Here is a 60,948-nt window from a genome sequence, read left to right as displayed (position 1 = left end):
AATAGAACTGCAAACAGGCAAAAAACACAACAGGAAAGACGGACAAGACGACTCGAAGGAGACAAAAAACAACCACAAAGAGACGCAAACCGACAAGAAAGAGTCAGAAAAACACTGCAAAGATGCAAAATGATGCAAAGAGACACAAAACGATTACAAATGACGGCTGTTAAAAAGGTCAAGGTGTCTTCCTCCTGTATGGTGGGGGACATGTCTGTCCCAGGGGCCCAGTCTCATAATCCATCCATGGCAGCTTACAGCACAAACATCCTCTCAAATACACGCAGAGACCAACGTCCCTTCTCTTCGTCTCACGACGTCCCCGATCTCTCGTCTGCTGCATTAACTCACAGCTAAGTGGTAAATTAGGGGGACGCTGGTTGAAATCGTGTCCAATCACTTCCCGTTTGTTTATGGCTACTTCAAACGGATGTGAACAGTGGCAGCAGCCTCCCTTCATCTGTCCAGCCTGGTCGCTGTCCACAGGGAGGGGTAATTGTCCCGCAGGTTTTGGAACGACCTGGACGGTGTATTGGGCCTTTGATCTGACTTGAAAGCGGTTAATTGATTTCTGTGTTACAGGCAGTGTGAGAGGGAAGAAAAAAAAGATGCTTGCTGGTCATTTCACAACATGTGCAGAAATATCTGAGGGAGAGAGGGAGGGAGGGGATGAAGAGAGAGATCACCTCACACCCGACTCCATCCTTGCTCAATTACAATAATTTGACTCACATGGGCTGGCCGCCGCGGCAGAGAGAGAGGGGAGGAGAGCTGCTGTGTGGGGGAGGAGGGGGATCCCTGCTCTGGGAGATCACTCATCTTACCTCTAGCTGAGGTACGAACAGACAGATTTGATGTGCTGCTCCCCTCGGAGTGCAGCCCGGGGGCTTGTTAAGGTGGCGGTACGGAGAAGACCACACGTCCAACCTCCCGCTTTAAATCTCCAACATGATGACGTCAGCGTGCAGCGAGGAGACAAAGACCGCTGGAGGTGACGGCGAACGCCACAGTAAGTGCTTCACTGCCTGCGACCTGCGCGTCTAAACTCAGGTTATTCATGAATTTTAGTTTTTTACAGCTTTTCCTCTTTGAGGTCATGGACGGTTTAGCCCGTCCCAGCATGCACTTGGCTGAAGGAGTCACTATTTCTACGTTTCCTGTTTGTTCTTCTTATGAAAACACAAATCCAGTGAAAACTGGAGGCAGCTTTACATCCTCTGTCAGTGTGATTTGCTGCATCACCTGCCTGCGAGTCTGTTCACCACGGGTCCAGGTCTGGTCTGGTCCTGCTTTGACAGGCCTCCTGCCTTCACTCCTTCACCTCTCTCTGCCTCTGGTCACCCCAGCTCAGGGGGAAACAGGGCTGTCAGAGGGAGAGTGGCAGGCTAAGCCTGTCTTAACACAGCACCTCAAACCACCTCATAAATACAGGCTTCCTTTTCCAATTTCCAAGCAGCCCATCCACCTCTGTCTACATGCTTACACACTGCTCCATGTCATGTGCCGGGGTGTGAGTTTAAAAATGACCACGGGACATCTGGCGGACTCGGAGGGTGGGGCTTTGATGTGCTGCTCTGCAGTTCAGCTCAACTCCGGCGGAGCCAAATCCTCCCAGCGGTGACTGAGGAGCCTGAAGTGGGCCTGGTAGGTCAGAGATAGCAAAGGAGTTTAAAAGATGCCTTGAAACGGACTCTCCAGATGTGAAACGCTCACGGAAACACAACAGCCCCCAGCTACCCCTCAAGCCTTTAAACTGCTGCTTAGCTTACAGACAAAAAAGGTTGTTTCCATTTTAATTTGAAAGTGTGGTCTCTGAAAATCATCATTATTTTCTATATCATAAAGTGGAGTGAAAGGAAAAGTGAAACCATGTGAGGCAGCTTTTTGATGGGCGATGCCGGGCAGGCCTCATGAGGGAGTTGTGGTTCTGTGAGAGTCAGGCTGCTCCGTGCCCATCTGGAGAGTTTGGCCACGCTGCCTCTCCAAACCAGGAACACAAACCGGTGATTAGCTTCATCTGAAAGCTCCCATCTGACCCGCAGAGCTAACTCTGACTCTACCTGCTGTCCATCTGACCACAGCGACACCTGAATGCTGCCCACACAGAGCACAACAGAGACAGTTTAAAGGAAAAGACGGCAATATTTTACGTTTTCTTAGCTGTCGACGCTTCACGAAATGACCAAAACCAAGAATGCGTCAGTCGTTTCAACCCCAGCTGAAGTCAATCTGGACCAGTACTCACTGATTCTAAAAGGCTAAATAATTTCCCAAAGCAGCTGTTTGGTGAACATTAATCAAACAGTAATAAATGGAGCATTTGTGGAAACATTTTCATCTGGGGATTTGGTGCTAAAGTGAAGATTTACAGCAGCAAACAAACAGCAACGAAGTCAGAACGGAACCAAAATGAAGTGCAGTGCCTGTTTGGTATGGAGGAAGGTGTCAGCGCTGCAGCTCAGCGACGCCATGGAGGCCTGAGGGCCAGAGGACGAAGAGGACGAGGACGGACCAGACAAAGCCTGTTAGCAGGATACAGTCACTGCTGGTTTTGGTCTTTAAATGGGACTTTATAAAATATTACTTTTTCGCTTCTGATGCAGTTTTTGCACCTCTTCTAAATATTGTTTTGGTTTCAAGCATCACCTGAAATGACGGTACACACTTTCTTTACACACTTTAAACTTGAATGTGATCAGTATGACTAGCTGTCACAAAGTTTTCCTCACATGTGAGTAACGGTGCAAAAGAGCTAGCAAAGATCCATTTTTGGCTTTACAATCTGTGTGAATGTGGATACGCGGCGCATGGCACACTGTATATACTGTATGCTCTTTATGCACAGCGGGTGGGTGGGTGGGGGGCTGTCGGAGCCTGTCACTGTGCTCCAGGGCATCACTGACATGAGTGTCACCTTCATGAAGGAGCGTGAAAACTGTTCCCTCTGCACAGGATTCTTCAGGCCGTCGCTCTGATTCCAGCGGCAGAACAGAGGAGCTAACGCAAACGCTCGCAGAGGGCTGTCATCTGCCGCACGCTTCATTTAACACCTGTGAATATCAAGAGCCATTAGGAACTTTGGCCAGGGAAAAAATAAATACCTGCACCGTTAGCAGAATCCATAAGTTCACAAACTCAGCAGGAGGAGTCTAATTAACGATAAGGACATTAATCCATTAATGAGTTTCTGATACTAATTACACCTGCAAAAATGTTCAAATGGATTCTGACAATTTAATTAGCAACAAAAGACGCGTTCTGGCAGCAAAGTGGCAGCAGAGTGTTATTCAGTTTGTTAAAGAGCAAAATTTAATAAACACAAATGAAACTCCAGGAAGTAGCCACTTCTTCTGTGTTTGTGTTTCCAGCTAACTCTCCACACAGCTGCAAACGTCACCGTAACGACACGTCAGAGCTCGGATGTAATGCAGCGTTGTTTTGTTAAAGACCTGACTCAGAAGAGGAGCCGTGCCGGCGGGGGCGGGCGTCTGGGGTAAAAGGCTCCCGCGTCTCAGAGCTCGCTCTTGCTGCACGCTGCTCATGATGAACTCCGTGATGGAACGACGCTCCTCGGTTCACTCTGGTCCTCCCTGACAGCCACTCGCTGTCAGCGCGGCCCTGTTATCCTGACGAGCAGCGTGAGAGCCTCAGCTAGGGATATCAATTAGCTCCATTTACTGTGAATTCAACACTTCTTGTGAGACTACCTGAGTAAGATGAGACAAAACACACATTTCTAAAAGTCACTTTCAAGATAAATACGTTGATTTTTCTCTAAAATTTAATGTGCAAGGCAGTACATTGTTAAAAACACTCAATAATCTATAGAATTTATAGAGTCCATCAAGCTAAAATACATCTTATATTTCAAATTATGTGACACACAGAAGTTTTTTCTTAATTTCTTCAGCTGGGTATTTTCCAAACGGTCCCTCAGTCCTTCTGTGGGGCTTCAGCCGTCGTCTTCCTGTCTGCCAGGGTGTGAAAGCTGGGCGGAGAGCTACACAGCAACGCTTCGCTCTGTGCTGAAGCTGTAGTAAAACTGTGTGAGAAGAAGCAAAAAAGTACAAACGGGTGAGTAAAAATCAATGAAACACAACATCACCAGCCTGAATTTCCTTAATAATTAATACCGCAGTAATAAAATATATATGTTTATAAAGTGCTGCAGTGAAATGCAGATTATCAGGATGATTCAAACAGCTCTCTGAGTCTTCCTGACTGATATTAGACTGAAGAACAGATGTAAAATGTGTTGATAATGTGTAGATGTTATTCACCCACTCTGAAGCTACAGGCCTACATGCAGCCCTGCAGCAGTGATTAGACTCGACCAGCAGGAACGCAGAGGAAACACAAACGAACACCTCCCCCTTCTGGCACAGCTCGGACATGACGCCTTAAAGAGCAGCAGGGCCTCAAACATCCTTTTCTTTTTTAAGCCTCTAATTTCTATTCTGTCACACTGATCAATAGCCAATCATTATTTTAAAACCATTCTGTTGCGAAGATCAACTTTTGGAAAAGCGGGCCAGATTAAAGGTCAAAGGTAACGTCAGATTGGCCCCAACACAGACTGACAGACCACGACGGGACAGATTCACATTAACAGTTATTCATCTGTTAATGTTATGATAACATTCAGCTCTTTGTCTGTCAGCTAAATTCACTGAAGTCAGCCTTTGGGTCTCTGACCTCAGATAAAAATGACTCCTGAGTCACATGACGAGACAGAGGCACTGGTACTGGACTGGCATTCGGCATCAGCAGATGCTCTGAGCCAAAGTGCTGGAATCTAAACTGGAGGGATAAAAAGTTTGAGCAATGCATCCAAAAACAGCAGCAGCATCTCTGACTTAATATAATCCATTTTCAAAACCTATTCTCTGAATCCAAATGAAGGAAGTACAGACAGTTAACTAATCTAGAGTGAGAAACAGCGTGTGTTGTGTGCAGAATGAAAACAGCATATTTGGTGAGTTGATGGTCAAACACTCCTGATGTCGTTGTGGCTGCAGTTCCATGTGTGAACGGTGACGTTTGTGCCCTCACTCCAGCAGTCAGACGGCTGTATTACTGCCTCAGAGCACTAGGTGATGCTGTATGATCACTGGAATAAGTTTCCAGATCTCCAGCAGAAGCCTCGGAGCCACGGCGGCTCAAACCAGGTTCCCTCGATCAAAACACCACCTTCCCTGATTTTCATCTACTCGAGCGGAAGCTGCGAGTTACCCCAAACCTGTCACGTATCACAAGCCTGTTAGTTGCGAAGAAATCCAGCCCCCCACCACACAAAAAATTCGGTCTCAACATCTGGCACAGTAAATAAATAATCCTGTGTGTGTGTGAGAGTGTGTGTGGATGATGGATGGGGGAATGGGGTGTTATCAGGGAGAGCATGTATCAATGTCTGCCAGTTTTACACACAGGCTGACAGGACAGTGACACACTCGAACATGGGCGGCAGTCACCCAGACGAGCCCAGCTTCATTTCCTGTCCCTGCTCCACTGCCAAAAATATGTGACATGTTGTCTTCATTAATTCCACCTCTATTTGGAGCTCTCCCTCTCACACCTCTCACATACCCCTGTACACGGCTGTCCCTCCATACATTCACACAGCAACACACACACACACACACGTCCGCAGGCACGGAAACACACACAGATAACTTCCTGCAAACACTGAAAACCCATCATACATAGGTGCTAATGAAAATCTTGTCATGTGTGCACACACTTCTTTCCAGCCTAGCATACTCCCTCTGAAAATCATTAGCCAGCCGCCAACAACATTTTTCAGCAGAGCAAACTACATAAAGATGTCACTTTAAATCGCTTACTAATTAACACTTAAAAAGACACAAATTAGATATGCGTGGCTAAAAGCAATTATAATATCCGCAAGTTTTGTGAGTCATTTGGGAAATGAAAAGAATGCCTAATTGCTGGAACCAACATCATCCGAGACACGGCTTAAGTGATGCCTGTTAGGAAATGGTCTTATCTACAACTGTGGCTGTGATTACAACAGTTTTCCTCAATTACATGTGCATATGTATAATTCTAGAAAGTACATCTCTTTCATGAATCTATATTTTTTAATGGGTTTAGAAATGAGGCAATTAGATTCTGAGCAGAAAGCGCCTGTAGTTTGTGAGGAGGGAAAAAAGCCCCACAGTGGAGCTCAGACAGTGACCTCTTCTGGACGACAGCAGGAGAAAATGCTCAGCGACATTTAGAGAGCTGGGCTGCAGCTTCTTTCTGAAAACAGCTTTCTGAATTTCAATTGTGTGACTTAAATCGGGAAGGAGGAGCGTGTGCAGAAAGCACATCATGTTTTTAATGCAGCACTGATTGAGAAACAATAAGCAGACAAAGAAAAATAAAAGAGCACAGTTTCTAAAAGACGCACTCGTGCTGTTTGTGTGACCGTATTTCCTCCCTTGTTCTGCAGATATCATGGTGGTATAATAATACGAGGAGAGAAGTAAAAATAACACAATGGTGAGGGATGTTTCCACTTGGAAACTAATTATCAAGCTAAGCTGTGACTTCATCCTCATCAGCCTGGCCCCACCATTAATCTTGTGCTGTCGTCCACTTCACTAAATCCTGTGTGTTACACTATCTCACATTTACTTCATCAGCTCCAGCGCGGCTGTAATTAATGATTTCTCATGCCCCTTCCCTTCCCTCTCCCAGCTCAGCTCACCATGTGTCCTCCTGCTAATCACACTCGGAGAAGAGAGGAAGGAGGAGAGGACGGGGGGGGGGGGAGACAAGAGCATATAGGATGAGCAGCCAGCCTGGAAAACACACACACACACAGGCGCACGCACACACACATGCCATTAATACCTTCGCTGACAATGAGCTTCATTCAGATGACCATATGACAAGATGGCGACTCTGTGTGATTTGGATAGTATGTGACAGAAGACAGAGGCAGAGTGCAGAACAGACACCCGGTTTGATGAGGGAGTGTTTGCTCTGTAACACATCTCAAACCCAACAGCACCTGTTCTTTTACAGTGGTCTGTCACTTCCTGGCAGTTCTGATACCAAGATACCGTGCTAATGAGAGAGAAGGGGGGTTGTCACTCTCTTTAAAGCGCACACGCACGCATGCACACACACACACACTTCCTTTCTTTCTCCTGCTCTCACAAACACACGAGCTCCAAAGAAGGAGCTGCACGCAGATGATTTCCTTCCCAGCGATGCCTGCAGGCTACAGTGTTTCATCAGAAATGGGGAGGACTTTGTAGTGCTTTTATTTGCTCTGCACGATCTCTAACTTCTACTCGGCTGAAGGTGAAGCCGATCGGAAAAAAGTTAAACGTGCCGAATCTTGACCAGAGAAAGCTCCTCCAGATCTGCGCGAGATGCTAGATTGAGCTGTTTGAGGGAAGAATTGGGGAATAAAAGTCAAGTGTTTTGCAACAGGAGACGAAGCCTTTCAGAGAGAATGGCTGCCTAGCCCGGCCATGCTTTTATTCAATTGGGGCTTAGTGGAGCCAACAGGGCCTCGCTGTCTCAGACACTTAATTACAACCCCAAGACCGTTTGCTTTGCATTCTGGGCCAGCGGCGTCAGCGGCAGCCGAGTGTTGCAGCCTCTACTCACTTCCTCCTCGATCTCTGCCAGGGATTTGATCGTAATGCCCATTAAATTGACTTGCTGCATCTGAAATCAAAAGCAGGGAGAGGAGGGGGGAGAAGGAGCAGAAGAAGAAGAAGAAGAAGAAGAAAAAGAGGAAGAAAAAAAAACACAAGAAACATGGCGGTTAGGCTCATGGCTAAGTAAGCATGCTTAAAATCTTTAATCCTCTCCCTCTTGGTGTCAATACAAGCGGGGCTATAGTGACAACCGCCGCCAGCCAGCCAAATGGACTGCATTGAGCCAGCTCTGCCTGACTGCACGCATTCATCACTCAGTCTGGAGGAGAGGAGAGGAGAGGAGAGGAGAGGAGAGGAGAGGAGAGGGGAAGGGGGAGAGGAAAGGAAGGGGAAGGGAGAGAGAAGAAAGGAAAGGGAAGGAGGAGAGCGAAGGAGAGGAGAGGGCAGGGAAGGAGAGGAAAGGAAGGGGAAGGGAGAGAGAAGAAAGGAGAAGAAAGGAAAGGAAAGGAAAGGAAAGGAAAGGAAAGGAAAGGAAAGGAAAGGAAAGGAGGAGAGCGAAGGAGAGGAGAGGGCAGGGAAGGAGAGGAGAGGGAAGGAGAGGAAAGGGGAGGAGAGGAAAGGAAAGGGAAGACAAGGAGAGGAGAAAAAAAGGAAGGGAAGGAGAGGAAAAGAAAGGAGTAAAAAGGAAAGGAAAGGAAAGGAAAGGAAAGGAAAGGAAAGGAAAGGAAAGGAAAGGAAAGGAAAGGAAAGGAAAGTGAAAAAAGACCAAATATCTTGAAGATAATGTGTTTCAAACTACACAACAGGTTGCAGGATGCGTAACTATCACGAGCCCTCTCATATTATTTGCAATGAAGCAATAATTTAGCATTTTCTCACTAATTCCTCAAAGAATTTTTACCTCTCTGGGTTTTTCAAAAAACTTCTCCGAGACCATAAAGGGCACATCATCCAGAGCTGCAAAAAAGTCAGAGAAAACAAAGTTTAAGGTTCGCTTCCACACAAAAATATAAATATTACTCCCCATTCTGGATCCTGTGTGCTTCCACAGGACTAAAGGTGGATTTCTAAAACAGCAGAGCTATCAACAGCCCCAGCCGCCCCGACACCTCCCCTCCCTCCGTCTGCAGAGAGGAGATGAAAGGCTTTTTTATTCTCCGCTGTATTGGAGCACCTCCACTCTCTCCTCCAACCCAGCCCTTTCCCAACCCTCTTCCAGTTTAATTACTCTTGATTATTCCCGATTCCGTCTTGTCTGAGAGATGTTCACCTCCGAAACAAAGACACACTCACACAAGGCACAGAAAAGCGGAAAGAAGAGAGACAAAACATTCACCAGATATCAAATTTGCATGAAAATAAGCCACACTGTTCAGCCGGCAAAAAGTGGATTGAAATGAGGACTTGCCAAGAGCGTGGTGGTATAATTAGCATTTGACCAAACAAACGAGCTTCAACAGAGCTATAATTAAGCAGGCCTGTAATTAAGTGTATGCCCTTTATCATAATGATCGTGGTTAAAATGGTGTGATGGCTGCCAGTTGATTATTAATGGTGTAACCCCGTACTGCATGCATCCTGCACTGGAATCAAGGTGTCACGACTGTCAGGCTAGAGAGCAGCCCTTTGTTTATAAAATACATTAGGGCCCAAATTAACACAGGGTGACAAGGGACACAAAGCCCCTCGTTTCCAGACTGAAGGGAAAACTGCAGCTGCTCGACTTCATTAAAAAACTCCCAAATCTGGAGGCACAAAACTTGCTGCCGTTGGCTCCGACAGGAGCCCCAAATATCAAGAGGCCAGGCTTCCAACTGGTGTTCTTTTACCCACAGTCCATCAGGCCGCTGGCACAGGAAGAGGAACTCGTAAACGTAAGCCAAAGCTGTTCATGAGTCATCGTTTTGGAGCAGACACTCCTTTTGGTCTTTCCTGTTCGCAGCAATATTTAAAAGTATGAAATTCTAAAATGTCCCTCACTTTGACACTTATGCCGCTCGCTTTCCCCTCTTGGTTATTACACAGATCCACGGTTTGGCGCTTTCCACACCAGTGTAGTACAATGTGATCTTTGTAATCAAAGCGTGACCCTCGCCCTCGTGGCCACAGGAAAGCTTACTTAGTTTGCTGGCTTCCAATCATCTCCCACAGAGCAGATGCAGACGCAACGAGAGTCTACAGCCATGTTAGCGGCTCTGACGCTGCGCTGTGCGCTAACATGCTCACAGTGACAATGCTAACAGGCTAAAGCTAAGCAGGTTAAACATTAACCATGTTCACATGTTAGTTAAGATAATAAGTGCTAAAAACAACAGCTTTGGGAAATTCACCCACTTAACTAAAGAACTGAGGAGGCTGACATTTTGACATGATGAAAAATTAAGGGATCACCCTCTGCAGAGTCAGTGTTTTGTCCATTCTGGGCTACTGTAGAAACATGGTGGACTCAGTGGAAGAGGACCTGCTCACTCTGTAGATATAGAGCTCATTCTGAGGTAATGAAAATGCAACGATTCTTATTTTCATGTGATCATACGATGATGAAAACATAATTATTAGAACAGATTCACCTCAACTCCACACACTGGACCATAATTCAGCTAAAGAAAGACATTAGAACGAGTCAGAACGTGTATCGTCCAAATGAGTGTTGAGATATTTCTGTCTGAACCAAAGTGGTGGAACAAACAACTGACCAACAGACGGATCTGACGACAGCTAAAACAGCGTGAAAGGTTAAACCCCGGCTCGTTCTCCATTCACCCGGGGGCTGTTCAGTGCCCCAGCCCTGACACCCACCTCCCTGTAGCATCTTTGGATGTGTGGCAAACCACGGCGACTGGGTGTGTGCAATGACTTGTTTAAGCTCATAAAAACAAGCGAACAACATGCACTGCCGTGTCGCTGGGAGCACAAACAGGGACAGGCAGGGGGAATACATTTGAATCAATAGCCCGAATGGGAAGCCGAGATCGCAGCTGCTGATGGATCTGCGTGGCACGGACAGATGAATGCACGGAGCTGAAGGCCGGAGAGCTTCTTTATTGCTCAAGGATTACATTTTTAAACCAGATCTCACTTTGTATTCCTCCACCATCCATACTGGAGAGGCTATCTTACATCCAGACAAATGGAGAGACGCAGGAGATGACTTGGTGGTAAGAAATTGATACCGTGGAGAAACACAAAGGTGCAAAGGGCAAAAATAATGTAAATCCAATCTTCTGACCAGGAATCCAGCTATGAAGCATGTTCTCGCTGCTCAAATGGCCAGGCTACACTCCATTACCTCATGAGTGTATTGCAGTGTGGGGAACCGGGAAGTTATTTGGCATTTGGATGGCGTGTGGGTGCACTCAATATGAAAACATCTGGCAGGAATTTTGGTACAATGACTACGATGATGATGATGATGATGATGACGGCGGCGGCGAGCGCAGAGGTGGCGTTAAGTAAGGAGGACCCTGTGGCTTGAGTGATTGTAGTGTAAAGAACGGAGTCAGCACAGGGCCCGTGTGGATCATTGCCTTATTAATGGCTCCGTCAGGTGCGATGAGCAATGGCTGCATTGTCATCTCCAGCCCCTGGGCACAGATGAATGGCTGTTTCAGGGCGGGAAGGGCTCCCTCGTACGCTGGGCTGAGCACTAATCCCTCACTCTTCCATTGTTGGATGCACTGTCACCCAGGACTTCAGCAGCGCCATACATTGCATTTCCAGGGCTCTAACAGGCACGGCCACGCACACGAGCGTACGTGCACACACATAAACCACGGCGAGCGGCACGCCGACACTGACTGATGGGAAAATATGCGTGGGTGATCGAGCGTACCCCATATTACCTGAACCACAACTCAAGAGTAACACTTTGGGAATGTTGATGAACTTTTATTTTACACTTCACTAATTCTGCAGAATGGCATTGATCTCTGTCTCGTATGATTACTTGGGTGAATCTGTTTCGCACCTGAATTAAGTGAGAAAGTCACAGTCAGGGCGATAATCTGCGAGCGCCAATGAGAATCTATTACAACCTTTCACCCACAATAGAGCTGATTTCTTCTGTTTAATACCATAAAACAATGAGAAATAAGTCCTCGGAGCTTTATCTGGAACCTGCTGTATTCCACATCCCAAACAATTGGATGTTGCCTTTTCTCTTTGTGTAGCCAGGCTAGACACCGCAACACCTTTCCTGTCGGCGTGACTCTCAATTTGAGGCGGATTCTTTATGCAGACCATGGAAATGCTATTCTAGTTGCAGACCCCGCTCTCTGTCACCTCTGCAGATAATGGTGCATAGATGAACAGAGAGCTGGAGGAGGACCCCCCTATGCCCACTCAGCCCTTAGCCCCACTCTGACATGAGGAATAGTGCCCAGGCCTGACAGCATCTCGGAGACATATTGTAGTTTATTTTGTCGCCCGGGCATGCCATCTGTGCCATTCCAATAGAGGGTGTGTGTTCAGGCTGCTGCAAGAGAGAGGGTGCGAGGCTCCGGGTCCCTCAGTAGCTCTGCAGCCACGGCAGGTCATTAGTCAAATTGCCTAATGAGAGAGAATACAAATGGCCCCCTACCCTGACAGGAGGAATTTTGGAGGTGTCAGAGCTCCTGACCCGTGCTATGAGAACAGATGATAGCGAGTTGCTATTTTCAGATTCTTTTAATGACTATGGCTCTATGAAACCCATTCTTTTTCTTTTATCTTTCTCCTGCTTTTTCAAGCCCTCTAGACAGACGAGAGAGGGGAAAAAGGAAAAAAAACTTTTCAATGTATTAAAAATCTCACTTGCAAAAGTGGAAGTGTAACTTTTGAATTATTTAAATGTTTACTGGGGAGTCAATTAACGTTGTAAAAAGTGTGCAACGTTGATACTAAAATAGCCCAGGCGGTGAAATGATGCTCAGGGTTTCTGATCATCGACTCTTCTTGTTTTCCGCTCGCGCTGCAGCGTGCACACGTTTCCGCTGCAGTTCTCCTGACAGCAGGCCAGTTAGTTCATGCTAAAATATTAATTTCATCTCGTCCAAATGTTCAAAAATGTAAACAAATTTAAATGTTTCTTAATGCTTAGAGTGGTATGCATTTACATACTTCAGGCTGGGGCCGCTGAACACTTTACTGTGGAGGGAAAAGAAGCTGAATCATTTCACACAAGCTTGCTGTTAAGTCCACTTTAATGAACATTTTCGAAAGAATTTTTAGCATTTTGGCCAGAAAAGATGGCGAACCATCATACGATGTAGTGACTCAAAGAAGATTTGTGATTAAATGTATTAAATGCCCCATTAAACAGAAAAACAATAACTGTGTAAAACAGCTTTTATAGTCTACTTTTAACTAGTGTTGAATAGTTTATATGACAAATACCAGAGAGCATACAAACAATTAAAAACAACAGAATCCACATCGCATCACCAGGACACGCTTTATTCACAAAAACAACGTCCAAATTCAACTTTTTTTTGTTACCAGAGGGACGCAAAATGGCAAGCTTATGCAGAATGACCCACTTACTTTTCCATCTGTGACAAGCAGTCCTTGAAATCTGGTTGTGGGTAGGGAGCCAGGAGGCAGTCCCAGTCGGGCACTGGTCCATCAGTCTTCCAGAAAGTGGGCAGAGCCAGCAACACCTACGGTGAGTTGGCCACAAACGCCGCTGCACGACAGCGAGTGCTCGGACGAGCTGCGTACATGTGATAACTTCTCCGACTCGGGCGACGGTATATGTTAGAAATGATTAAATGTAAAGTAGAAACCAACAACCTTCAGTGATTTAAGAGCAGTCGTACTGGAGGAGCACAGGGAGAGCCCTTTCTGCTGGCTGGCTGGCTGGCTACTGAGAGCTCTCATGAAATTAAATGGACAATCAGACTTTAATCAGCAGCACAGTGTCTTTTAAGACACTGCCATGGCACTGGCATTGATCCCCAGCTGTGGCTGCTGGTAAATGTGCAGCAGAATGTGTGTATAAATGGGGTACGCCTCTCTGGACAAGTGTAAAAGCTGGCAGAGGGCTGACAGTAAATTGCATGTGCCGGATGGGACACAGCAGAAGGCACAATTACACAAATCCCCTCTTAATTAGCGGTTCTGTGGGCAAACTAACCCGTAATGATGCGAGGGATGTGGCGAGCCCCAGAAATCCTAACAAGAAACACTCACCAGCACTGCAGACTGGGTCATATGGCCCCGGTTCCCCTCAAGTAGTGACTGACGCGTGATCTGTTTTGATCAGTGCAGCTGCAGGAGGCGATTCCCACGTCGCCCCGCTCCCCACAACCCCCAGCCCTCGCTGAGCCGCTTGCCCTCTGGACTGTGGGTAAAGCAGCAGGCCCTGTGTGGTTATGGGTGGCATTATTAAGTTCTCCATGCTCACAGTACCAGGCAATGTAAAGTGGCATCTCACACGGTGAGTAATGAACTGTGCCAGAGAGGAAGCAGGAGGGATGACAGCCAAAGAGGCCTCCTTGGCAGCCACTAACCTGGGCATCCACCAATTTATCATCCCCTAGAACCGATCCACCAATGCTGCGCTGCCATTTGTCATTAATTATGCTAATAAGGACACCATTACTCTCCTGATGAAACAGGCGACTGTTATTAGTATAATGCATTTACAGTTTGATACATATGCATTTGCTTATTAGTTTTACTGTGTGTGTGAAAAGAGGGATTTTCCATTACTTGAGCTGTTATACACTGCACTTTAAAAATGTACCACTACAGAGAAGCCCAGGACTTTTCTGTACACACTAATTGACTATTACGAAATGACAAACCAACTGTTTCATAACCCCAACATAAAAATGGCCTCGTCTGCGTACAGACCCTGATGTGTTTGAACTTTCTCACAGCAGACTTCATGGCTCTAAGCAAACCAGTCTGAGCAGAACTATTTAATACAGCTTCTGGGAGCCCCAGATGCCCTTTTCCAAAACGACTTCATTCCCAGAATCTCATTGTGCTTTCTAAATCACACCACAGTATGTATTAGAAGATCATTAATTACAAACTTAACAAGTCAGCAGAGCCATTAAAAGATCTTTAAGGCATATTTGACCATAAATCTCCTTAAACTATATTTAATGACTGGATTTTTGTGAAATATTTTTTATCAAGTTCTAATTAGATGTGTGATAACAAACCCTGCTGTACATGGGGCAAATGAGGGAGCCGTGACAGGCCCATCCATTGAGGCTGTCCACGTCTGGACACTGAAACTAATGGAGCACTGCTTCTATCTCAGGGATGGATAGAACGCAATGAGGGATGAGACTCCAGAGTCCAGTCTGGCCTGCAAATGCAAAGCCATTTAAAGTCTCTTATTTGAGTGTAATAAAGGTCCAAAAATGCCCGAGGGCCCGAAGGCTCCAGTCAAAAATTCCATTATGAGTCTTTCAGGATTGATCCCCAAATACTTAATGGGACCATCACACTGGGATCGATCATGTTTTGAAAATAACCCAGTGGGATTTTACTGAAAGGGTGTTTTACCTGTTAAAATCCAGAAGTGCTGTTTGACGGAGAAAATAAAAACCTTCGATTTTTACGTGGCGTTTTGTCACAGTTTGAAGGTATTTTGGGCATAAATTAGAGACTTCAGTGTTTGTGATGTTTGTCTGATGTTTGACTTTCAGGCCACAGATTCTGACTTATGATGATTTTTAGAATTTAGTTTTCTGAGAAAACAAACAAACAAACCCTCAAATTAAATCCAGAATCACATAAAAACCTGTTAGTCTGGACAAATGTGCCCTGTTTCACTCCTTCCATAAAGCTCGTGCTGAGAGCAGAACATGATTCTGGATATAAGTTTTGGTTGTTTTCAGCAATTTCTGACTGAATTTCAGTGAACGGCAGCGACAGTAACCCTCCTCACACCTCTCTCACATTCTCGTTTTTGTCTTTTTAGCAAACACCTCTGCTCACAGCACGCTGGTGTGACTTTTGGCCGGTTGTTGGATTCAGCTTTCACCCTAAAACAATGCTGCAACTTCAACATGGAAAAGGCACCAACAGCCCAAACATAAACATGAATTAAGGCGAATTTAAACACTGAGCACTTCACAAGCGATCACATTATCAAGGAGAAATTCAACACTCCTTCAGAACATCAGCAGCTGGGAGGAGTAAACAGTTAGAGGACGTGTGTGTGTGTGTGTGTGTGTGTGTGTGTGTGTGTGTGTGTGTGTGTGTGTGTGTGTGTGTGTGTGTGTGTGTGTGTGTGTGTGTGTGTGTGTGTACATTAGGTGTAAATACTATTCTCCCTCCTCTCTCTCAGCTTCGCCTTTTGCTGACCAGGGGAATTAAGAAGCAAAACGTGGGTTTTAAGAGCGTTCCTTTCATGTCTTGATGTAAGCTTTGGCATTACTTCAGACATCAAGATCGGTTTCATAGAAATCCCATTCCATCTAAAGCAAAAGCTCGGCAGTAAATCTGCCCTATACTCCCCCATAACACTTCCATAAATGATTCATTCGGCTCAGTTTAGCTGATGCAAAACAGAACGTTAGTGAGCTGTGGATGGAGCCCGAGCTGCGAGTGGAGGACCAACCCCGCCGCTCGGCGATTTCATCAGTCTCTGGGAGAGAAAGAGAGGAGAGAGGAGAAAGAGGAGGACGGCGTGCACTCATAATAACTTTTGTGTCACCATCCAGAGGTCGTGTTTTTTAATCCCTCAGCCTAAAGAATTGTGTTATTCTAAAATATAACCCCAGCGGTGCAGAAGCGGTTGAGATCCATCACGGGTGGAGATAAGAGGCGGCAGATCTCCTCCCTCTGCGCAGCCTCGCCCAGAACTACACACGGAGATAAGATGGAACTTTTGTTTGAAACCTGATGAGAACCCTCTTAATGAAAGTGCTGCGCCAAAAATAATCTTTTTTCTCCATGTTAGTCAATCAAGAAATGGTGTAGTTGGGGGAAAAAAGAGGAGAAAGAAAGTAATTTTGCATAATCAGTGAGCACCATCTGGAACAATTAACCAAATTCCACAGAACTCAGAGGATCAGTCATATTGGCTTATTAAAGATCCAGAATTATACAAGTAATAAATCCTTGGAAAAACGAAGCGTACCCCTGCCTGTCACGACTATTTTAACTTCAAATACAGTGGAATACTTGATAAGGCTGAAAAGAGGAGATTAATATATGCAAATTATGTCGAGCATTTAAAAGCCCCCCAACAACTGTCTCGTTTTTTTTTCTTCTTTTTTTTCTGTCTCTTATTACAGGGCTTTATGTTTTATTCATACACCAACTCACCTGTCATTTCATAAGCTATAATATTATGAGGGTATTATTAAACAGCATAAAGTGGGGCTTTAATTGGAAAGCTCCATTGCATTTTCCAATTATTTGCAGCAAATTAAAAGCAGATGCACATAGTTTAATAAGAATTCTAATATTGTTTCCTGAAAATCAAAAATCACTGTCATCCTGCCAAGATATTTTGCAAACCCAAGTTAATTTCGAGCCTCCTGTTTTTTCTCCTCCTCTTCTGAAGGATGAACTGTCTCGTGTCTGTTAATTGAAGTTCCTCTAATGGATAGGGAAATAATTGCTCTCCATATTACGTTAGATCAGGGCCAATGTCAGGATTTATTTTTGATTAATGCAATAGATATGTAAATGTATTACTTTTTATTACGTTTACCTTTTTATCAGGTGGACGTCTGCTGAATGCGTTATGTTGTTCTGCAGGTAATGCAGAAAGACTGAACGTCACCTCGATTTATTTTACGCTTTTAGACTTTTTGCAACACCTTTGCATTTATTTTTTTTCCAGCACGCTTAATTATCTTTAAAATATCCTGCTTTTCTGTCAATGTACGAATAACAGACCTAATTGGCAAAGGGAATTGGTGTGGATCAAAGCAACGTGGTGAAGGAAAGCAAGAGGCTGGAGCTGCGATGAAAACTTGATAACTTTTCAAATGAGCTTGAACTGTCAAGTGAAAGAGGGCTGCAAAATAAATGTGAATCAGTTTTTAATATTCTGGTTATAAATGTCAAAGCGCCTGCACATCACATCTGTACATGATGTGACTGCAGATGACAGATTTCCCAGACATGTTACCTCTCCTCCCCTCAACTCGCTCCTTTTTGTGTGTGCTGGGGTTTTTGTTTTGTTGGGAAGTGACGGAGGGTTTAATCAAGAAAGCAGGCAATTCATCAATCCTAAAGAAGGCGCCTGTACAGCCCTGACAGAGCGCACATGGTTTTAGACCAACTCGAACCTGGCCAGCTGTCAGCCCACACACACACGTGCACACGCAGGCACCCACACACCACACACACACACCAGAGCTACCACCGCTAACAATTAACACAAATAGGCTGGCGGCTACGACCTCACACTTGGTCTGCAGGCTATCGCGTTGTTAATGAAGGGAAGTTGCGTTCTCTCACATTCACAGTGTGTTGCTGTGAGGCTGACGAGTACACAGTCTTGAGAAATAAAGCCAGGAACCGTCTCGGGCTAACTCCATTATCCTCTTTTCTTTAAAAATCTCAGCAGCTCACGATGGCGCACATGAAGGCAGGAGGACGGGGGGAGTGTGCAGCTGCACAGGGCAGTTTCCTGGAGATAAATGATGACTGTTGGCAGCGCGCTGTACAGTACGTGCATGTTCTTCACTGTCACTCAAACCCCGTCCCGGAGGAGGCGTCGCACACCCAGTACCACAAACCACTCAGCTGTGTGCTAACGTCTGCTCCTCCAGGGCCACACTTTGCACAGTTGTCTTGACTAACTTATAACACGACTGTCACAGCGACACGATGATGTATTAATCTTTTTTTTTTGTCAATTATTCGCTGTTTTTCTTTTTTGGGTGACGGCATAAAAAAGAAAAAAAAACAAAACAGCTTTGGATTTAGAGAGATGTTAAAATTCATTTTCAACATTTCCTGATGCAGCTCCATCACATGCACCTCATAGCTAGCCTGGATGAAAGAGGCAGCATGGCCACAGCCTGGGTGTGCCTGCGCCTGAGCAGCAGGAGGAATCCTCACCACATGGTGTCTCTCTCCAGCTGGATAAAAACCTGCCTGCCTCATTCACCTCGGCTGGATCACACGCTCTTTAAGGCTGGAGCGTCTCAGCCGGCTCTGAGGCTGTCATAACTAAGCTCTGCTTCCTAACGAATTAGCCTTTCTTCTGTTTTAGTCCCGGAGCATTGTGCTAAAGTTGACTTTCTCCCCGACAAAGAGAGGGGAATTCGACCAGTGCATGCACGGTACATATGTAAGTATGGCATGTGATAGATCATCTTTGACAGCTGTTAAATGTTCTCTTGAGTGTAATGCGCCGCTCCTCTGGGGAGTCACGTTCGCTCAGATAAGCAAAGCTCTGTACAGTATCCATCAGCGAGGAGATCTAGACGTAGAGCGTTTGTAGATCAAGTGTGAGAGGAGCTGCCTTTATGTAAAGAAGACGAAGCAAGACTCTCAGCGTACACAGAGAGGATGAGTATTGAACCTTTTCTCCTAAAATACTGATTTTTCTTGCAGTAAGCTGAAAGTAAGAGATGTGCAGTGTCACAACATGGGCGAACCCTTAAACTGTCAGAAACGCTGACTGACTTAGAGGCCGTTTACCTGTCATGGTGTTGTTCCCACTGTGCTGGTTCTCAAAGTCCGGCCTCCTCGTGGTCTTCCTGCTGGCAGAGGGAAAGCAACAACGTTCTTTCAACTGATCAATGCTATTTCATAGGCCGTCGTGTTAAAAAACATACAAAATGCATGTAAACTTTGTATTTGACAAAGACAACTATGTTCCAAGACACAACAACATCGTGCAGGCGAGTTCATTCAGCACGGAGGCATGGGAACTCCCTCCTCACACAAAGGCTCTTTTATCTCTCTGATGGAAAAACAGAGCATTGAAATAACAGGATGAATCTGAAGAGGAGGAATATGGTGAACGTTAAAGCGTGCCTCAGCTGCCCGGGGGCTTGAACAGACCTTTAACGGGGGCTCGGAGCAGGATCTTGTTAATTCTGGAGGAACTGAGAGATTCCATTATTCAAGGGAAGTCTGGCTTTTTTTCCGTTTCATGGCCTTGTATTACAGAAAACAGCACAGAATGCACTTTGTGGGCAGTTGAAGTTAACAAACCATATATGATTGAAATCCTCATCAATCAAGCTATCATGAATCACACCCTGTGACTCACCCCTACGGATCGATAAATCCACAGCAAGCAGGGAAAAAAAACCTCACAGCTTCAGGAGAGCTGCATAACATGACATGCTCTGAAGGCAAAACGAGCTCCAGGATGGCATCACGAAACAAACGATCTTCTAATGATAATGCAAAGCAGTTGGCGATATCATTAAAAAGGGAATTGCTTTGATTAGAGGACACGTGGGCGCACGGGTTTGTTAAAGACTGAACTCGAGGTAGAATAAGACGGCGCTGAATTATAAGGAGACAGGACAGATTTTGGGGGTGAGCAGGTGTGAAGCTGCGAATAATGAAGTGTGTTTGGTACATCATGTTCTGTATTTGGTCTGTTTATGGATAACATCATCACTCTTTCCTTGAGGGGGTGTAAAATCCAAATTCCTAAAATTTAAGACTGAAGGCAGATCTGCATATTCCAAGGGTGCCGTGCATGAGTTGTGGCTTCCAAAGCCTTATCTCTTCGGACGAGATAAATAAATGCAATAATTTCCATCAAGAGCAATAAAACAAGACTTGTGACAGGCCGTGGTATTTATGAGCTGAAGCCTGCAACTCAGATTTATTTGCAATGAAAGGGTCGACTTTTCTCCTCCTCATTTACATCAGCATTTGGCCATGTTAAATCCAGGCCAATGGTGAATTTTTAAAAGGTTGGCATCAATCTTGCGGGAAGGATTGCCATATTCAACGCAGACTTCTTTTACCTCTCAAAGGTTGATTCCACTGCTGAGGAGGAAAGGTACACATCTTTCACAGCACTGAGGCGCCCAGCGGAGCCATAAAGTGCAGGGAAATGTTTTAAATGTATTTTCAGGGCGCCTGTGTTTGCCTTGTTAAATTAGTACTCAGAAGAAACAAAGAGAGGAGAGAAAGTATTAAGTCGGGCTATTTATCTGAATATCTGAAGGCGGGAAAGTGGCACTTAAAATCCCGAAGACTCAGCGTGAAACCAGGGAAACGCTTTCCTACAGGCAACCTCCAGGGCGGCTTCACCCATCTGTCTGAAACACAAAACTGTCTCAGTCCAAAGCGGTGATTTCTAAATACAATTTTAGGTGCATTGGAGAGGGTAACATATGGCAAATCAATTAGACAGCTAATTCTTAAAACAAAAACACGGAAAGTGCATTTGCTAATCAACAGCAGTGTTGGGGCTCATATTATGTCGGCCACTGGAGTTTTGACAACAATTAATCCTCATTTCAGGCAAGGAGAGCCATATTGACACATACTCCTCATTTGAATATTCAATTATAGTGTAGTTCCTCATCAAATTATAGTAAAACTGGGAACGCGGCCTGAAAGATTTACGCAATTACAACGCAGATCAAGAGTCTTATGTTCCCACGAAATCTGCCGGAGTTAAAATCATATTAGTGCAGCAGAGCAAACCACGACACTGAGGATTACTTGACAACATGAATTACAGTTCAGCAGATTTTTTTGTGCGGTGATCTTTAAGTTGTTCCATGTGGAATAAGGAAAAGAGTTGTCTGTGTTAAAGAAAGAGAGGAGGAGAAGAGAAAGTGGGAGAGACAGTGGGGACAGACAGGCGGTAGTCAGCGGAGAGGTAAGATGAGGATGAGAGTAATATCAGTGAAGAGCCAGAGCTGCGATACGGAGCTGGAAGCTCTTGTTTTGACACACATCCAGCCTCTCCCATGACAACATCTCCACACCTTCCTCTATGTGCCGACAGTGCTGCTTTGTGGGAGCTGCTTCCTCACCCATCATTATCCTCCTTTAAGCTCGGTGTCAGGTATTGAAAAGAGGATCTCTCCGAATTTGGCGGCAAATCGCTGAACAGTCTGAGCCCATCAGATCTTCGCTGATCATTCGATCATTCCTGGCACCGCTCAGCGTCCCCTCCGCTTGATCTCCGCTGCTTTTCGCAACTTTTGTGAACACAACAAAGTAATGAGTGAGACGGAGCTGGGAATGATTGTTCCTCAGCACTTCAGATGGGAGATCTGTCAGGCGCCACACTGACAGTCATGGCGTCTCTTTCCCTCAAGAGTCGTGTGCAGTGGGAGGTCTTGGTTAACCAGCGAGCAATGAAAGCTGATCCGACGCTCCTGCAGAGCTGCAGCGATGTGTGGAGTGTCACAGGTAGAACACGGTGCAATCCAAAACGTATTGATACACACGCCAATTCTGACACTGATGACTCTCTAGGCTTCACGAGTTAAAGAAAAAGTCACCTACAGTGCGAGATGAAAAAAGAAAGATACTCGGCCTTGACGTTTTTATCGGCGTACACTTTGATTTAAAAAGCGTCCGTGTGTACAACAGCCTATTATTCTAAGAGAAATGTCAAAAACCTTGATTCTGAGTGAAGCTGAAGAAATTGCAATATTAGGACAAGGCTAATTTATGCTAGCAGCCACCGCAGAGGTCAGATATCAGCCTCAGCAATGACAGTTTTATCAGCAGAACAAATGGCAGCGTTGGCCAGGAAAGGAAGGAGGGGGATACTTTACTGGACATATTAAAAGGCTGACCGGACGGCGCAGCGTTTTCACATTATGAAGTCAGGGAGTGGCTGATACGGTCTGTCTTGACAGAAAACAAGCCAAAGAGGCTGACACCAAGCCGCAGCGATGAATCAAAACAGGACAGCGCTGAAACGCTTCAGACAAACTTGATAAAGAGACATTAAACACACGAGGTTCAAACACTCGTTAAGAGGCCTGCACCCGAACGCTTTTAGTGGCTCAATATGGTGCGACAGCCTGAGCCAATAAGAAATAACTATTTTAGCTTTAGTGTTTATCCTTGATCCTGCCCGGACTGATAAAACTGAACTCGAGCCGAGAAAATAATTATTCTTCTTCTAATTCGTGAGATTCCCTCTTAAAGGGTTTGTGCTGGGAGTCAAAGCTGAGACTCTGTCTGTGCTTTAATGACACACAGAACCTGTTTCTCAATCACACCAGGACTGAAACTATGATGGAAAAGCTGTTTGGACGTTACAGCCTACAATTCTTCAGGACGTCCCTGCAGTGTATAACAAGAATTCCTTCATATTATAATTAATGTAATTAACGTGACCTGAACGTGGATAAGTGGCGGGAGACGGATGGATGGATCGACCAATTAAAAACGATTCATTACTTTTACAGCAGTCACTTTTCAAGCAAAATATCTGCTGGTTTTTCTTCTCAAATCTAAAGATTTGCTGTTTTCTGAGAGTAAATGAATATTCTGAGTTTTGGACAAACCAACCTGAAGACGCCCCTTTGAGCTGTGGGACGGTGTCACAGCTTTTGGACATTTCATGCACTAAACAAATAACTGATTGAGGAAAAAGCGGAAGATTTACTGATGAGCCTCCTAAGCTCACTACAATCCCACTTTCACTTTATAAGTGTGCAACGTCCCTCGACAGCTCGCGATCAGATTCAAAAACATTTCATGGGTGATGTTAGTGCCTACGGCAGGCAAGAGAGGACATTTCAGCCCGGCTTTACCTTCTCCAGCCGCTTTCTCAGGAAACTAAATTCTGAGCTTTTAAAAACTTTCAGGACCTGCAGATCCCCTGTTTTTAGCTGACAAAACAATACAAAAACAATTCAAACACAACACCTTGGCCTTGATGCAGTAACTGTGTGCATCCCATAATGATGCAACACCCTGCAGACACCGTGTGCTGCAGCTCGGCGCCGCTGGAAAAAAACCTGATTTGCGGTTTTACGTTGGTACACAACTCTAACAAGCTCCCGCTGCCTGAGGCAACTTAACATTTGAGAGGGATCACTGCAGCTTTCAAAATTATAAGGGTCATTAAAAATTTACACATTATTGACTGTATTTAAAACATCTTTTCCACTGACTGTAAAGAGCACTTAAATTTAAGAGGTGCTATTCTCCAAAGGCCATAAAGTTGTTATAGATAGCCCGAAGGAGGCGTGGAGGAGAGAATTTCCTCCTGCTGAATATGAATAAAGTATAGTGGGGTGATACTACACACACAGTTACACTGCAGTACTGCATTACTTCAGCAATCAGCGAGTGTTGAAGAGCTGTTTATAAATCACTGCATCTCATGTGTGACTTTAAAGAAACTACAGAAACATTTCTAGCTGTGTGTATGTATGGCTGTCTAAAGTGCATGTAACGACACAGAGCGGATGCCAGATAAACAGTCAAAGAAGTGCCGCCGTCTAAATTGCCCACACTGCCGTCCTTATGTGTCAGTGCATTATGGATGGAAATACTCTCAAAAGAAGACTCTGACTGTGGAATGAATTTTAATGTTAATACAAAACCCGCAGCCTGTGATCTCAGCAGGCATCAGGAGGGGGTGTGAGTCGCTTCGAGGTGCAATTTATTCCAACCTCTGAGCCTCACCAACTTGAAAGTGGGCTTCAAAAGAATGGAGGATTACCGGTAAGAGTTGCGAAGGCGTACGCACGAGCCCGAGCGCCCACCATCACTTCAGCACATCAAAGATTATTGACCATCCGCTTCCAAAATATGGACAATTCACAAAACTCTGCCCTGTCTGAGCTTGGGTTTCGAATTCATGGCCGTCCGTGTTATTGTTCTCGTCACATCGCTTACGGCCACGTGAACAGGAGCTCTGTTTTGAACGCGCCCGCTGGCATCCGCCGCTCTGGCCTGTTGTGGCTTTTAAGTGGCTTTTCCTCAGCTCGGTGCAGAATGGCAAAGCACTGCACTTCAAGCTGGCAAAGCCATCAGCGCCCCGTGCCAAGCCTGCCTCTCCACAGTGCCGTCACACTGAAGGAGTCTCGATTGTTTATTTACCATTTGCTGTGGAAATCCCCAGTTCTTCATCGCGATAAATAATTGAGCTGTTTGATCTGGACACAGTACAAAGGGCTGCTCCACTCACTCTGAGGCCTGAGGCGGAGGAAGCCCGAGCAGCGTGAGCAGAGGAGGACACACACACTCCAGCATGGTGGAGATCTTGGAGCTCGCCTCCTTCCTCTGCAGCTGTCGCTCTCCGGGCTACATCTCCTCCTCTTTGTCTGCACAGCACAACGCTGCTGTCACCGCAGTCAGAGGAGCGACCTGCCTCTGCCTCCTGGGACACACCGCAAATAGCAGGAGTTTAGCCCTCATTGAACTCATGTTCTTGTTCGGGGGATCCTGTCTAGTTAGCCCGTCTCTCCGGTTCGCCCTCGCTACCTCGTTGTCCAGCCGCAACCTTTACGGCAGATTGCCCGGGAGTGATCAATTGCTTGTGTCTTCATTGTCGTACATATGGCACACGAGCGAAAGAGCAGCTTGAGAGTACACTGAGCGTGAAATCCAAAAGAAACAGGGAGGGAAGTTAAACTTGAAGAGGCCCTGCTGAAAACGGCGGCTTGATGTTACCTTGGTGCTCTGGGTGGAGCGTCACTGTTGACCGTGGTGGACGTTTCCTTGGACAACTCAGGCTGAGGGACATTTGCTATTCGACACCACATCCCCATACTGTTTATCTCACTGTGTAAGGATGAAGAGGAGACATTCAGAGTGCTTCACTTAGCTTTAAACAGCAGGTTAGTTATTGTTCACAACAATCAGAAAGTACGGTGATGAAAGAAGACGCATCATGACTTCAGTGCAGTGCAAACAGCTCACCCTATGCAGGTGTAGTTAACAAGGTGGTACTTGGACTTGGCGACGATCTGGATGTCATACACAGCCGTCTTGGCAGCCGCACGAGGGCTGATTTTCACACAGAGCCTCCTCTTCCTCATGGCAGTTTCCTCTGATGAGTCAGGTACACATGAGGGTGTCAGACAGGCATTGGCAGAATTATCTAATTCTGTCATCTGAGTTTCAAGCTGGAAAAAAAATAATCTACAGACATATTGAACCTCTAGGAGAAATATATATTCACAAATCCCACTTTGCCATTTACTCATTAGCAGCCTCAGAATAAGAGATGAGCTAATATCAGTTTGTGGGTGACTTGCTGTGCTCAAAGGGAAATGAGTGGACAGAGGAAAGCCACAAAATCCACATGTGTTATTATCATTTTTATCATTTGAGTCGGTAAAATGACAGAAGCAAGAGAATCCTCCATCAGCTTTAGTGCACAACGGGGATTTAAAGCGGATATTCTCAATAGAAGCTCATACATAATGTCACATGTATACATTAAACATGGACTCACATAAAGTAATAAAACATAAAATTACAACACAGCCAAACAAAACATAATCTCTTTTCTTCATTCTGGCAAAAAAAGCACTGCCATGCCTTCTTATATTGCATCTGTGCCTCGCTCATTTATTTCCACTGCAACACTAGAAAAGTGCAGTGTAAATGCAATGATAATAAAAATAATAAACAAGCTGTCCTCACTCCCAACACCAAAATATTATTACATTTCCAAGGCATGGATAGTGAGGGGGAAATACATAGCACTCAAAAAGCACTAAAGCATTTGGGAATGCATTTCATTAATATTAGATAACCCCCATCCACTCGTCCTCTCCCCAAATAAATACATAAATAAATAAGCCCCTCATAAAGAAAAGCACAGCTCCAGCTGAGATAAACAATGACTCATGATTCTCTTCTCTTGTACCTCCAGGGCAAAATGTTTATTTTATTCCCACAGTCTGCCATAAATTAAGCTAACCTGCACCCATAAAACATTCACTATCTCAAGCAAAGCTGCCCCTGAGGACCTCTGCATAAGCTGGTCTGAGAGTGAAACAACAAGAGGAGGAGGGGAGCGAGCTGTGGTCGCTGCTGACTCTTTACTTACTGCTGTCCATTGTTTCTTCCACAAGTGTGAAGCCCTCCGGCAAAGCATCCCTAATGTCAATCACCTTCACGTCCACAACGACGTCGGGCCCCTGAAAGACGGAGAGGGAATTTAACGTCACGTATGCAAATTATATTTTAAAGGACAGAGAGCAGGAAAGAGAAAAGGTTAGTCATTTTTTGGAGGACTCAGGAAATAAAATGCAGAGATAATAAGAGTCAATGATTTACTAAAAGCTCAGGAAGTCTCTAAAGAGAAGGGTTGACAAAATAGCTGAAGTAATTACTCTCTAATAGCGCCTCTTTTTTTACAGTGGGAGAATGCATCTGTGAACTTGTAATCATTCTCAACCTTTTGGCGAGAAGCTGTGGGATGATGGGAGACAGAGGAGGCAGCCTAATCAACAGAATGGGACTGGTTAAAAACAATCAGGGACTGTGTAGTTGACATTTTCAAGCATGACTCTTCCCTGCCTCCCATTACATTTTCATTTTTTGCCATAATAAATTGCAATAATACACAGCGGCGGTGGAGAGTGGGGCGAGCCAGGCGTGACTCGATGCGTCCGAGAAGGCTGGATTTCACTGCTACTGTTGCCCGACAGTCATTACCATTAGAGACATTTTTTATTCATAGTTTTTATACTGACTTAAGGAGAAATATGGATGAATGTTATTACTATGCATGGAACCTTTTTTTAGCGTTTTCCCCTTTTTGCTGGAGAGATTTCTTCCATCAGGGACTGACAAAAGGGGCTTTCTACCTCCAACCTAGAGTATGATAAATCACAAACTATTTACTTCCCCCCACGTAATTCAGGGGCTAATTTTACAGAATCTGTTTTTGTCATAGACAATTACAGTGGGAGCTCCATTGACTGGCAGACAAAATAGCCTTTGTTGATGGCTCTGTCATGTTTTATTTGTGTCAAAATCTTTAAAACAATGTGGACACACATTTTAAGATAATATACAGGAACTAGGGGAAGGCTATTTGTATGCTATATACTAAACTGAAGAGCAGATTGAGCTCAGGCACGAGGCAGCGGCTGCCACGTAGCATGGCTATTTTTTGGAGGACAAACTGTTAAAAAAAAAGACTTCATTAAGTCCTGAAATTGAGCTGTTGCAAAATAAGAAAAATGCAGGTTTTGTTTACAACGCTGTCTGCATTATCTACCTGCAGCCGATGGAAATAAATTAACAGACAGCCAATAGTAAGCTGTCTGAGCTGAGGTGAGACAGGCCGATAATGCCGGCCACAGAGCAGCTGACAGCCATGCAACAAGCCGTCAGCTGAGGGCTGCAGGCGGGAGACGAGTCCAACAACGACCCAACAGCATTGTGAGAAAGCTCCAAAGAGCGTTTCAGCCACAGAGGAGCCCGCTGCTGCTTAAAATGAGAGCTCTATATATAGACCAACTCTGCTGCAAGTGCATTCTGTGGAGTAATTTCTTACATAAAAAGGAGTATTTTCATATTCACAATTATATGTGCATCAGCTTTCAAGAACCACTGGCTGGTAACGTTTCCTCTACAGGGACGCTGTTGATTGAATAAATTGGAATAGTTAAAATACAGCTCATTGTTATTTCATGAATAAACATAAATAATATCCTCAGGAGGACGTACAACATGAAAAATATCTCACCAAGGTATTATTCATCTGGAATATGCATGCAAATTCATTATATGTAAAAGTTCAAAACTGCACTGCCAACGCTGGCCTTTTTTTGGGGGCTTTCACTGATCAAAGTGCAAAGTGCAAAAAGATATTCTGCAGGCAGAAAACTGAGCTAATAACCGCTGGCAAACAAAAACGGTGCTGCAGATGAGGTGTTATGGAGAACGCATGGGGAAAGGGAGAAGTTTACATTCACACTTACAGTTTTTCTGGTGAAACAGAGGTAGCGAGTGACCTTGGATTTGAATAAACCGTCCTTCCACAGGTCGGCGTCAGAGCCATCTGTTGTTTGTGCAACCTACGTGGAAAAAAAAAACAAGGGGAGGAAAAAAAACATGCAGGAGGTGGGATAAAGTTAATGTATGTATGCCATGAGCGTGTTGCTTTTGCCTCTTCCCTTGCATACTAGCCTTAATTAATGCTTGCCAACACGAGCGCTCCATCTCATTAGTGCTCTGCGTGGGTAAAGGAGTCTTAGCCTCCAAAAAGGTGGCTAAAAATATCATCTCTCGGGACCGAGCTGATTAAAGATGCCCTGACAAGGATCTGCTCTAATAAGGAAACCAAACTTCAATGTGCTTCTGTGGGAAAGCAGGGATTGTATTGGGGGTGAATGTGGAATATATATTTTGAAAACCTACTGTACCATCCCTTGAGCAAGACACAGGTAAACTGAGAACACTGCACAGGCATCTTAAATACTCTGCTGCTCTACCCCATGTGCATCGCTCTATTATTAAATGAGACAAGTCTTCTAAGAATAAATTACTGAGGATTTAAAGCTATTTCATATGTATACTGAAATAAGTCTAAATGCAGAGACCCGAGCAGCCTGCCCTTGTACAAAGGCTCATTCAGTGGAAGTCAGTAAAAATAATAGATTGCATCATATTGGCAGCTTGTAGGCACCACGAGTCGAGCTCAAGGTCCAACACTACATTGCTATGTAAATGTCGGTGCGCAGGGCAGAATGATAAAGCAAAATATAACCTGCAGACTGCATCACAGAGACTCTTCCATCGTTCCAGCAAATATGCTTGGCTGAAGCGTCATGTTCCATTGGCTATCATGTGAGAATCACCTAAATAACTGCCAGAGTTATTTTCTAAAGGGATCCTTTACAAAGAAGAGTCAATCTAATGAGGTTCATTCAAATGAAGAAGTCATAGATCTCTGCACCCACCCACACACATTACCCCCTTGACAATAATGATGAATGACCTCGGTGACTGGGTGGGGGAAACATGGCATGGGGAGATTCATGAAAAACCACCACTGACTAGATGGGATGAGAGCGGAGACTAGACTGGGGAACAGAGATAGATAGTGGGGAGAGAGAGAGAGAGAGAGAGCAGGGGATGAGCAGAGAGAGGGATTGCGGGGCGTCTCCAACAGCAGTTCCATGAAAGGTCCCAGAAGGAGCCTATACATCACCAGCCTCCCTCTTCCTTACAAGACAACCCGTCTTGGCCACTTTTTCCAGGTCAGTAGCCAGCGTATCCTGTCAGCGTAAACAAAGGGCTCGCTTTGTGAAACCCAAAGTCAAGTTGAGGAGTAACGAGGGCACGGTCCTCCTAGGAGGCACCTCAGGCATCATCCTGCCACAGCCGCCGGCAGCAAGGATGCGACGCAGCTTGAATGTGAAACGCCAACTGCTGAGCCACAGCAGAGGAGGCACGTGTAACGTTGCGATGGCTCTTCTCTAACGCTTTCAAGTCTGGCGCCGTGTGGCTCCATCATTACGCAGACTTCAATGAGAAGAATGCCACGTTTCTGATAAGACACGTCACGGCTCTGATATTGAAATATGGTTGTATCATTTGATTTAAAACGCAATGACAGATTCAGCTGCCACTTCCCAAAATCTAAAGCTCGCAGTGATCTAAAAGCCCACCTGCGAAACAAGTCTTTAGGGGGGTTGCTGAATACTCCGATGAAGGATCTCTGGAGACAGACACCACCAGCAAGTTACTATGAAGCATTGAGAGGCACAGCTCTGGATAAAAAGATATGAAGGCATAAAATCAAAAACCTCTGGGGAGTGAAACCAGGTGGAGAAGATATAAGAGAGGTACAGGGAACAAACTGGTCCCTTTAAAGAAGAGCAGAACAACTGAAAAGTGACTGAAAAACGTGATAAAATAAATAAACTGACTATGTGTCAAATAGCGACAGCAGCAGTGACTGTTGAAACAGCTCTTTGACTTTCAGTAACAGTTTGACATTTTGTGAAATGTCGAGCTTATTGGCTGATTTGCTGAGAATTAGAGAAGATGCACAGTGTAAAGCTAATGGTGGCGCTGGTTGATGATTAGCTTAGCTTAGCTACAGACAGGAAGCAGAGAAAAACAGCCAGCTTGGCTCTCTCCAAAATTAAAAAATATGCCTGACAAATTGCATCTAATTTGTTTAATCCTTAACAAAACAAATGCCAAAATTTGTGGTTTTAAAGGGACTCGCACGCTGCGACTGTTTGTACCTCTGTGCAATAAAGACATTAAAATCATTTTCACATTTCTGCTTTTGGTAGAAACATGTTAGCGGGTGAGCTTGAAGGGTGTTTTACACAGAGCTAGGCTAGCTGTTCCCCCTGCTTCCACTCTTTATGCTAAGCTAAGCACCTTCTGGCCCTTTCTCCAGACTTTGGCATGCGAGCGGTATCTATCTTCTCTTCCAACTAATAAGCATATTTGCCAAAAGTTCAAACTAAATCCTTAAATAGAAAGACGGACAAGCAGCGACTGGGTTTGTAAACTCCTAGCTAATCATAAGCTAGTAAGCATCTTCAAATAAACTTGCATTTCAGTAATGAGTTTATGAGCATAACATGTCAAATGCTCAGGTGAATCTGAAATACACGCGTATCCCCTTTGCAACCCTTGCACAGAGCGTGAGCGTGCGTTTGATGTTGGGTGGCTGCTGGTGCTTCAGCAAAGCTCCTGATCCCAGCGGAGCGGTGTTTGATCTGGGCCTGTGCTCTCTTGTGTTGGAACAACCTGCTCAAGTTCAGAGATGTGAGCGCATCGTATCAGAGAGCAAAAGAGTTAATCAGCCCTTTGATCTGCTGTATGAAAAGTATGGTAAGTATGGTAAGCAGTGGGTATTAAGGAGGAATTCCAAAAGAAGTCTGGAATGAAAGGGAGAAAAATCAATACAGCGTAATATCCTGAGACTTCCCCTTCGCTGTGCTGCATTAGTACACGGATGCCGAGCGTTGATATTCTTGTTTGTTTTTCAAGTGTGCAGATGAAAGACCACATAGTGATGTTCAAAAGACGTTCTTGAAGATGGGACGAGTGCATGTGTGAGAGGCCTTGAATCTTCTCAGAGGCTAACTTGTGCTTGACTTTTTATTCACAGGTATAATCTTGTTATTTCTTTGCCTTGAAAGTTCTTTATTTTATTTCATTAAAGGAAAACTAGCAGACTGAAATATGCCACTAAAATGATTTTATTAAAGATAGACTTTAAGATATCTGGAGTATTTTCCTCTAAACATGCGTCCTAACAGGAACAAACATGTCACACAGACAGGAAGCAGCATTATTATTATTATCAATTAATTTTTAAGGTTAATCGATTAATTGTTTAGTCTATCTAATGTCAACAAAAATCAGTTTCCCAGAGCCCAAAGTGACATATTCAAATGCTTCTAATGTCCAACTAACAGTCCGAAACCCAGAGACTCGGACATTTTTGCTTGACAATGACTGAAATGATTAACTAATTATCAAAATTGCTGATAAATTTTCTTTCATTTGACTAATCCTCACAGCTTTAGTCAGCAAGCTAAACAAACTCACTATGACGATGCTAAATTGTTGACGTTCATCAGATGTTTACCATGTTCACTGTCTCAGTTCAGTGTGTCACAAAGCTAACATTTGCTAATTAGCACTAACGCAAAGTACAGCTGAGGCTGATTAGAACGTGATTTATTATGAGTTATTAGGATTCACTCATTAGTATTCATACTCTGGGCACAAAGGATATCTGAACCAAGTTTCATGGCAATCCATCCATCTGAAAACAATAAAGGTGAGCCTCATGATGGCGCTAGAGGAGATGTCAGCTGATGTAGCTGATGTAGCTGATGTGGCTGGATCCAGTCTGGACCAAAGTTGTGGTCCGACTGACGAACTGACCGGGTGGAAATACTCGTTACTGCATTTGAAATTGATTAAGAATCTATCACAGAGATAAACACGAGTCATTAACAGGCAGTAACCAGCTTTTAGCCCGACAGAACGTGCACAGTATTTGCACATCAACTGAAATGTACTGGCACACAGGAGCAGCAGAGGAGGAAGTCTGACGGGGTTTCTGTCTGTTTGTCACTGCCGTGTGGCGTGTATGCAGTTTCCCCGCCAGTGGCTCCGTTCTGATGCCAACCCACCGTCATCTGCCAGAGATTAAAACAAGCTGGGTGTGTAGGGTGGAGCAGGAAGCGCTGGAAACTGGGGGAACAGGGAGGGTTTGCGGGCGTAGTGGGAAAGCGAGGAGAAGTCAGAATAGGAAGAGAGAGAGGAAGCGAGATCTGCCCTTGAGCTTGTTTTGTGCTGAATTCAAGTCAAACTCTTTTTAAGCCTCTTCTGCTCTTTCAAAACCGAGAAACATCCACATAAAGCAGCCGATCCCGCACTACATCCATTGTTCTTCTTATTATTCCTTTTTCACTCATGGAAAGTAGTTTTGGTTACAGCGTATTATTGGTTTTGTAAAACTGCTCTGGGAAATTAAGAGCTGAAATGAGCGAAATAAATCAAATATGAGATTAAATGAAATATCGCACACATTCCTATTACTGTTAAAGCTGCTGTGGTACATGAATATAAGAGAAACGTGGGGGTATAAATGATTCTGGTGGGCATCAACCAAACATCATTAAACCTTCGCCTCTGGTGTGTCTGCAATACTGGTGGCAACCAATAACAATGTCAGGAAGGGAATCTTCCTAATCATCAAAGTAAACTTCATGAATAAGTCATCTAACAGCTCTGACACAAACACCATGGAAGGCTGCCAACATCCTGGCTCAAAGTTGTGCTGTACAGTTACAGCAATTATACGTACAACCAGCAGCAGAGAGCAGAAACAAGCTGAACAAAAGAACAGGATTAGATTTCACTTCAGACTCTCAATGAGTGGTTTTAGGTCATGATGTGAAGCTGGCAAAACACTTTAAAATTGCACAAGAGTAAGAATTTCTCCTATTTTTGTGGCTTTTACAGTGAAGGAGATGAAAACTATTTCGTAAGTTTATTAAACCCAACAATGTTTCAAGACAAATATTCCCTGAAAGTTCAAAATGAATACTCACAACATAGTAGTCCTCAGGGGCCTTGCTGGCCGAAGCGACGACTCCAACCACAGAGATGGGCTCTGCAGGCAGCTGGCTGCTCACCTCCGACATGTCGAAGCTGCGTTAGAAAAACAGCCTCATCATATTTTGGCATTTCACCAGAGAAAATTAACACACATCACGCAATTCAGTGCAGCGTCTGTGCGCACAGTGCATTTAAACATACAACAGTGCAATTAAAAAAGGGGTTACTTTAAGACTGAAGGCTTTGAATAAATGCAAATGGTGAAACAACATTTGCACTGCAGCCTTCAGGGTCATTACATGGAGAATGGAGGGGGTTTTCTTGGCTGAGACGACCACATTATTGACTTCTTGATGAGGCTTATTAGGATCTAGAAGAAAAAGCGGTCACCTAATCCAGGATCAAATGACAAGTGAGACCAATGACAAAACAGCATTTGGAGACCACCCAATGACTTCACCAAATCACAAATTAGAGGGAGTGATCACATATTTTCAAGGAAGTCCCAATCAATTGCTATCCGTTCCTGTCTAAGGGAATTTTTCCCTAATGGGTATGCAAGCCTTTTACAGGGTAAGTGGCTTTGCAATGGTTCCCTTACGCAATTTTATTCGATTAGCTTTAAAGCATTCTTGTACTAACTGACAAAGTTGCTGCATTCAATCTTGATGTTTACGAAATCTATTGCAATTAAGCTGATCAAATTAGGGGATTTACTCCAGAAACAGCTGTCTCTTTAACAAATGCTGGATAGCCGTACTTATTCAAATGAAACAGGATAGCAAATTAGCTAATAGAATGAAGGATCTCTTTGTAACATTAATTTGTTCAAAACGAGCTTTGTTTTCCTGCACAGCATTAAGGCTCAGAGACTCATCAAGGCGGACCAAAGAAAAATCCATCCAAACTTATTTCCAGCTCCCGAGGAAAATATCAATGTGTTCATACACGATGCTCAAACTGGAATAGTGTGTCGGTGATATTCAATAACTCCAGCAAACATGAAGTTTAACTCCATATAACTGTAAGGCAGTCCTATCTAGTCACTGAGAGTTGGTCTAAAACCTTTGTGACCAGCAGGCATCACCTCAGTGTTGAAAAGCTGAAATAAAGGAGTTAACATGTCTACTATGGCTCTGAAATCTACATATGGAAATGAAAATTACTGTCAGATTGCTGACGATTAATGAAGATTTCATTAATTTTTAATTCTTGTGTAATTCATGAACTAATAACTAACCAATAGCCATTTAATCAGACAAGATGCACAGTTGGAGGGGCCATAAAAATAATGACAAATAAGCATTTAATACTTGTACCGTTTAACAGCCCAGTCAGTGCTAACAGGAGCTCCTGTGGTTACAGATGGAGAAATAACGTTAAAAACTAGCTTATGAGCACACTGACTTTCTCTTTATTCAGCTACTTAGGAACTTAGCTAATGCTATTCGTTGGTGTTAATCATTAGCTTGAAGCGGTAACTTACCATGCACGTTCAAAAATAATCTTTTATTGTTAGTTTACTTTAGTGTTTGCTCAGCTTTCTGAAAGCCGTCAGAAAACCGCTTCACTAACGTTAGTTAGTCAGTCAGTCACGTGACTGGATCCCGCTTGCTCAGTGGCTACCTGAGGGCTAGCTAGCTAAGTTAGCTAACGTTACAACTGCGCGTTTGGCTAATAAACATATATTTATGATAAACCTGCCGGCCGGCTGCTATAGATGAACATTAATTACTGTAAGACCACCAGAAACTGTCTGAGTTTCAGGAAGTGAAACTAAAATCCAGAATAGTCCTGGTTCGGTGATTGTTTACCTGGTTGGTCTCCTGAGAAGCGTCACCTTATCAACTTCGGACTTCGACCCCGCCAACCTGCAGTAAGTAAATACTTCCGGGTACGCCTGATAACTGATTAACCAATCGCCATTCTAGATCTAGGATCTGCTTCATTGACACGTTCACGCCCGTTTTTTCCGCAAATAAAAAGGATAAATGAATAAAATCTGAACCGTTTTAAATTCTGTTTGCTTATTTCAGGGGACACATTTTTTAGTTACACAGTCTTTTAACTGTTTGATCCCCTCACTTTCTCCCACTTTATTGTAGGCCTATATTGTTTTAAGCTGCCATGCACAATTCCTTTTGGAAAGTAGTTTTAATTTATCCTAAATGAGGCTCCAGTCTGCACTTAAACTTACTCACTGAAGTTGCTTTTTAACAATAATTTCATCATTTATTCTTATGGTTATCATGAGTTGCTGATAATAATCAAAACATGCTGCTGAGTCTATGCGTGCAGCACAGATGCACTGGATTCTCCACATTTAATTCAGCAGACGAGAACATCGTCTGAAAGCACCATCAGAAAGCTATATGAATGCTAAATGTGCCAATTAACTTTGTCAATGTGAGTTGTGTATACATAGAGGATAAGGGCCTGGGCCAATGCCCCATTGACTCGTGGGTGTATTTCTTTGCAATAACATTTTGAGATTCAATTTGGCGATGGTAACGAAATTAAGGCTGTGCTTCACTAAACGACTATCATTACATGGATGTATCTACGGGTCATGGCTTCTGACAGTTGGTTGTCTCTCTGATCATCACATGTCATTACTGTAATCAGATAAAAGTAAGATAAAGAGCAATGTATTAGCTTAGTGGTAACATTAGGATGTACATCTTCCACATCACAAAACTTGAAAGCATCTTTGTAGACTGTCCAAAACACCGAGGGGCGACAGATGCTTTCCCATCACCCAGTTTATTATTTCTACCCCCATCACACCAATCAAATAAATTATTTCATTGTGCAACTATTATCCTAATTTATTCAAATCACAGACTTGTTGCTCTGTTCTGTGACATGGTGCCATATGCCAGCATGGTGTCTTCATTGGGGCCACACACTGTGAAATGTATTTATGGGCTTACATGGCTGCGCATGATGTGATCACTTTTCCCTTTTGTACATTTTTATAAGGCTTCTGTAATTAGAGGGGAGACATTCGGTGGGAAACTGCCACCTCCACACTCACTGCTGAAGTGGCAAAGTCTTGCCTGTGTTTGCTGACAAATGTTTGGATTAGTTTCAAATTTAAATTTTGTAAATTCTCAACAAGCAAACATGGCACCGCCTGCTTTTCCAGCCCTGTATCTATATCAAACAACAGGCCTGCATGAAACCAGCTGCACCAGTAGCTTGCTAGTATCTTCCTGCTGTTCTGCCGTGATTATCTTTTGTAAAACCTCTTTTCACTGACTTTAACTCCTCAGGAAATTCAGAAGAATACTTGAACATATTGGCAAATGCACCTATTTGCTATCTTGCTGGGTCTTGCTGTCTTACATGTCTTTACCTAAATACAAAGCGACTGTGTTAGAGTAGCTTAGCACACCGCTACCAATCCTCATACCAGCATGTCTGAAGCTGCTAATTAACATACTATAGCTCGCTTGTTAATCTGTGCAAAAACAGAAGCGCAAAAATGAATTTGTGGGGGTGTGAGGTTATGTGCCTGAGTATTTCTTCAGCAGGCACACAAACCTAACTTCCTACTCATTCCTACTTATTACTTTAAGGGCTAGTCTTGTCCAAAAGTGCATCTCAGGCTGCCGTGTACCCACTGAACTTTTCAGTATCTGAATTTGAGTTGAAGATAAGTGAGAGTAAATCTGAGATTCAGTAAACATTATTAAACTACTGGCCTCTTGATTTAGTTATTATAGGTAACAAACAACTGTAGTTCATTGGAGCTCCTCTGCGTGTCAATGAGGAAGTGATGTGATTGGTCAGTAAATGGTAGACGCTGCAGCCGGACGCCGTGCTTCAGATCACACACAGCAGCATTTGGATGGTTTTCTGTGTATCAGTGGATGAGGACTCTTTTTACAGCGCTCTTACTTTGTCAGCTACAGCAACACCCACACCATCAACACCACCCACCTCGCACGTACCTAATCCTACACATGCTTCCACATCAAGGTGTTGACAACCGTCTGAAACAGCCATGCTCATTTTATGTAGAATTTGTGGTAGTGCTGAAGTTGATAAGATAAAATCTCAGGTGTCAGTGGGAAAAAAAAAAGAAAAAATAACACACGCTCCGGCTGAGAAGACGTACACCTGCTAAAGTAATGGTCTAATTATGGAATAGGTGATGAAACACTCATTGAGAGTCTGGAGATATCAGCAACACATGCTAACTGTGAAAGCCATCAGCTATTACAGTGTTTTAATGTGCGGCGCAACGCATGCTGAGGATTGTGGGGTAAGATGAATGATGGCTGTGGCAGATTTCTGTGGGGGAGCGTGCCAGTGTAGGATGCATAGCATTACAGCTGGCATTTTGAAAAGGTTCATTAAAACTGTGATTTCTTTGTTCACGCTTTGTTTCATGCATACTTTATGGCACATCTCAGTTAAAGCCGACCCCATAAACACTGGATCATCTTATCATGTGCAAAATATCATACGCATCCTCTGGTAGGTCTTAGCAGTGTTAGTGGTGAGTGGTAATCAGTGGATGACAGAAGAGCCCCTGGACCAGAATTATACCTCGGTGAACAACTTCGCACCCAAATGAAAAAAAAAACAGCAAAGGTTTTCTTTTCATGTGTAAAGGTCATACACTGTGTTTTGTAATTTGCTGACACTAGTCTGGGGACTGAAGATGGAGATTTCTGTGTTGCCACCCTGAGAGTAATAATATCCCTATCTCAACTTGGGAAATCTACTGCGCCCCAATGTCCCCATCACCCGCATGAACCCATTATGGGCTGTGCAGAAATCTGCAGGTCTCATTTCATATATGACCCTTACCCCCCTCCTCCTCTCTTTTCTGTCTACACATAAAAAAAAATCCCTGTGTCTCCTGAATAGCTTATAATAACAAGCTTTAAGAAGCCTACCCTTAGTGCCCCCATAGGATACAGCCTTGCAAGGCTCTATAATATCATGCTTTTTTTCTAATTAAAGGTCAGTTTGGTCCAGTCTCGTTCTTGCCTTGGCTGAAAAATCTCCTGAAACATGATGGCTTTGCCAAATCTGATTTAATTTTCCATTTATGCCATCTGTTTTCTTGGCTGAAGCACTGACTTGCACAAGTTGAAAATGTAGGAACTGTCAGATTAATTTCTTCACATTTGTAGTTAAAGATAAATCACATCAAAACAAGGAGAAAGTTCTTGAAATCCCTGTGGATAATATATAACTTTCCCAGATGAAGCAGCGGATCTTTATTGGACGTATACAGAACATTTTTTAAAGTCTGGGTCCATGTCGAGCTTCTAAAGAGGGTCAGTCTACCTTAAGTAATTTCTTTGGTAGTATATTGCACACACTCATCCCTTACCAGCTTACACTTTATCGCTCAACTTATCATCAAACGCACACCCATACACTCACATGCATCCGTGCATGCACGGCACACACACACACACGCAAGCATACACACATATACTTTCCTCCGTCTGGTGGGGAGTCTGGACTGCTCCGACTGACTGCGCCTCACTGCCCTTGTGCAGTGGTGTGCCAGTTGTGCCTTCCCCCATCGCTGTGAATGCCACCATCTGGTGTGCCACGTGGACATCATAATCTCCCCTTAATTACATTAGCAGTGCAATCAGTTACTGCATTACAAGGCCGGGCGAAGAGCTTTTAAATCTTGGAGGAAATCATAAATAATTGCACTAAGTACCCAGCGCCAGATGTGCGTGCCAACTTGGCTGGCATGAGATAAATAGTAACCTCAACAGCGGTGTTCAATATCGACTCTGCAAACATTTTTGGGCAGTATGATCCCCTCGTCTTTCGCTCTTGTCCCCGTCCTCGTCCTTTCCCTTCGGGTTCTCTCACTTCGTGTGTGAAAGCACACAGAGAGGTTGGCGTCCATTGACTGTGCAGGCGGCTACCTGTTGCTCGCCGTTTCCCTGCTGCCGTGTGACTGATGGCATCCAGGAAACAGTTTGTAACAAGGTGTTTCACAGCGTCACCATTCAGTCCATTACTGCACCCTTCAGTCATTCCTCAGTCGTGTAATTAGATGTTTCTCAGGTATCTCGTGTTGGAGATTGAAATCTTTATGGACTCTGAATAGTTGGGTTTGGTGTGTGAGCGTGTGAGCAGGGTAGCAAGTTATCACACATTATGAGCCGCCATCACGTCTTTCTCCTTGGAGGGGATGTTGCGTTGTGTTGCCTGGTGCTTTTCACTCATCTTCCTGTCATGTTTCAGCTCCCAGGGCTGCTCAGACTGACACACTTCTCACACACTTCATTGCCAGCTTAGAGCACTTCCTCTTCCTCTGGCCAGTCGGGCCCACTATCCTGTGTCGGTACACCAGCGGCCACCAGTTTTCAATCATTTTTTAAATCTCGCATTTTGAATTAAATAAGGCTTTAGTGGACATTTTCCATCACGGCAGGAGAAGCACAGGTGGAACTGAAAACACTGAGGAGTGGGCTGGCCCCCACACAGCACAGCCCTGGAACAGGCAAAGACAATGCACCTGTGATTTTCCTGCTGTGACATGTCCAGGTAAAAAAAAGACAAAATTATATGAAAGCAAACAATTGTTGTGAAGGGTTTTATCCGCCTGTCTTCAGGATTGATATTTATAGGACACAAAATGCTATTTAAGAATGCTAAAATAAACTTGATGTCCTCTCTGCATTCAGAATAGTGCTGCCAGGATCCGTCTGATCATCACCATACGATCCCTTACAAACTTCACTGACTACAGCTCTGCTTCAGAGCAGAGTTTGAAATTCTTCTCATTAATATATCTGAGTAATTCCTATTATGTGTATGTATTTGTCATGAAGGTGTTCCTGAGAAAGAGATCACTGCTCTCTCTGAAAGTGTTCTGGTTAAATTAAATAAAATAATAAATGTGTAAAATGGATCTAGACTCTCAACGTGAATCAGTTTAAACTTCAGAGGGTTTGAACTCGATTGTGCAGCCATGCTCTTAGTGGTGCAGGCAGCAGTGTTGTAAGCTTGATAATGGGAAGTTTCTCACTGCAGTGATCCTTGAGAGACGTCTCGGAGAGTTAATTATTTGCCTAAATGGCGAGTGCACACACTGCTGTACCTTTGGCTTTTTCTCAAAGAGTCTTTTTCTTTGTCAGAGTCTTCATCGTTTGTTCAGATGACTGAACTCAGAAACTTTTATGTGCATCCAAGTCTTGGAAGTGCTTCAAAGGATAAGTCTGTTTTACTTCTGGAGCCCTGGATGCCTGAAATACAGTAACTCCTTACAGTGAAATACTCAGTGAAAATGCAGGATTTCTCTAGAATGTGTTTCGTGTATTACACTTCACAGATGACCTGACAAGCATCAATAACAAATAATAATATAATAACAATGAAATGGGTCATTTTCTCAAACTGTGCTCATGAAGTGCTCAAATATTTAGATCAGAAAGCAGGCAGTGTAAGGTTTGTCCCCCCGTGCAGGCCGTCCACATTTGTTCTTCACTGGAAAGCTGCGTTCAAAGAAACACCTACATCCAGATTTACTTATCTCGCTGTGTAAATAAGATATGAATTCACAAAAGGACGCCTTGACAATCTATCTCCCGGGTGGAGATATTGATATTAACATGTACGGTGCCCGTTTCAATTTGATCACAATCTGGCCTTCAAAGTGCCGTTTAAATGAACGGGTGTCTTTTCAACGAAACAACGTGATGATAAAAACAGCAGAGTGAAGAAAGAGAATTACAGATATTGACTAAATACGTCTTATCATTTATCATAATTTCTCCATCCACTTTGTCACGGCTTCAGCATTTAAGGAAGATAGATGATACAAGATGTTGTCCCCTCTTTCATACTTTCCGTGCTCTGGGAAGTGTGTCCAATATGGACTTACTTTACCTCTTTGCAATTCAGTTTGCACGCGTGTGTCACCATCGAGACAAACCGTGCCTTCCTTGCATGTTTTTCTTCTTGCTGTGTTATGGGACATCTGGATTTTGGACCTTTAACCTACATGATAAAGGATGCATTTCATGAGCAGCAATATATCTTACTAATAACAAATATTTAGAGGGCAGCATGTCAAATTACAACATGGGTGTTTTAGTTGACTAAGCGGTTGATGTTTGTTATTCAGGGAGTTTCTGAAGGCGCCACAAAGTCAGTGTAGTGTCATTAAGAAGCTTTGAAAGGTGTGGCATTTGCTATATTCTGCGTCCCTGCGGGCTTTATGCTGAGGCGGTCGGCTCTGCAAGGGCGGCCATTAATATCAGAGAGGGAATATTCCCATGGCGAGGTGACTGGTTGGAGAAGGTCCTGCACCGGCGCAGACACCTACAACACCAAAGTTCAAAAAAGTGCTGAACGTGAGCTCAGCTCGTAGCAGCCATCTGCTCCCCTGCTAACTAATGCAAAATATCCACCGTGGACGGATCTGCAGGAGGGATGTGATGTACTGTCCAATTTCTCTTACAGGAAGCAGCTTCCGCCAGACGAGATGAATCAAGTCACACGTACAGTATCAGACGCACGTCAGACAAACAAAGAAACAAACAAAAAAAGAGCGGGCAACACAGAGAGTTATTAGTTCAATAAGATGTAGTGATCATAACAGTTTCTTTACTCCTCGCTGTTGAACGTCGATCCTCACATCTATTATCCACACAGGACTTTGTCACTCAGCTCTCTCATGTATCTGAATGTGTTGTTTGCCCTGGTGTGGTGATTTAGAGGGAACATTTTATCAGAGCTAGCCAAGCAAGTCTGGTCCACCGGGGAGCCAGGCATTTTATAAGGGTATAAATAATCAATGACACTGCATCTGTAATGGCCTGTAATGCAGTTTGTTAACTCCTCCGCTTCACCCCGCCCCCACCCAGAGTGCCGCGTTTGTTGCTCAAACAATAGAAACGGATTGCCGTGGCTAATTGACAAGGCAGGGGAATCTCTCTTTAGCTGTCTGTCTGTGTTACTCTTACTGCTCATGACCCCTCACAACATGCAACAGCACACCTTTTTCTTTTCTCCTCCGTCATCTTAAGCTTTGAGCCACATGTGTGCGCTCCCTGTTTGTGCCACATACCAGTATTTCCCCAACAGAAGCATAGATGGAGCGGACACATGCGAAATAAAGGTAATTAAATCCATATTAAATCATAACTTATGTATGCATTACAGTCAGATTGAGTTCATCTGATTTCTCTTGTGTCATTTCAGCTGTTGCTTATTATGAGCATCAATCTGAGGAGAGCTTTTATGGATCAATTAGACGCCAAACCCACGAGGGGCTTAAAGCTTCAGCCAGAAAGTTCCATTCTGTGACCTGAAACACCATAAAACAAGCACACATGTAAACCTCTTTTAATGACTGTGGTTAGCCAATGTTTCTCATAAGTTCAGAAAGGCGCAGTAATATTTGCCAACGCTGTAAGATTTTAGACACACACACTGAGCCATCAGTGCTGCATCCATGTCTCATATTTCACATACTTCCAGAGAAGAAAAAAACCCCAAAATACCAAGAATACTCTCCCTCCACCCGCCTCCATCATGCATACACCCACAGCCGAACATGATACATATTTTGAGTATCACCCCTCCCCCCGATCTCACCCATGAGCCTCTGATTTCCATTATTATTAATATCTGCCTGTTTAATTTTCAGCTCTGTCATAATGTGTCGACCTAAACTACAAGAGACAATCCCTTATTGATTACTTTCCCAGCAGCCCCGGCGCATGCCCCAGCTGATCACGCCTCTCATGCACAGACATCTCATGCATTTCAGATAATAAGCTGCTGCTCCGGAGTTGAAACAAATTGGATGTGCAGTCAGTCACTGTCCAAGTGAATCATGTTGCAGTCTGTCAGTGGACTAGGCTTGGATTATCATCTTACCCAAGCGAGGCAGAAAAAGGAGAAAAAAATGCCATGAGCACCTGCCATGATGGCAGGGTGGTACACGCGAGCATGACTCTCACATCGTTGAGTAGATGTACATTGGGACCATTGATCACAGCGCACGCTGGAGTATCTTATATACAAACTTTTCTCTTAGTCAAACTCTGACGAAGAAGACACGATATGATCAAAGAGACGCTGGTATTTGACGTATTTGACATCTATATCATTTGTGTAGCCTTGATGAAGAAAATTCTCCCTCATCAAACGTCACAGAGACAGAAAAACCTGTTTTTGACTGATTCAGCTGAAATGAAACTGCTCTTTTTCTTTATTTTGACAAGGCTCGATGCTTCAAACAGACACGATTTCCTTCATCTTTCGTGGTAGATGCGTGCTTCAGGGTGTTGTAACAGCAAAGTATTGGCTTTTAGCATCATAGCTGATGGCATTTAGAAAAGTTCCCATGAGGAAAATTTGACAATATATAAATGAAAGAAGTCATTAGCCCTGAATCGATGAGGGCTAAAGGCCTTATTAGAAGCAGGCTTTTGCCTACATGACAATTTAAAACTGGAACGATCAGCTATGAAACGTCTTGTTTATGCACCATAATTTCTGATCTGTCAACAGCTGTCTCCATGGCATGACAGCCCTTGTGAACTTACAAAAGCAGATGCTAGAAGCAGCGTGCTCCATGCACATTGCGCTGTGTGGACACACCAGGCACGCACTGTGCCAAAAACTTCCTAACAGCACACAATGCCGCCATTGTATTTACTTGCTTTGGATTCTGTAACAGGAAGAAAATAAAGCATCCTGTCATCCTGGACCTGGCTGCATTTCAAATTTAGTGCACTTTCCTGTTAAAAAATCAAAAAGGGAAGTTTTTTGGAGTTGCACAGGAAGACATGATTAATAATACATCAGGATTATAGAGTACAGACTGTGCTGCACTGACTTTAATAAGTCCATGGAGGGAAAACAAACCCAGACTATGAAAACAACCGCGCTTGCTGCCTGAAAAACATCTGCATTTAAACACCAATAAATCTGTGTTTCCCCCTCAGCGTTAAACATCAGTTAGTGCTCCATGATTAAAATACACCTAAATGTAAATGATAGCTATCATATTTGGCTACTCGTCTCTCGACTGATCACAGACCATATGAAATAATGGTTTTGTTTGAGAAGTGCACCTGAGCTACTGTGGTTTGCTGCCTGAGAAGTGGAATAATTGGCACCCTGGTGTAAGGCTCCCTCTGTTTGGTGCCAGCTGTTTAAAATATGGATGATACTGTTTTCATTGCTGGGCTTTCATTGAGTTCTACTCGGGCCGTGCGGTATAAACCTCTGACTCTGACCTTTTCTGGCATGTGGGAAAAGTAAATAAACAAGGCACTGATGTATTCCCTCCGTTACCAGAGAAGCTGAGCAGCAGCTTTTCAGTTGATCATATTCAGGTGTCTGGATTCAGAAAGCTGTCTGTGGGCTCCTAAGCAAGAGTGGCGAGATGCCTTTGCTGTGGAGCGGGCAGAGAATAATGGATGATGGGAAGGGAGAGGAAGAATTTATTGACAACTGTGATCAGTGTACAGCATCTGCTCTCTATCGGCGTTCTCCCACCGCTCGCCAAACCAGAGGCTGTTGACCATGAGATGTTTTAGTCTGAGCATGCTTTAAAAATGTAGCTCCCCGCGGAGGTCACAATAAAAAACAGAAAAGGCTGAGCTGCAGACGAGATTTAAAAACACTTCTTTCATGCACTGAAGTGAATTACACACGCACATTTGTGAAGCACAAGAAGTGAACAAAGCAAGACGTTTCCAGCAAAGCGCCCAGCTCTGGCACCAGTTGTCTGAAGCAGTAAATACTCCTCCAGCCTCAGATATGACATGTCCTGCACAGCAGCTATACGCTACGTGGATCTCACACTAATCCCAGTCTCATTGCATTATTCCACTCATGGCCATCCATTGTTAACTCTTGCATAAATACATAGATAAGAAAATGATTAAATTTAAGTCAAGTCCTTCGCGTTCTACACTGTCGCCTTAAATCATGCATAAATGTGATAATTACCCACACTAGGCCAAAAGGGGCCATCACTGCCACTTTAAATCCAATAAACGCCACGACCTGATCACTATAATTGACCATCTATCAGGGTCATTGAGGAGTCCAATGTTGTTAAGCGCCGCTTATAATTCCTCTTGATCATTGCTAATTACAGAAAGTGGGAGAAACCAATATCCCAGATATCCAGAGAGCAGCTGCCAACCATTTCAGAGACGTAAGACAGGATGTTTGATGTCAGCAGCAAGCATTGTGATTTAAGCTAAGCTAATTTACAACTCTGAAGGCTCCCAACGCTTCATGTAATAGTTGGGATTGTGCATACATTTACAATTTCCAGCCAAAGTTAGAATAGTTTTGGTCATTTAATGTGAGAGTTTTCTGTTTTTTTGAGCTCTTCTCGCTGGTTCCATCCAACCTCCATGAACCAATTAATAAAAAGCAAAGCTGTCAATCACATCTGATCAAAGCACACCCATGAGCAGATGAACTGAAGTTTTGACTTTGTGAAACTGCTGATTAATAAACTTTAACGTTGATTGTTGCTCGTTTAGTCATTATAATTAAAGAGGCTTTAACAAATACTCCACTGTAAGGAAAACATTTGATTGACTTTGCTTTAGTGTAGTTTTCTGTGCTAAATGAGATGTAATGTAAGCCACAAATGTATTATATTGTAACGCAGTTAACTTCCTGTTATGCTTAACGGCGTGTTAACTGAGAAAGGCTTTTGATTTACTCGAGGGAGGCCGGCCGTCTGGTCATGAATTTCATTTAGCCCCGTAGCATTCTGTCAGTATGAGGTGCGTTTAGCAGTCAGGTGTCACACGTAGACGACCTCTGATGACATTTCAAATAAGCCTAAATATGCCCGTACAATAAAAGCGCACTGCTACCTTTTTAACAGCTCACATTTCAAAATGGCTTTGCCCCTGCCAGCGTTTGCACCCCATTTCTTCCAGGCTAGTATTCTTACTGTGCTGCTCAGTGGGGCAACAAGTCATTGAGAAAATGCACAATTTATTGAAATTTTATGGAAAGACCCTTACCCCCTCTCACCACCGCACAATTACGTAAAAGCCATCCAGCCCTTGAGTAACCCTTTTTATAGTAATTCATTTATGACTCTGGTCACAGAGGGGATGCCTCTCCTGCCACAAACACCCTAAAACATGTGTGGATGGCATGAGGATGAAATCCACACTGCACTGAAGGGCACAGCTTTCATCAAGACATTCCTTTTTTCTTCATAAGCACATCATAAAATATTTCATTCCGCTTTTACAATCGACTTGTTTCATTACAAAGTTGTACATTTTATTTCCACGGACAGGAATGACATAACCGCGGCTCGTTTGGCTGTTTCAAACTGCCTCCCCCTGATAGAAAACATGTCGCTCAGATGGCTCATTTCAATGAGGGAGGACATTAGAAGATGGACAGGCTTAAAGAAAACGATGCAACAGACAGAAGAATAAAAGGAAAATGAAACAAAGAGATTGAGTGAGTGGTGGAGAGGCTGCTATAGTCTCTCCTGAGATGAGTATGATGATTGCACCCACATTCCACTGCAGAGCTAAAACCCTTGGAGGCTTGTGGAATGTGAAAACCTACTTCTTCTCTCTTTATAGTACAACACTTAGGCAGCGTACCGCTTTTTTTTCTACCCTGAACATTGCTCACATCGCTGTTCCCTGAAGCTTGAAAGCACAACATTTCTCAGCCAGCAACTCCCACTGGGACCAAAGCCCAGAGACGGAAATGCAAAGGATATGTTTTATTGGACAGTTGCAGACAAATAAATCTAAATATGTATTTTGGTCATGTTTGTGTGCCGACTGCATCCTGAGGGAGTTGAAATGATTATATGACATAAATAACAGGGCTGTAGCATGATATTAGGTCACATGTTTACATACATGGACCTAAGGTCAGGCAGGAAAATAATTCAAACGCTATTTCTCTTCGTTTGAAGTGAACATTGTTGTGGCATACATGGTGCTAGCAGCCATGATTTCCAGTGTGCACGGACTATTAATGAGAGATGGAACCATACAGTCAGTAAAATATACATACTTAAGTGGATAAAAGTCAGAGCTGCGTTGAAGCCTGCCAGCGAGGCACAAATCAACCTGTCCAGCCGGCGTGTTGGGGGCGGTGGCGGGTCACCCTGAATGAAATGGTTTAGGCTCACTGATCTGCGTGAAGGAAAGTCAATGGGAGGTGTCGATGAGAGGGCAGGCGGGGACTCTGCAATCACATGTCCTGTGATTGACACGGCCTAACCTAGGGGGCCGCGTGAGGTGTCGACAGAGTGCAGCCCCCTAATATGGCCTCATAGGAGCACAGTGACTTATGGAGCAAAGTGCAGCTCGTGTGACTCCAGTGCTGTGTGGTTTCACAGGCAAACGTTTGAACTGTGCGGCTTTGCTTAAACGCTTTTTACTTAATATGGTGAAATGCTAAAATATCCAAAGCTCCAGGATTAAAATGCCTTTCTGGTGAGCTGTATGGTGACGTTTTTCCTGGCCTGCTTTCACATCACTCAGCTCTCAACAGTCTTGCATCAGTGCTTATCAGTATTGGCACATCCATTCTGATTGATGATCTACTTCCTCCCACTTTTGGTGAAGGTGATGGAAAATATCATCTCAGTTTCCATTACAGAAATTCTAACAGAAAAACACTATTAATTATGTTTAACATGATCATTATATTGCTTTTGTAACATGCTGCTGCAGTATTGGTTACAGCCTTTAAAATATCTGCTTAACAATGTTTATATATCTAGTTTTTAATGTGGCTTATCTTCAGATAAAATGCTAATATTTTTAAAGTCTTTCCCCTTTTCTGCTTCCCAAGGCTCCACTACAATAACAAAGAAGAAAAACCTCCAACTTCTCAAACCTGCTCTGTCTTTGAAGGCAGAGCAAACTTGGGAAATAAAAGTGCCGGCCCATGGCAAACTGCACTTCAGAGAATTCAGCCCCCTTTTTCTTTCTGCCACATGTGACAAGTGAGCCATGCAGCTTTGCAGAATTATATATCTGTGCGTCTAATTATTTCTTTTCAAGTCCATACAATAAAAGGCTGCATGCTTTTCTCTTGCCGGGGCTGGGACAGCAGGAGGAGTGCCCTCCAAAATATTCCCTCTCATGCCTCTGACATGCACATCTGTCTGCACGTCAGCATCGCAACTTTCGAGACGTCTTTGGTTTTAATGAAGGAGATCTAGGAGCTACACATGCAGTAGGTGCCGCGATGACACATTTCAATTCCGCTGTGCAAATAGAATCTCTCAGGTTTTCTTTTAATCTTTATTATTCGCTGTTTCGTAGTTCAAACTACAGTGAAGACGTCAAAAAATTGCCCTTCAGAACAGCCACAGAGACAGACTCTGCTGTGATGAAGGTGTGCTGCACAGAGATGCTCCTGCAGAATAATGGGCGTTATTGCAACGGTAGAAATGTTAATATTGTTTGCATTATAAGTCCTTCTTGATTTTCCATTCATGTTAAAATATACATGCACATTGTTTGTTTTTTGTGTTATTGAACTGGACCGTTTCCCCAGTATTCCTTGCAGGGAAAGATGGCTGTCAGGAAATGCTTCTGCCGCAGTGCGGTCACAAGGGGGTAGCATTGACACAGTTGTTTAAGCCCTTCAGCAGGCAGCCCAGCAGCAGGACAAACTGCCTTTGATGTAATTGAGGTCTCAGACCTCTTAGAAAAGCATATATTGGTTTGTATGTGGAAATGTTCAAGGAACAATGGATTTCCATAAGTGGATGTAAAATCGTATTTGGAGCATCCCCGGCATGCTAACCACTCTCTAAACAATAAGAAAAAGGACTCCTTCAGGATGGGACGTGTAATTCCAGGGCACTTACAGGCTGGAAATGTAATGGAATGTAGCATTAGGATTAAATGTGTGACTAAAAGACACAGACTTGACTAGTTTTGGGCTCTTTCCCGAGTGATTCATTCAAATAAATTTGTGGATATTCTCAGCTCAGTACAGCAGCACTATACATCCTAATAGAAGTCAGCCAGCAGCATAAAAGCACATCTTTTTGTCTCTCTTTCACTGGAAAGATTAAAAGCAGATTTTTTTTTTATTTGTTTTTTACCATTGTTTAGAATTAAATATATGATCATTTATTTTTTAAGCCTGGAAGAAAAAATGCAGAGGAAAGCCGGAGAGTTATGACCTCCAACCCGTATAGATTATGCTGTTAATTATCAATCACTCCACAGCCACACAAGTATTCCCCTAACTAACATTTTTGTCCATCCATCTTATCATCCAAAGTAATACTTAAGAGTAGGACTCTGGCAGGGACTCATAAATAAAGGTTTCCTATTTACATATTCAGTTTATCATGAATATTGCATACTCTGTACATAAAAATTCAAATGCAGTGTTTATGAAATATGATCATGCAGCAAATGTGAGAAGACACAGAGCACAGCCCCTTCATACACAGAGGGGATTCAGAGCATCCCCCTCTGTGATTAATAAAGAATGAAATAGACATTAGACCTACAGAAATTAACTCCTGCTCAAAGACTTTCCTTCAGCCACTCACAAAATCATATTCAGTGTCTTATTTTGAAATATCTTTTAGGAGCAAAACTGCTATTTGACAGTGTTTACGTCAGAGTTATAGATGGACTCATCTCCCATTAAGTCAGTGACACATTCAAGCCTTTACCTGTGTGTAACTCACCCACCCAGTAATTCAGCACAGAAAATAAAGACAGCTATAAAAGACGTGTTTTAGTCCCTCAGAGGTCATCTCCCCTCCTCTGTGTGAAGTACGTATCTCTAACATCAACCTCTTTTAATATCCAGGATGTTTACAAGTAGGGATGTCGGGAGGAGTTAGTGCACATTTCTGTGGACTTTGTATATGATGCACACACGTCCAGTATGCATGCACGTGAAGTAAAAACGATCAAATTCATCTCACTGCCTCGCACACAGTCACCCACCGTGTGCATGCAAAGAAAAGCTGTTTGGTTCGTACTTAAAATGGATGAGCGGAATAATGGCACAAAGAAGCAAATACTGTGCAGCAAGTGTCTCATCTCCTCTCATGAACTAGTTAACCTGAAAGAATACGATCTACAAATGTGTTTCAGCAAAAGCAAATTACCTGGGTTTTGTGGAGGGGAACTAATCTCTCCAAGCATGACACTGGACAGGAAAGGCCTCTTACTGTTATTATGATGTGTCGGCTTGTGTTAGATGGAGGGCCTTGATGGCCGCATCAGGAAGGAGCACTGAAGCCCCTCTACCATGACAGGGCTCTGATGGATGTACAGGTGGTGGAGGGGCAGGGAAGATGGAGGTTAGAAAGCTGGAGATGAGGAGAAGACGGAGGGCGATATGAGGTGCAGTGGGGGTTATATACAATAGTAAATACCTACAAATGCAGCACATTAGCAGTAGGTGCAGAGCGCGAGATAACATTAGCATGCACGATAAGGCTTTCAATTGGACAGGCCATCTCCGAAACAAAATAAAGGCCCTGTGTGGTGAATTTTCAAAGCCTATTTCTTGTGACCTGCGATGATTTGTTCTCTATGTGAAACAGACTGGTGATAACAGGCCATTTGAAAGTAATTTAGAAAATCAAAATATCTGTACATCAAAGTTTGACACATTATGCAATGCCATATGGATTCTCGACGTTACAGGAAACAAAAAATAATTGCATATAACTGTTGGCTGAGATGATTTTGAGGAAGGAAGCGGTTTGGAAAATTATACCAACGGTGGCTTGTTTTCCTGTGGAAGCCACGCGTTTAATGACAGTTTGTCAATCACCACAACAGCACAAGCGCAGGCGTTAGCGCGTGCTTCATCACCTGCGGTTAGCCTGAGGAAGCTACTGCGCCGCTGTCCTGAGAAAACCACGCAACTCCAAAACGTCAACTTTTCACGAGCTGAGAGAAAAACAGGCTTGTTTTCAGCTTTGAGACAAATCATATTTCAGCTAATCCATCGGGGTTTAAAATGGCTTATTTGGCTTCAGAGGTAGGAACATTTTCTCAATCCACGAAGGAACACTTAATCCTTCAGTGTTTCTGAGAAATTCAGTGTCACCAAATTTGGAAACACATGCTATTCTGTGGACAGCGACATCAAGCATTACAATAGTCATGGCTTTTCACGAGATGCTCCTCATGGCTCCACGTGTGCGTCATTACTCTGCGTGTTTTTGCTATCACATGAGTAGCTTCGTCAGGCTGTGCTAGCAGCTCTGGAGACAGGCACTTGTTGGTGTCTTTGCTTCATTTGCCTCATGCTCTCTGCTGGGGGTGTCTCACACACCGTCTCCATACTTAAATATTAATAGCCGATTTTCCTCCACGTCAGCATGTTGTAATTTGATTTCTGCTCAAGAAATGCAGTTTTGGGCGGCAGATCTCCCGGGTCCCTCGGTTCCTCCTCGTCCTGCTCCGGCGGGGACCCTGGAGACAGCGGGCTGAGGAAAGTGTTATGGAGAGAGACGGTGCACCTCCTTGGCCTGGTAAAGATTGGGGGTGCCGAGGCACAGCGGGACAGGTGTTCTGCGCTGCACGCGGGGGAGTCTCACCAGGCTGCGGCGCCTGGCCTACATCCATCTCTGTACTTGGGGAGATAAATGGAAAAACGTGACCCAAACAGTCCAACATCACAGCCGTGGCAGGGACGTGTTCTAACAATGGCGAGCGGGGAGGCTTCCCCATATCATTACTAAAAATGAGGCACGCTCTGCAATTAATTCCAGCCCTAAATGAATATGTAGCCCAGCGCTTGCATCATACCTCTCTGTGGCAGCAGGAATGGATTCATGGCGCAGGATAAAGAAAATAATCTTACTCAGTATCGTGCCGCGCTGATAGAAAATGGGCTTCAATGCTTGGCTCATTTCTTGATCAACATTTTTTGTCATCTTGCAGACCCTACTTTTTCCAGCCTTTATTGTATAAAATGGTGTGATCTTTCCACTGCCCTTTGTCTTGGAAGAAAAATTAATTCTCATTTGCATTACCACGTCTAAATGTCAGCCACCGATATTTTGTTAGACATTAGTAAAGCTGGCAGCGAGAGGCGCTGGATAATTGCACTCAGCCTAGCGGAGGGATTTACATAATTTCAGATAGCAATTAAAGAATCCTTGGGAATTTTCTTCCTGGCCTCTCTCTGCAGCTCACTTCCACGGCAGTACAAAAGAAGCATTCGTTTACATTAAGCTCCATGCTCCTTGCTGTTCATTTGCATGAAATTAAAGGTTTTCATGATCTTGAACAGCGGGGTAACATTTAAAATGCGTTTTAAAGCCCTCACCTTGGAATAATGAAACACTTCATTTTTTTTTAGAAGGCAGTGGGAGTTCATTGACTGCCTGTCCACAGCAAAACTTTTCCATTTTCCATTCACTCATACAATGTAGTACAGTAATGCTTTGAATTAATTAAAATCAAAAAAACATTTTCCTCTTTTCAAGGTCTCCTCTGGCTTTGATGCGACCTCCGAACAGCCCGTTAAATATGACTCGATGAGAAGAGCTGCTTTAAAACAACACAAACTGGACATTTACTGAAATCTACTTCCTGCCTCTTTGCCTGGATAAACCGGTGTGGGGGACTTTTTCCAGTGCCGTGAAGATAAAGCTCTCATATACAGTATCTTTAATTAGGTCCCTGTGGGTCCCAGTGTTATCTGCCATGCTGATTAGAATGAACATTAACTCGCTTTAGCCCTGAGTCTGAAAATATGCGTCGGTGTGTGCTGACAAGAGTGCAAAATCCAACTGGACATCTTTCTGCAGACAACATATTGCTCTGTTTTTCAGCATATCATATTTCTTTGAGCTATTAGAAACATTACTTTCAGGCGAGGCAAAGCCACATTGCTTTAAATCCCTCGTGCCTTCTTGGTGTGGCCTGGATGACACATTTGATATGGGTATGGATCATCAGGATTAGTTAAACCAAAGCCTTCTCTTGGGAGGTCTGTGGCTCAGTAGTCCAATGTGCATAATATTACTGTACTTAACAACACTGTGAGTGTGCCAGGTCTCACTTTTGTGTGTAATGAGTATACTATCCAATAAAAGAGAAATGCCTTCACTGTGATATAAAAAAAATAATCCTGATGAATAGAAGAGCTTTGTTAAGACAATAAAGCTTTGTCACAGAGCTCCGAAATAAATACAAAGCCTCATCTGAACAATACCCTTCACACTTCTTCCTTGATTCCCCTTCCATCCTTAAAGGCATCACAGAACATTTTCACACTAGTCGTCCCACCGCTGTGAAATAAATTGTGACAGTAACTCAATATGAAGTGAAATAGCTGAGAAAGCCTTGAGTTCACTTGCGCTGACAGTGCTGTTTAATTCCATCTTGTGCCAGCCTGACATTTCTGCTGCCACTAAATATTAAACATGTGTACGCGTTTCATTTGCATCTGGTAATGAGGTGGGAGACAGCGCCCAACTGGTCAAGCCTCTCTCTCGTGGTGGTGCTACCTCCAGCACAGTCACATGGACAAGGGTAAACCAACAGAAATATTTAGAGTGGAAGGAGGCTGAGACAGGATGGAATAGCAAAAAAAGGGGGAGGGGATGTGAAGGATAGAGCACCCTTGTGTGTGTGTGTGTGTGTGTGTGTGTGTGTGTGTGTGTGCGCGTGCGTGTGTGTGTGCTCTCCAGAATTGAGAGCCCGGTCTGAAATGACCCCAGCTCTCATGCAGTGTCTGCTCTGGCTGACATTTCTCCCTGAATCTTTTAAGATGCATCCATTGCTACAAAATGCATTAGTGGGGAGAGGAGAAACAGAGGCGCGCGAGGAGAGGGTTAAATGTGATTGCTCTAAATGTCATCACATCTTCATAATGCAATATATATTCATGATCTGGCAGTCCAGGAGGGCAGACATCACAGTTGTGTTCTGTAATTCAAATGTTTTAGCCCAATTTTGATTCGCCGTACAATTCTGGGTTTGAAGCAGAGCATGCATCAGTTTGTTTGTTTGTTTTTTTGGATGGATGGAGCGGTGGGGGGGTCTGGGGTGGATGCTCTGTGATGTGGGTGTTATTGAAAAGGCTCTGGGATGCTCACAGATCAGGCACTGTGGGTTTACCTTCAGCCACGTAGCATGTGTTTAGCATCCAGCAGCGATGGAGGAAGCGCTCCAATTCTTTACATGAAGCGGCTATAATCAATATTTCTATGTAATCAGTCGATCAAATGACTATTGAAATGTGACAGATCGTCTGGTTTTCAGTGGTGCTTTCACCAAATAATCCCTACTGACTGTCTGCAGGCAGCACAGTTAGCCACAGGCTAACTAGCATTTAGCAGCTAAGTATATAGAGCTAAAAAGTATGAATACTGGACACTCTCTTGCATCCAAAGTCCTGTCTGTGGTTAGACTACCAAAGCATTTTGGTTAAGGTTCGGGGAAAGATCGTGATTTCAGTTAAATGTTATTAAAAAATTTTAAATCTGAAGTCACTGCTAGCATTTTCTGCAGCCTATTAAAATAGACCATGATCTTCACCTGACTTTAATAAAATGCATAACCATAAAAATAAATAATGCTGTAGTTACTATGAAGAGAGAGTACAGTGTAGTTTTTCCTATTTCAGTGGAGAAAAAAGAAATTCCTTTCAGTAAATACAAATTCAGTATCAACATTTTTGCGATGTTAATACAAGATGTAACTTGGTCAGCATTATGTTTTCTTCAAAACATATTTGCACATTTTAAATTTCTAGGAGAATTTGTTTGCTAACAAGTTAGCCAGATCAGCTTCACTTAGCGTGTCAGTGGTGTGTTCACAGCTTGTTTTACGGTGCCCATGAGTGGCCAAAATACTTCATGATTTACTCCATTATGAGTCAATGCTCTACATTTAAAATGCACTTATGTAGTATCAGAAAAATGTACTGAACGTATAAAATGTAAAAATCTTAATTATCATCACTGCAGAAGAATATTGTTCTAACATTGTTTACATAATTTAATAATGTTGTATTAAATTGTATAAATACTACTTTGATTAGCACTGATGCTTTGACACGTCAGCATTTCAATCAGGTGGAGCTAATTTGAACTTTTTTAATAAACTGTCGGCAGTTCAATCAATAAAAATGTGTTTTATAAGGTCACAATATGTTTTATGTATTTGTAACGCCAACTGTCAAATAAATGGATTTCCCTCTCACAGTAAACTAGACTACGTGCGCCTCAAAAAGTACCGTCGGGTATTCGAGTGGATGTCGTCACTCTCCGCCACTGCAAACATATTACTTGATGATACTTTGCCTTTTATTGATGTGAATATAAGCTGATTCTCTGAGAAGAGGAAGGTGTTTTATTGTTGTTCAGATGAAGGCTCGTGTTCTCTCCCTCTGTCAGACTCTAACATCTGATCAGAAATCAGCACCAGCGCCAGGAAACTTCTGCGGCGCGGGTTCAGCTCCTCTTGCGGTCGGCGTGGAAAGGAGACGTACCTCGGCCATCGGCCTGTTCGCACGCAGCTCTGCAGCAGTGAAAGTTTAGAGACGGCCCGCCTCTCTGCGAGCGCCGGGACAGCTTCATAATATGCATCAGATACGTCTGAGGAAATCAAACCTTAATCAAAACCAAAGCTGACTGTCAGGGAGAAACGGGGAACATCAAAGAGCTTACAGTAGCAAGGCAGAGGCGGTTGAAGCTGGGTGGTGGTGGAGGTGTTGGGGGGAGGCGGGGGAGGGTCCCACTTCTTGTTAATTCTCTTCATAAGAGCTGTTAAGCACATTCAGCAGTCATGGAGAATTGTGTCCACTCCCGGGCCTCCGGTGGGACTGCGTGTCCTGAGGTTTACTGTTGCTAGCTTGTCATGTCCACGTCAACAGCACTTATCGCCTTCTGTCTGAGCGCTGAGACATTTCCCAGGCATTTAGCTGCCTGTTTGTCTTCTCTTGATTTCCCCTCCAAATCTGTCACATATAGTCTTCACCTGACACCTCACAGAGTGTTCCTCTCTCAAACACTGTCAAAACAGGGAGATCCAACAGGAAGCGATAGCGGCGGGGAACCACAGGCTGCCAAATGTTATACGCTGATCAGCCGCTGCAAATAATGACCTGTGCAGGCAAACCGGTCTGGGATCATTTGCTCGATCAACACGCTGACTGCTATCCAAACAGGGAAAAATGAGCAGTTTGTCTTCACACTTTTGGCTCTGCAGTTCATTTGGACTCTGAATTATCAAGTGCTGCTTTATGCTGCTCGCACATTGCACCGTCCGTCAATAGCGGTCCAGAGTTTTCACATCGCTGAGACTTTCTCTGTCCTTTTCTTTCTTGGAGTAAAAGCGCTGGCACGAAAACAATGCACTTCTCAGTGAGGGTCTGGCGAGGAATCAAACACTTCTCTTTGGTGCATTTTTCTCTCCCTGCCTTTCTTCCCTGGCGAAAACCCCTCTATTATTTCAATAAGCTCTTGGTTTTAATACATTATTGATCTTAAGGTTGAACTACGGGCCGTTGCATTACCAGGATTCTAAAGCCCATCATGGCCTGACACTCATGTACTTGTGAAAAATTATACCAATTATGAAATCAACCAACAACTACCTCAAAAAACAATCAATTGTCACATTGGAAAGCATTTTGTCCCACGATGCTATTGGCTTTGTGGTTACACAGAGGGAGTGGGCGTTGGATGTTTAATGACTTCCAAATACTGATTTCTCTCTTTTTTCCCCAACGCTTATTACTATTCACTCTGAGATGCTTTTGCTTTAAAGCAAGCCTTCGATTGCGTTCGGCGTTGAGCGACTGTGTGCCAATAAGACAATAACATTTGCCACTGATTAGCCTTAATGAGCAGTGAAGACTCAACACCTCCATGTGCACTTAAAAGCCCACATTAAGGCTATGAATTATGATAAGTACAGTATACTATGAAGCAGTGCATTAGCAAAGGATGCATTCATTCTAATTCTGCAAATGCCACAGAGCCAGCTGAGAAGAGAAAGCCATTTCTGGAGCCGCTGAAGTGGGTGGGGGCCAGGGGCTGAGTGCTCGTGGGGTCAAGTGCAAGCCGTGTCTTTGACAGTGGCTGCCTGCCTGTGTTTCCATATCACAACGTTCAATCATGCAGTGCCCTCATGCAGAAACCTTTAACTCAATGCTCATAAATGCAGGCGAGCAGAGCTTACTGTCTGTTCCTGCACGAGCAACCTCTGTGGCGGCATTTGTTGTGGTCAGTGGGTGTTTTCCTCTGCTTTGTTTGTTTTGTGCTTAACGGGGGAAGATAGCGGCTTTTCACCCGCTGATCGAAGGTGCACGTTGAGAAAACTCAACCCGGCGAACGCTTTCCACAGAGAGCAAGACGGGGTATGAAAAACTACAATTAAGGTCACCTTTATTGTTTCCAGTCTAAACCGTCGGTGTGACATCTAAATGACATTTTAATGAAAATTTTAGACAGGTTATTTTGAATAGTTTCCTAACAGATGCAGAAGGTTGAGCACTGGTGAATTGCAAGTGTCTTTGGGGGAACGGGTGGCTTGACGGGCGGGCGAAATCTGAGCCAAATAAATGAAGTGGAGATGGTAATACAGTGTGTTATAGCGGAGAGTGACAAGCCCGTTCCTCCCATGAAGCAGCTGAGCTGGCATTAAACAGACAAGACATCCCGTTCAGTCAGTTATCAGCCCAGGAATAATGAAGGAACAGGCCGGCAGACCAGGACGAGTCACCCTAGTCAGCCAAGTGGAGAATTTAATTTCGTGCAGGTTTCTCTGCAGCCAAGCATTTCCCCGTCGGAGGTCCACTGGTGCTCGGGCGAGCGTGGACAACTCAGTGCACCCGACTCCGAGTCTCTCCGGCACTGACAGAGATGTGTGCTGATGGATTTTAGAATGGCTGGGGGAGAAGGTGGACTTAAGTTTGGGTAGGGCTGTTACAGGGGAGAGAGAGCGATGACAAGCTAACTTCAGGGAGCAGTGAAAAAAAGAAAAAAAAAGCGATCACTCGTGTTACTCATTTTCCAGAGTGTGGCTGCATTATTAAATCAAAGACAGTGAAATGAGAAATGGGTCCTGTCTGACCCCCAGATATGTAGGAAGGAAATAATATTGTCTGTGCTTAATGTTACCCCTGCTCCACCACCCCACCCAACACGGACACTTGGTCACTACGTTCAAATATTATTGCTGATTTCTCCTTTGAATGATCAGATTTGAGGCGTTTATCTAACATTTCGAACAGCCTGTGGAATCCCCCCCCCCCACCCCCCACCCCCCCACTGCCTGTAAGTGAGATTTAGATGAATGCAGTGAATGGATTCAGCGCTGGCTTCGAGTCTTTCTCTCACTCAGCATCAGGCCTTTGTGGCCACATGATCCCGTGCAGCAGAATCTAAAGCGTATCGGCTGAATGTTGGAAGAGCTGACAGCTGATGCCCCCAGCCTCTGCCCACCACCTTCAGATTCCACTGCCCTGCAGCCAAAGCACTGCGTCTTCCATATATGTGTATTCTTGCAGATGTGTAAGGTCTGCGCATTACAATGGCCTCGCAGGCATGCTGAATACGCCGGCGGAACACAGATGGCAGTTTTTGCCTTCCTGCGCCGTGAAAATCTGGATTTCTGATTCACTTACATAAGTTGCATTTTGAGTTGCACAGAATACGTGTGCTGAAAAATGCAGGCCAACCGGTGTACCGAAATATCAACAATTAAATTGAGAAGTGTGCTGCACATATAAATTGTGAATAGTTTTCACGATGCAGCACGCACAAAGTCGGTTGTGTTGGAAGAATTGTTGCTTTTGCTGTGCAGACCTCCCATTCATTCGTTCCTGATCGCAGTCTGGCAACATGTGGTGCTTGTGACCACTTTAGTGCAATGATTAAAACAGTGAACTATGACTTCTTTGGCTGTTTAAAAATATTTCACACTGCACAGGCTGTTTAGTGCCAATACCTGCATTAGATGTACGGTAATGCAGGAGGCAGCCACTGAGTGTTTATGAAAAACTATTCAGCAAATGCCTTTTAACAGAGATGTGGGCCAAATAAAAAGCCAGGCGGTCGCTCACACACAGCTTCCCCTTTTAATGCATTCACTGTGAGGACACACAAGTAAACACATGCTTCTGCAGCGCTTCTTAGATTGATCACTGCAGTTTATTTGGGTCTTTATCAAATCCAGACATAAGACATAAGGAGAGTCATCTTACTGTGGCCTCTACAGTGAAAGGATTACTGCATTTCATAATAAAAGACAAATGAATAAAACTTCAGCTGAATCTTGTTTTATTTGCAGAATAAATGTGAGTTAAAAATAAAACTTTAGAAGCACAAAAGCACAAACCCAAAATGTGCATTTTCCAGTATTAAAACTGGAAACCGGCTCAGACGCTGCTATCGCTCTCACTATCACTGATGGCTGCTCTTAAAACAGGTAGCAATGTTACTTAATGACTCTGAGCTATTAACATCTGATGGTGCTGAAGGTTTATTAGCACCACTAACATTTAGACATACAGCCGTAAAACTGATCAAAACACTGAAGGACGCAGATCTGATTTCAAACGTTACTAGGAAACACTGCATCACAAGCATTTAAAGAAACTCTCCTTTCAGTATAAACTGCTGCAAACGACTGCTGGAAGTGACTTCATAACCACTTTTTGAGCTCAGCTTGATGGTGATGATGAAGCTGCAGCTGATGTTGGTGAAACTGAAGCAGACGCTGATGAACCATCAGGCTAACTCGCTGGTGAAGTCATGATGCTATCACTGTGTATACAGCTAACGTACATGTAACCCCAGACTTTAACCAAAGGCTGGCCTGGCTCTGTGTGAATTTATTTAAAGAAAATAAACGTGACCTCTTTTATTCAATGAACACGTTTTCACTCCAGCTCATCACATGTGGATGCTCGGGACGGACAGGACCCACTGAAGACCTTTAGCATTTAGCATTTTTCAATATGCAGGACGATGCGGTCAAGTTAGCAAGAATAAACATGCATCCTCTGGTTACCTTTCAAAATAAAGCTTGCTGAGGACAATAATAAACTCTGGTTTGGCTTAAAATAAGTACGTTACTTACGTACACTACTTACGTACATTAAGTTACTTCACTGTAATAAAACTTTAAGGTCTCCTGGGTGAAAGTCCTGTGCTTGATCCATCCAACCACCTCAGCGTCCTCCATAAGTGGACTTTTCTTGCTCTTTATACTACGTCATTTGACGTGGTGACATGGAGCGACAACAGGTTGTCTGTAGAGGTCTATGGGAAAACTCTGCATGTTGGAAAATGATGTTAAAGGGGGATATGTGGTGGTCTAGCTCTTGGTGGTGATTGTTGCAATATTTGATCAGTAATTTGGTAATACTGCACTTTCATTGATGTATGAAACATCATGAAAAACAG

At 43.8% G+C, this 60,948-nt stretch overlaps 1 protein-coding gene across 1 annotated transcript; it reads right to left on the bottom strand.

Moving 5' to 3' along the window:
• Window positions 1–4,000: 4,000 nt before the first annotated feature.
• mvb12bb (multivesicular body subunit 12Bb) lies at window positions 4,001–33,640 on the bottom strand. The gene is made up of 9 exons (XM_070963860.1): window positions 33,548–33,640; window positions 28,430–28,525; window positions 26,545–26,635; window positions 25,407–25,536; window positions 25,158–25,268; window positions 19,230–19,291; window positions 8,524–8,579; window positions 7,630–7,689; window positions 4,001–4,042 (listed from the first exon to the last, which is right to left on the bottom strand). The coding sequence occupies exons 1-9, from the start codon at window positions 33,638–33,640 to the stop codon at window positions 4,001–4,003; spliced, it is 741 nt and encodes a 246-aa protein (XP_070819961.1).
• Between the last annotated feature and the right edge of the window lie 27,308 nt (window positions 33,641–60,948).

The sequence above is a fragment of the Chaetodon trifascialis genome, chromosome 6 (assembly GCF_039877785.1).
Source record: "Chaetodon trifascialis isolate fChaTrf1 chromosome 6, fChaTrf1.hap1, whole genome shotgun sequence".
In the NCBI taxonomy this organism is placed as follows: domain Eukaryota; kingdom Metazoa; phylum Chordata; class Actinopteri; order Chaetodontiformes; family Chaetodontidae; genus Chaetodon; species Chaetodon trifascialis.
Note: the sequence above shows the minus strand (reverse complement) of the source record. Positions and strands in the feature narration are given on the sequence as shown.

What these genes read in the sequence shown, in the direction of transcription:
- mvb12bb (XM_070963860.1), bottom strand. Translation starts at nt 33,640, where the DNA reads ATGTCGGAGGTGAGCAGCCAGCTGCCTGCAGAGCCCATCTCTGTGGTT. An exon ending in TCTGTTTCACCAGAAAAACT is followed by an intron (nt 26,636 to 28,429) that starts GTAAGTGTGAAT and finishes TCCGTCTTTCAG; the next exon opens with GGGCCCGACGTCGTTGTGGA. An exon ending in GGAAGAAACAATGGACAGCA is followed by an intron (nt 25,537 to 26,544) that starts GTAAGTAAAGAG and finishes CTGACTCATCAG; the next exon opens with AGGAAACTGCCATGAGGAAG.